Here is a 69,145-nt window from a genome sequence, read left to right on the forward strand (position 1 = left end):
ACCTTCGACATGGCCAGATTGTTGACAACTTGGTCCTTCCCTTAAAGGCTGAACCATTATCCATTTTACTCTCTTCATATTCAAGACATGGTTTATTGCTACGAGCTATTGTGTTGAATATGAACAGAAAAATTGACTATGTAGGTTGACCTCTGTCGGAGGGACAAGTTACCGGATAGGTGGCTCATAACCGGATAAGTTATGAACCATAAAATCAAGAAATCCTGGACAAAACCCTAAACAAACTTACATTCGGACAGACTGGCCTATTTGGCCACTTTCAATGACAGAATGATCTCATTCATGCAGTGGGACATGCATTGCTCCTTCACCATTACACGCAAACTTGGAAAAAGTGTAATTTGTCATTGTTGTCTTTAAAGTTCATGTGCTCAGTCATGCATGACATTTGTCAACATAATTAGGTACCAATAAAAGAAAGAAGGGCTCATTTTTTGTACTCTCTATAGCTAACATTATGAAATAGTAGCCTTCCAAATTTTGATTACCTTTTTTTGATACACACTGTACTATACTCTACGGTCTGAACACGCCGCGGCGTAAAGTACAGTAGACATTATAGTATGATCGCAAGTAAATCAACAACGGGGAGCATGTAGGCCTACGCGGGGACTGTGTGGTGACTATTAGAAAAAAAAAATCGCATGATAAAACTAAATTGAAAAAAATCGGGTCGTTGTGTATCGTGGCGTCACGTTCACCATTCATGAAGAAATGTGATCGAGTATTTAAGAAAGTGTGACGTCGAATGTTGTCTGGCACCGCTTTTCGCTTTGGATCAATGTCAATGATGATTCGTTATTGCTTAGGGTTCCAGTCGTCGAATAATGCAAATAATTTATCAAATTGTGACACAAAAGGGTTCAAGAATGAGAGTCCTTTGACCAGGCAGTCAGCATTCATTAATCGAGTCGATAAATTATGTTTGTGGTACAATGAAATGGGGAAGGCTCATAATATCCTACGAAATTTTATTTTGAGTAGGGCGCCATCTACAGTTACAAACCAGCCAAACATTGTGCATGTCTGGTCCCTCATAACGCGTGATATCGCCACAGAACTCTGTGGTAATAGCTTCACGATTCACATACACGTACATGTACAATACAAAAATATTGTAAAGTGTCGAGTTTAAAACTCGTGCTCCTCCACTTTTACATTAAATTAACTTCCTCACCATCTCGCTCTGTCCAATGTTAAGGACATCATTTGCATACGTCCGTTTGTTAGCTGATTCAACAATGTTCAACGTCCATGTTTTGGCCAAATTTAACAGACAAAGGATATTTGGCTGTCTGGGAAACCTTAGATCTCTGATTAGACTTCGAATGTATTGGAAAACTGTTTCTTTTCCTCTTACAAGTGTCTGCAAAGAGATTGGGAAAAGATAAGAGATATCAATGAACGAGAAGAATAAAAGTCATAGATAAAATCACACAAAATGACAGATGTTTGATTATACGTTGTATACAATCAGGCAGTCTAATGACAACTATGCTATCATCACTTTTAATATGCTAATGAAGATACTACAAAATTTATTGTCATTCTCTCGTCTCTACGTGAATACATATGGAACATTAAAATGACGATTCCTTGAGACCAGTGTCTCAATAAAACTCCTGCCGACATTTTCCGTGGAGAAACATTTTCACTACAATCAGTTCTACTGCTAATAAAAAAGAGCTAGCTCGAGGGAAACCGCATGATCCCAAGTGCCGATGAAGTAAAATGACGTCATTTCTGGATATTCAAGTGCGTAACTCTGGAACCCGATAATGTCGAGTTTCGTTCGGTGTGTAATACACGCACTCATACACACACACACCATATGGAGTACGTTTATCAGCGCGGCGACGCGCCTCTTTCCGACATTCCGCCCAATACTATGCCGCCCTGCCGGTAAGGAGGAAATCCGTGGTTAAGATTGAGGTCAGTCCGTTATGTTCTACAAACTGGCTTATTTAAGCATTATCTTCACCAAACAGCTGACTAAAAATTCTGAGAATTTTCCTGAGAACTACGCGTGGAAACCAAAAAGAAAAACAACACTAAACTAAAAACAAAAATCCGGAAAAAAAAAGTCTGGGAGGGCGCAGACCTTTTCACAAAATAGCTCACTTCCACCAATATTGTGATTTTAACCTAAATGTACAGTGTATATAACAGTCATTCTCTCATAATAATTATCTGCATTATCAGATTCCTTGACCATCACAACGTACACATTACATTGTATTTGGAATCGCAGTGATATCATTTAGTTTTACAGCTTTTCACAATGGCTATACAACTGTACATTGTATTTCACAATGATCAAGAATCCTTCATAAACTAAAAATGGTGTTAAACTTTTGATCTCAATATTTAGTACACGATATTTACCTCTGAAATTTTCAGCTGTTGACGCTACAGCCTCCATCAGCGGAATGACCCTTCTTTGAAGCTGATGATGGCTGTAGCGTCAACAGCTGAAAATTCCGGAGGTAAATATCGTGTATTGAGATCAAAGTTTAACACCATTTTCAGTTGAACTTTCAATACAGATGAGCTTCTACTCTAATTCTTCATAAAGTTGAACGAAAATTCGTGGATCCAGACGGTAATCCAGATCTAGTTATCTGTTCCTTGTGTTATTATCAACTTTACCTAAATCTAATTCCCTCCAAATCCATTCTTAACATTTTGCGCAAACAAACCAGAGCGGGCAAAAACGTAACCTCCTTGGTGGAGGGAGGTTAAAAACACCCACATACACTGACATCACATGGCTGACGTTTATGGAAAATCAGGCCCCGTTTTATCAAAAATTCATTGTATAATCAATTATAAATTTCCTTACCACACAGGCTGCCATAGACTTATGATAGAAATCAATGATAGCAATAATAATAATCATAATAATAATAATAATAATAATAATAATAATAATAATAATAATAATAATAATAATAATAATAATAACAATCATCATCATCATCATCCTGCTACTACTACTACTTCTACTACTACTACTACTACTACTACTACTACTACTACTAATAATAATAATAATAATGATAATAATTGTGGCTACTTGTAGCGCACAGGTCCACCTTTTGGTGCTCATGGCGCTTCAAAAAATGAAATCAACTACATATCATAATCAATTATAACTCTTCATAAAACAGGGCCCTGCTGTGGTAGATAAGTGCTAAATGTACATCATTTTGCAAATATCCTACAACAGGAGACTGTTACTTAATGTACTTTCATACTGATGTGTTGCTTTAAAGCTTGTGTTAGATTTCATACTCCCATTTTCACAATTTCATTACACGCTTCTTGTTTGAGGTGTTTCTTGAGTCCACAAAAGAAAGGGCGAAAAAAAAAAAGTTCAAACTGACTTTGGGTATAATACTGCATCAACCAATGAATTAAACAAATAAAAATCACACTCAAGCACTCCAGAAAATGCTACAAATACTAGAATAGATCATGTAAGTTGGCTCACATATATAATGTTTTATTCATTTTCCATACGTTCAAAATGAGAATTCATATTGTGTATAACATACAATAGATTAATTCTCAATGAAGATTTTTTTTTTTTTTTTTTTAGAATATAAATGGGGTGAAAAAACGAACAAACTCAAAATCGATAGACAACAGATAAAATCTTTTCTTCCTTTGCGGAAATTTTATCTGGGTCTTTCTGACAGGAATAAAACAGAATTACTATGAACTGGATCACTGTCATGAAATAAATCAACTCACTATAATGAATCATGATTTTTCACCTACAGAAAATAATAGTGGAAAAAAAAGACCTGGTTATGCTGTGACATTATACACATGGATATGTATTATCAAACATAAATAGAAGAAAATGAATGTGTACATGTCTAAAACAATGCACAACTTTTTTGTTTTTTAATTTGTTGCAACAGAACGCTCTGTTACGTTTTTTTTTTTTTTTTTTTTTTTTAGTTTGTCGTGCCAGCGTTTCACAGTGCTAATCACATCAAAACAAAACTTGCAAAAGTTTGTTCCTCCATTGCCCTGTACCGAATATTGGAGCCAGGAACAGAGCAGTCACCTCGTTATTAAACAAACAAAACAAAACAAAACTCAAACATAAGTAAAAAATAATTTCTCTTTGATTTACCAACACAATCCTGTCTCGTTCCCTCCCAGGTTACTGTTTGTCTGTCATGGAAGGTGTTGATGGGTGGGGGAGGCTTTGCTTCTGCTAAACTAGCAGCACTTCACATAAATCACATTAAAACCATCATTTCATTCCTATGCGCACAGTAACTTCTTTCCAAACTACCCCAAAAAGCCAGCTCACAACTAAATAAATAAATACATAGAGGCGATTCCCCACAAAAAAAAAAAACAAACAAACTTTAAAACGAATGAGAATCTGACTGCACTTATCCACCAAGGTCTTCTTGATGAAACAAGTTGATGAACTCAAGCTGTTCTTTTGACTGCTTCTTGTTACACATTTTTTTCTCTGCCATCCTCTTTCTGTGTTATGTCATACAAACAGAATACTGGGAATGGCATTACTAAAAGTAGTATAGTGTACCACAGGGCCACAAGACTGGAAATGAATTCAGAGATAATAATAATAATGTCCCCTTGTCAATGCTGCAAAGAACCCTCACAAATTTCAATTTGGCAGCTATTCAAAGCATTCACACAAAAATATAAATGATAAGACATCATTAGCTCGTTGAGGACGGTTTGATTTTGCTACAACACGCATTTCCCATAGACTCTTGCCCGAGTATACTCGGGTCTCGTCCTCAACGGGTAAGATAAGAACCTGTGCATGGCATTCATTTCACACCCATCTGGGATTCATCACTGAATGGGGGGATACACAGGGGTACAAACACACCCCCTTATTACACCCACTTTATTTTATTATTATTATTATTATTATTATTATTATTATTATTATTATTATTATTATTATCATTTTTTTTGGTGCTTTAGGATGTAGTAGATTCCACCAAATAACATTGAGTCATGGGAAAAACCAATGAATGTTGTAAATGGACATGAATTGACAAAACAAGCAGTCGATGCTGGCATCCTTCGTATCAGCAGCAAAATCAGCAACACAAACATTCACATACTCAGTGTCAAAAAGAACAACAAAAATAGAACAAAACACACTTAATAACATAAATTGGTGATCTGAACACCTCTACTTAAGAGAACATCACTTTACAAACTGAAATACATTGTATGTCATAGAGATATATTTACATCATCTGTATTTTTTTATTGTTGGCATTGTAGACACAATCATATATCCACAGCTACTTGCATGGGACTCCAGTGCCCATTTCTCCTCTGATATACATACAAGAGCCAAGGAAGCATAGTTTACTATTTTTATACCCTTGTTTATACAGTGTAAAATGCTCCCATATACACCCATGATGAGATACCATCTGTTCCTTGTTAAGAAACCACTACCAACAAACCAAGTATGTGGGACTGAAGGGAAAATGGGAAACTTCACAACTACTTTTCTACAAAATATGTGATATGAATCTCAGTCCAGATCCACATACTGTAGAATTTTTGCACAATGAATTTTCACACCAAGGCCAACTTCAGTGAACTTTGCTTGCTTCATGATTTTGTGGATGAGGGTATTTCTTTTTTTCTTTACAAAATTCAGTCCTATATCCAAAATATTGATGTTTAAACATCATTTTTGAAACACCTCAGTCAAGCTGAAGAGGGAGAACTTTTCCCCACACAACAAAAATATTCCAGGTTTACAGGGAAACAGCGGAACATGGGAAGCACAATGTGAAACAGGTGTATGATTGACTGTGCCAAGTTGTCCACCTACAATACTTAATTCGTATTTGTTTACGACTCCCGATTTCCACTGAATCCCCAATCTGTATTTCCACACACAGTAAATCTTGTAATCAGCAGGACACATAGTGTTAGTACCTCTCCCCTCTACCTCCTCCTCCACCCCCCATTTCTTCCTTTACTTCTCATTACCTAAACATCAAACACCACACTGTGGGCCAGCACACGAGTCTATTACTCTCAACAACATGTGATTCACCTGGATTCAATTTTCTTTCCCTTTCTAAAGATACAGTCATCACAATTTGCGGGCTTGTCGTACAAAGCACAATGCCTTCACGTTTATTTTTTTCGTCAGAAATTTGCAGAGCACGCCTGGCACACTTGCAACATGGACAGCCAGCCGTTCAGACTGTAGTAGTAGAAGTAGTAGTGGAGAAATTCTACTCTATTACATTCAGATGGATGCATTCTAACAAGACTGGGTGATGAAAACAGGTTAAATAAAAATTAATGTGAAAAGATAACAACCTGTACATGCATAGATGTATAAAACATGCTTGCTTTCCAAAGTTCTGTGTCCAAATCCCTGATCTGGGGTAGCTCTTTTAAGTGTTTTCTACATTAAAATCTATCAATTTCTACATCTTCCTCCATTTCGCAGCTGTACACTTACTTTACAAGTTCAGTCGGAGCCACAACTGTTATAATTCTCCCTTTAAGTATACAATGAAAGTTGTGGCCTTTTGTCAAGCGTTTCCGATTTGGTATCCCCCTCCAGCAGAAAGACAGATGCCATAAATGCGCTTGACGGCCACGGCACGGTTTTGTGTTGATCCTATTTACAGGTCTGTTTACAATACATCACACAACTGGCCAGCAAGCTAACAATACACTGTCTCAATATGAACACCATCAAATATCGTCACTCTTAATGACATGACGCACAAATCTTACTTCCCAGTATGCATTCCAAAAATGTCTCTGTCATATTTGTCCCTAATAATATTCAACCCTAAATATCTTCACATTTCAACCAAATCTCTTCAATCTGGGTTGAGTGACAATTCTTCAATGACTAAAAAAGTGAAGAACTTACAGAGGAAATTTCGTGCTGTAGTCTCCGGTGGATTACTTTGATCAACCATATATTAGCTCCACGCTGAAAAGTCATGAATTTGCTTTTGACTATGCACCACTTCACATGCAAAATCACTACATCTGCAGTTACTTTAAATACATTTCATTTCAAAAAAAAAGAAAGAAAGAAAGAAAAAAGAAACAGCTAGAAAACTGATCCAAACAAAAAGAGCAAGTATTCAAAATTGCGCAGTAAGAGTTGAGTAAGACTTATGGTAAGTGATGCTTACGAGCCTTTGATACATTCATTTTCGCAGCAGATTAAGTAAAGCACAACATTGAAGCATGGTACAGAATGTATTGCTCTGTATTTAGTAATAAACAGGGGCCTGGGATTACTACAAACATGTGACACAACTCGGAAAGGACCAAAAGCACATGGTTTCGTAATCTCCTTCCTCGGACAACAGCAGTGGCTGAATTACAGACTACACATTATGAAACTGTACCCCACCAGAAAGTTGACATATTTGTAAGAATGAGAAATAATGGTTTCAATGTAATCCAATTACCATTGATAACTATTCATTATAGTAACTACAACATTAGCTGGGACTTTTATTTTTAACCCCAAGCAACAGGGAATTGGGTTTGTTAGTGGACAATGTCGATCAAAGAAATGGCTGCAGGTGCCTAGAGTTAATTGAGTTTTGCAGCGTATCACAAATACAGAGGTGAGAATGATGCATGTTTTCAATGCACCTTCCTCTAGGAAGAATGAACAATGTTGAATATACAACTCTGGCATGCAGCACCACCACAACAGAGAACATTTAACTCCATCTCCCCAACTCCGCCCCCCCCCCCCCCAAAAAAAAAAAAAAAAAACCTACGGTAATCAAGACTACCACAAACTGAACTTGATATGATTCGCAAACTGCCCTCCATCAACGTAAACAATCCTTGCAATTTGAATGAACTTAATCTTACATGTATGAAGCAGAAATCACTTTACACCTAAATGTCAACAAACAAAATGATTAAATCCAAGTATTTGGTTGACTACACAAAGTGTAGACAACCTATCAATATTACCTAGCTAATGGCTGATGGTCACTGCCAAAGGCAAACAAAATACATACATGCCAGCCTCTCTCTGTTTTCCTCCAAGCGTAACACTCACACAATTTACGGAAAGTGTATAAAACAATGGCACTTTAGGCAACATTTGGAAAGAATGTGCCGTATAAATCTACAATCATTCAAAAGCCACGTACCCTCTCTCAAAATTTAGTCTTTTGTCACTCTCTGTTTTCTTTCATTTTGATTTTTCCATAAAATGGAAATGAAGATTCTCCATGGCAGGCATGTGACATAAATGATTTTGCTGCTGCAACGACTATTTTACAATAGAGTATTTCACAATCTCGCAGCCAAAATTGCCATTGAAATCAAATCCCCTTGGCAGCACACCCAAAATGCAATTCAATGCAAATCCCTCCCCACCCCAACCCTTTTCAAACCCACTGACTCTCTGACACTTTTTACTATGACTGCTTTAAAGCAACCTGCTGAAGCAATTCGCACACTTGTTATTTGCAGAACATTTATATTGAGTAAGCACCAATACGCATGGATCTCCGCAAGGAATGGCAGGGCGCCCTCAGTTACATGACTGTTCAAACTCTGCCCCCATCCCCACCCAATCCTCTCAGCAAGACAGATTTGGAAAATGCAACATGAGGCATCACACATTGGAATACACCACATCGCTCTAGATGCTGGCATACTGAGCTACAAAAAAAAGTTTTTTTTCCACTTTTTCTTTCTCTTATCATCAAAGAAAACAAAATGTGCTCATATTTTGAATAATGTTCAGCAATAAAAAAAAAATAATTACACAAATGAGTATTGCAAATAACAGCAACCATGACCACCATTACTGATGTTATCTTACATATGTTTTGTACACGTTTTTTTCACATTTTGCTGTATGCAAGCTTTCTCTCAACCACAGTGATAGTATGGATGTTCACATTACAACATGTTATCATTCTTCCATTAAAATTTGGTCATTTCACTGGTACACTTTTCCAGACTGTGACAGACAACTCAAGCACTCTCTGGCACATTACCTTGTGCAACTGATCATGGAAATACTCTATAACTCTCGCTAAAATTGATTCTTACAATTTACAACATAAGTGTCCATTAGCATGCAGTGGAGTTCTTGGAGATTTAGCTTTGGGGCCAGGTGATACTGAACGCAGGCGGTTTCGTGCTTAATAAGAAGGAGGCACAATTTGCATTATTTCTACTCCGCTCTGGAAAACCTACAACCAGGTAGAAAAAACATGGTATCTCGAGACATGTCACAACAATATAAAAATCTTTTAAAAAGACCAGCAAACATAACTCCCTCTCGCTCAATTTCTTTGTGTCGCAGTTTTACCTTTATAACAAATATGTCATACCACTCACACAGACTTGAGCAAGATTTCTACAAGAAAGAAAGAAGGAAAGAAAGTAAGAAAAAAGAAAAACATGTAGAAGACGCCTTGGTGCAGATTCCAAGTAAACAAATAGGTTCATTAAAAAAATGATTATTTTGTGTTATATATAATATAAGATTAAGAGTTAAGGCACATTCACACAGTACCGTCTCTACGCTAACATGCTATGAAAAGCCACCTAGGCCAGAATGCACACGGAATGATTAACTTGACTTTGATCACTTCCAGTATCTACTGAACACCATCACCGCACCGACACTTTCTGCACGGAGAGAGAATGATGGGGATCCCTGGCACCGCTCCACCAGGCTTAAGGCGGCGCAAACAGATGCGTTCAGGTGGACTGGTGTTGGCTTTTCATAGCTTGGCGCGTTGCCCTCCCAGCGACAGTACAGTGTGAACAGGCCCTCCAAACAGAGATGCTACGTTAGGCTTTATTGTTGGTCATCAACCACGTTAGGCCTTCTACAAGGCCGTCCCCGGACGTGGCGCATGCGGGCTGGACGAACCAGTTCCTGTCTCGAATCTTGGTGAGCCCGAGTAATTCTTGGACTTCATTAGGTTTCATGGCTAATAGGAGAAGAGAAAAACATGCATTTGGTTTACTTTCACTGTACTCATATCAACATGAAATAAGGTTTCTTTTTATCAGATGAGCTAATGAAACGTCCAGGATCAGACATGAAACCATTCTCTGAATTAAAACAATAAGTCCAGATGAATTGATTTCATTTTGTACCTTCATTGTTTCTTTTTACAAGGTATCTGGCACCTTCAACCAACTCCTCAGCTAGGTTGGAACGACAGAATGTTAACCCTATTCTAACTGGGGGGGGGGGGGGGGTCAAACTGACCCCCCCCCCCCCCCCGACGTTTCGCACCACAATTCCGCAACGCGCAAAGATTTTGCCGCGTCGTTTCATGACTTTTTTCATTGAAGTCTTCCGCATATTTTGAGACCAAATTTGCGTCGTCCAGGTACACCGTTCTGAAGTTACGTAATGTTTTGCATATGCATGTCAACTCGAAAACAGCTCAAATTCATGATATTGTGTGCAAATTGAATGCAAATTGTGTTTTTTGGTTAAATTGATATAAATTAGATTATTTCAACTTTTAACCATTGAAATTAATCAATTCTAGTGTAGATAAGCCTGAAAAAGTGCCTACAACAAATTTTGGCAAAAAACAATAGAAAACAAAAGGTCGAAAAAACAATAAAATACATAAGAAATTAACAAAATAAAAAACAAAAGAAATTGATTTTGATTGTGCTACTTTTTTTACATGAAAATTGTTTGATGTGTCTTGAGAAATTCTGACACAAAAATTTAGCAATACTTCAGTCTTTTTAATGGAGTTATAGGTGAAAATATGATTTCATGCACTAATTTGCATAGTTAATTTTATCAAAAATAGAAAGGCAATATTCTTCTATTGTATGACCATGTAATCTTGTCATTGACATCCAGCTCTATCTTTAGGCAAAATTTGCGGCAATCGTGCGATCGGTGGCCAAGATCCGAAAGTACTGAAACTAAAAGAAAAAAGAAAAAAAAAAAAAACTAAAAAAAAAACCCCTAAAAACTTTATCTGCTCAATATCAAGAATGAAAGAGGTTTGATGTCACATCAGGGGGGTTGGGGGTGGGGGTGGGGATAGTGGATAAGACTCCAAACACCCAGTTGGAGGACCCGAGTTCGATTCCCCCCCCCCCAGTGCTTACGTCCTAAGACAAGATGTTTTTACCCACCATGTCCCTCTTGACCCAGTTGTATAAATGGGTACCTGGCAACACTGAAGAGAATACCCTGGATGAATAAGGCACCACTATTATCATTATCATTATTATTATTATCATTATCATCATCATCAATTATTATTATTATTATTATTATTATTGTATTCTTATTACGTCTTTCTACACGTAGCATTCCATAGCTGAACACGTCTCTTCCCCCCCCCCCAACTTTCACGGGTATTTTGGTTTTTGTTGTTGTTATGCATTGCCTCACCATCTGGAAGGTCTTGTTTGTTGGCAAAGATGAGGATGAGGGCCTCTTTCATCTCACGGTCGTTAATTATCCGATGCAACTCCTGTTTCGCTTCTTCCATCCTTTCCCGGTCAGCGCAGTCCACTACAAAAATCAGTCCCTGTGTCCCAGTGTAGTAATGCCTCCAGAGCGGCCGGATTTTGTCTTGACCACCCACATCCTGTAGTGTTAGTAGATCAAGCATCAAGTGAGACCAAGAAGTGACCACGTGTGCACATTACAAAGCAAACTACATGTAAATGGCTGGACTTGTCAGGCAACTGATAAGTGTATTCAGACAATGTTAAAGGGAAGATAAACCCCAAGAGCAATGTGGATTGAGTGAAAGCAGCAACATTAGTAGAACACATCAGTGAAAGTTTGAAGAAAATCGGACAATCGATGCAAAAGTTATGAATTTTTAAAGTTTTGGTGATGGAACCGCTGGATGAGGAGACTACTAGAGGTTATGACGTATGAGGGACAACAATACCAAGAAAACATACAGAAAATTCTACAAAAATCCATTTTTCATGAAAATTACAAATTCCATCAACTTGATATTGACATATGTTAAGGGTAGCACTTATTCCCCCTGCTTTCTGAAAGAGGTAGGTCCATTGCTCTTTCATAATTCTAGAAAAGTGAATTTTTGTTGAATTTCCTTTATATTTTCTTTGTATTGTTGTCCACTCATACGTCATATCCTCTAGTAGTCTCCTCATCCAGCGGTTCCAACACCAAACTTTTAAAAATTCATAACTTTTGCATCGATTGTTCGATTTTCCTCAAACTTTCACTGATGTGTTCTACTAATGTTGCTGCTTTCACTCAATCCACATTGCTCTTTGGGTTTACCTTCCCTTTAAAGGGATGGTATAGTATTGCTGGAGATGAGAATTTGGCTTTTAATTTTTTGTGAGATACCAAGAAACAACTTGGGAAACAGTGCAGAGCATACACATTCTAAGAGGAATTCAAAGTTTATTTGATGAAAATCGGCTTTGGAATTGCTGAGACATCCAAAAACAAAGTAAAAAGTGATCGTAAAAAAGGGTGGTCCCATCTTTTATTGGGATCACTATGTTTGGATATCTCAGTCATTTCAAAACCAATCTTTACAAAATAAACGCTGAATTCCTCTTGGCATTACATGCCCTTTCATATTTCGTAAGAGGTTTCTCATTATCTCATCCAAAAATGTTAGAAATCTGAAGTAAGGTCTCAACCAAAACTATTATGATCCCTTTGATGTACAGTATCAAACCACACTGCTGGACTGGTCTGGCGTGCTGATGACTGTATTTTACATTGTACGGACATCACAATTCTTCTAACATCACACGATATGACTTCCTGTTTAAATCATACCACGATTATTCAAGCAAAGTTAGGACTAGAACCTGGGCTGTTACTGGATCAATATCTCTAATAGCTCAGGAACATGACAAACCAAAGATTACTTTCAAACATCAAAGGCTACTAGGAAGGTAACACAGACATTGAAGAGGAATGAAAGGTTGATCACTTTACTTTCAAGAGAAAACATCATGAAGTACATGCTGAATAAAAAAGAATATTGTACTGCAAAATGATGTATTCATGAAGTTCATGGAAGTTTAAAGGCTGTATGGCACAAAATGGTTTCGGTTTTCGGGGTCGCTTACATTGTATACATGGCTGGCACTGTGTGGCAAGCAACCAAGCTATTTAGTAATCATTGTCATTACCACTGCCATTATCATAATTTTGACTATCATTATTTATCATTACTACCACTCTCTGTTACCATTACTACCTCCCTCCTATTCCTCTTTTTTCCCCTTCTTTTTCATCATCATCTTCATATCATCATTGTCACTATTATTGTCATTAGCATTTCAACTATTTATATACAGTTGTAGTAAAGGCCTACGTACATGTATGCTACAATTTCATTAGCATGTATCACAAAAAACATTAACTTAACCCGTTAAAGACTAGTCCCGAGCATATTCAGGCAGGTGTCTATAGGGAATACTATAGCATTACCAGCTTGCCCTCAATGGGTTAAGCTTGTGAAACATAGAATTAAGTCATTTTTGGATCTTCTTATCCACTTACATCCACATTTACTTCAAGCAGTTACTTTTGGTTTGGGGGCTAAAAGCTGAATGTGGATTTTATCAGGAATACTCACCCATACATTGAATTTGACATTCTTGAATGTGACAGTTTCTACATTGAAACCTACAGTAGGTATTGTTGTCACTGATTGGCCTAGCTTCAGCTTGTATAAAATGGCTGTGGGAGAAAAAAAAAGTCAAGGAAAATGTTGCAACATACCACATGATCGCACAATACCATAAAAATTATCTGAGCCACCTGTGAGTTCTAGCAAGGTTAATTAGAGTCCTGTATTAAGCAATGCTATCAACATCTTTATCTGGTTCAATTTTGCACTCGTGGCCAGTACTTTCCCGAAATCCATGAAACGTCAGATTTTTGTCTTTACGTCCACTTTTCAAGAAACTTCCACCATTTCATTCCACATTTCACTCTACTTGTATAATCACACATCTCTGTAAATTTGCGTATAAGTAGCTGTTCATTTTAAATTGTTGCCTCTGCCAAGGAAGGAGGAGGTTAAGTGATCATCGGCATTGGTTTGTCTGTTTTCAAAATAACTCAAAAAGTTGAGTACAGATTAAAATGAAACTTGCACAAAAAGTCGACATTGACACAAGGAACACGTCATTCAATGTTGGTAGTGATCCAGGAATTCTTATGGATTTTTGAAGGATTTTTCATCTTTTGGCATATACTGTAAGGTCAACGAACTTGGGAGTTCAAGCTGTGCGTACTGGAGGCTTAGGCACACTAAAGCGCGTACTCTGCCATGCAGTGATGTAAACAAAAGGCTTCTATTTTGGAAAATTGCATGGGTGGACATGAGTTGCTGGCTCGGCGGAGGTCTGTGCTCTCCGAGCGCTTTCCCAGTTTGTTTGTTGTGTATTGTTCCCTGTTTCTTTTTTTTTTCCCCATTTTCACTTCTACGCCCTTTGAGCACTTCTGTGGCTGTAGCACTACATAAATAACCATCGCAATGATTATCATTATCATTAAAAGTCAACATTCCCCTCAAGTTTCCCACTGAACAATACAAAATGGCCGAAGAAACGATACGTGGCAGAACCTGGCTTTTACATACAAGATTATGAACGCAGGAAATCCTATATGAGTTAACACGACAATAAAAGAGTCACTTGGCAAAATTAATGAGTCATATCAAAAGTTCCTCTATCGTCACGTGTTGAGACTGGGATGACACCAATTACATGAATGATGAAAAATGAAAATAGATGAATTAATCATAACGGGATGCTGAAGATGTACACCTACACTTGTACTTGTGTACTATCAATCAACCCCCCCCCCCAAAAAAAAAATATATAAAAGAAATCAATCAATATATACAATGTAGTTTAAAGATATTGATTAAAATGTTTATAAGGGTATATCAATAGTCTATAGATAATTGTAATTTCGTATAAAGTCCACTACACTACTAACTACTACTAGTAGTAATAATCAGAATCAATATTCAGTATTCTAATAATATCACAAACAAATGTAAGATGAAAATTAAACTTGAAAAAATTGTAATAATCTCACAAGAGTTACAGTACTACTGTCCATCTGAATGTGTTGGAATCACATGATGTCCAATGTATACTCAAAACAGTACAATAGAGATAATGAGCAGTGTATGGCCGGAAGTATGATTTTGTCATGAATATACGGTAATAAGGCAGAACTCATTGCAGCTAATTTATCAGCCCAGGTACACACAGTACACACGTGAGCAGCATGTACACTTAGTACATGAGTGCATGGGCTTAATCAAAAATAGCCGAGCAACTGTTGTGTATCAAGGGCACATCTATTTTGAGTGGCAAGCACTTCATGTTTAGTGCACTAACGGGTATGTATGTTCATACTGATACACTGTACAATGTACTAACAAAATTAACAGTCACCACTGTTTAACTAGGACTCGGATAAGTGGGTACACTCCTACAATGTACTATAAAAGGATCGGCGACATTTCAAAGGCATGTTATTTTCACTGCGAAAAGGGGATGAGACATTGGTTTTGACAACAGGACATATTTTTATCAGATATTTGTTTCAAATAGAAACCACTGTATCTACATTGTACAGGATATCTCATTAAAACAGGAAGAGTGAGTAAAGAACACATTCATGGTACTGAATAACCACTCAACAGTCATAGAAACTAATGGGAGTATTCACCACTAGGTCGAGATTTATTGCTTGATCATGAAATTCTTCCTCCCTCCGCCATTCCATCACTCTCCGCTTAGTTCATCCCCTTCACGATGCTGTTCACATGACATCCTCATCATAAAGTTTATTACCACAGAATTTGCTCTCAAATGTGATTTGTCTTTGGAGAACTGAAGGTACATGTACGCTGCATTCAGGGACTGAAAAATACAAGCGTAGTTTAAAGCTTGATAGCTATAATACAGTTGTATTCAAGTGTGTTCCAGCTGTGGTGTGATGTACTGTAGGCCTATTGCATTGAACTCAAGAGCATAATGGATGGTTCAGTTTCTATTAAACCTTGAATAATCAGGACAGTTGCCCATTCAGGGCTAGGTCTCACTACCATGCCAGTAATTAAGCAGTGGTGACTGTTCATTTTTGCCAGGTACATGTACAGTATGCTCTAGTAAATGAACTAATAATCGCTTCAGATATCATGTGGCTCTAAAGCTAATGACAGTGGATGGCTTTGCAATGCAAAATGAAGCTGACTTGAATTAATTATGCAATGTACAATATTGACTTTTGTGTATGAATTCACAGTTGAATGAAACCAATACTTCTTCTCGTTGACACTTACTCTACGGCTGGTTTATTTACTGGTATATCGTATGGTATCCAATCGGATGTATGGCAAGGCTTGACACTACAATGTATACTGTAAAACACGACATTTTCGCAGCATGAAATTTTCGCGAATTGCCTCTAACATTCAATGCATAATGTAAACAAGAACTTTTGTGTGCATATAAATTTTGCGATTCTTGGCTCTCGCAAAATTCGCGAAATTAACATGCACGCGAATATTCCTCAAATTTTCCATGATGGCCTATTTCAGCCACTTAAATCTTTGAATTATAAAATTTGGTGGTCCAAAAAGAAATGTGGTGGCCCGATATGAAAAAAAAAAATATCATTTTGACAATTAGCTGCCCATTTGGGCCACCAATAGATAGCCTTCATGGAAGTTTGGTGGCCTGACATCTATTTCTGGTGGCCCTGGCCACTGGGCCACCGGGCAACCATCAATGTCAAGCCCTGTGTATTTATACACCAGAACTACAACAGTAATGTCATTTCATACAATGAAGGAGAACTAAGTGTTTCACAAAGATTGAGTGCAAGTTGCAATCAATCGCAAAGTGCGTTTCATAAACAACTTTGCGATTGATCGCAAGTAATGCTCAATCTACTGAAAGTCACTCTTGATTTTTCTTGAGATTAAGCGTGACCCTCTAGAATATGGAACAGGGCTTTGCTCAATATTGAACTTACGCTCGATTCACTGAGTTTTGCTCCATAAATCGCGTGTACAGTAAGATCAATCGCAACTCTTTACAAAACAGGCCCAAGAGATGTCATAAATACTCTGCATTAAGGGATTGCTGTGTTCTTGACCAGGGCTACTGCAATCCAACTAAATACGAATGGGAGTTTGCCTGTTAGGAGTGTGGGGGTCCTATTGTAGCCCATACACCCTCACTGGAGGCAAGTACAGGTGAAAATACCTCTTGTTGTGCCCTGTACCCAATAATATTTCACAGAGCAGAGTAACGAGGATCAATGCCATGTTGAGGGTAACAGGATCTCTAGTGTTTTTGGTAGCTAGAGCCCACTTCCTCACAGAGGGACACGACAGCAAGATTACACATAATGCACAGTCAATACTGTTTGATGAGGACTTGGATAAATGGGTACTTGTCATGACAATATTACTGTATCATTTCCAAGGGACACATGTTATGACCAATTCTACAGGATGAAACATTGCTATCAGGATGTATCTTCACCAGATATTCCTGGAAATCAGACACTTTGTATAAAGTTGTTTAATTTTAACAGAACTGTAGAACTGTACAAGGACATTCAATACATGTACATTATGTATGTCATAACTATGGGTAAAAAAAAAAAAATCAACTAACCAACAAAAGAAAGCAAAACAAGACAAAAAACAAAACACCCTTCCAGTAACAGAAATTACTGGTATGATGGAATATTCAACAGTAGGTTAAAATTCACTGTTTGCCAATCCATATCATTTTGATGGTCCATTGACTATATTAATCACTTGGTAATCAACTCCACTTACAAATCCCATCTTTACCCTAAAAACTTATAAAATATACTTTGATACTAATAATGCAGAAATGATTTCACTTCTATGAAAGCAGTCTAAACTTGACAGTGACATTCAAGTCCACACAAGTTAAAGAGTAATTTAAAGGCCCATGTCTTGATTCATACTACAAAATAGAATGTAAGTGCACATTGTATAAATAACCAAATTTCTACTTCATTCAATCAAAAGTAATTGTGACAGTTGCTTTATCAGGACAAAAGACCCAAGTTGTGCACTTTGACCGAGCCATCCTGATAAGATGGTGGCGACAGTATTCTTTATTTCACAATGTACGATTGGGACTAAAGGTGTTCACACACCCCATCTACACTGCACAATTTGACATAGTTCTGCATGTCCTTCGAAGGACATTGTTTTTCCTTTATAAATCAAATACTGAAGGGAAAGGCATGATTGTACACACAGCATTGCTCAGCTATGCTCCACGGGACTCAAAAGAAGGCAGAACCGCTCCTGTAAAGCTTTCACGGCACAAAATTTTTGAGAATTGGAGCCAATGGCCTCTTGTCACCGCCATTCAGTGTAGAAATTTTTCGTGGTGTGAAAATAAAAGCACATTAATATTTTTGCATGCCATATGTTCCAGTAGTTAATGTTCTGATTGCGCGGAATTAAAAACACATGAAATCCATCTGAACCCGCCGAGCACGAAAAATTACTCGTTCGAAAATATCCACTTTTACAGCATATAGTGCAGACAAGAACTCCCACATTTACGCATAATATTGAATTTCGCGTATCTTGGCTCTCGTGATATTCGCGAAATTAAAATGCACGCAAGCATTCCTTGTGTTACAGTACTCAGACAACCAACGCCCCTTATCATGTCGGGTACATCATGTACAAAACATCAACGGTGTCAAAAAAGGCAACACACAGTCTGCATTCTTTACAGAGTAGAAAAGTACTTAGTCACTTGAGTGCAGGGTTCAGAGAACACAGCTTCCCTTCGTACTTTTGATTCTAGTTCTCGGAATGCGAGAATAAGGGGGAGAGAAAGAGAAGAATTTTATAGTACAGTTGAACCTCTATTATCCGGCCTCCCTTTATCCGGATCTCTCTATTATCCGGACGCAATCTCGCCGTGATTTTTTTTAATCTTTTTTAAGAAACTCCTTGAGAACTCCTACACAAACACACATGAATTACATATACTTGATACATTTCTTAATAATTATTTAGGTAAATCATCCCAAGAATTTGTAAAAGAAAAATGATTTCATTCTTGCAAACACGAACCTCTATTTTGGGGTCTGTTACTGAGTGTAACAATGAAAAGGTTGCAGCATACACATTACTACATGTGGTACTACAATGGGCTACATCAGTACATGTGTATGTATATGTACATGTATAAAGCATTGAGTCTCCCGTATCCGGCCAAATCCCTTATCCGGATGAGCCCCGGTCCCGACTTGTCCGGATACGAGAGGTTCAACTGTAGATTGATAATGCTGATATCCCATGCATCACTCAACACTCATTACTCACATCAACTCAGTTCATGGGATTGTAGAGAGTATGCTGTCATTGGACCTTGATAGGGTGAAGTATCACAATATTTCTTTCGCTATTAAAACTGTGCAGTCTCAACAGACATTTGGACAAAGGGTCACATACAGTAACATAACAAGTTGAAGTGCCCATTCACCTGCATGTACAACTTGCTGGATAATGAGTTTTCGTAGCCCTACTGAAGTGGACAAGTCGGACATGGTAAACTTCGGATTCAGCAATATCCATGTAATAAAATATGATCATCAGATCTACAAACCCTGTACAGTTGTATGCTCATTATACCCCCACCCAAAAAAACAACAACAAACTAACAAACAAACACACAAAAACACCCCCCCCCCCCCCACACACACACACACACACAAACATTCTTGTTGAGAAATCAAACTGTTCTGGAAAGAAAAAATAAGACATGACCCAAATGTAATATATCAAAAATTGAAGTAGACTGTAGGGAATATATTGTTGTACAATACAACAAGAAGTATTAAGATTCTTAATAAATATCTTTGAATGATAAAATGCAAGGGAGTACAGTGTGTACACTTGACAATATGTGATAAAGTGCCAGTTGAAATGCCAGAGGGAATCTATTTGAAAGCTCCTACCTGTACGTGCTCCTTCACATGCCAAGGAGGGCAGAAACACGGAAGGAAATCTAACTAGGAAGAGTTGCGGCTAGGATAACCCTCGTGCTTCCTAGCTGGACTTTGGTCTATAGACGTCACAAGGAGAACGGGGCACACTGCCATGCAGAGAGATAGGATCGGAAGTCCTCGAGTCTTCATGGAAGTGACAACGTACAACAGGAAACTACCCTCCTCCTCAAACAACATACAAGCAAACAGTCATCCACCCTCATATTAAACACACTCATTTACACGCATACTTGTATACAACTGTTACTGCAGATGTGCGCTTGCCTACAGTATCTGTATGAAGTACAGTACATATAAAATTTGTAACTAAGTGCATGATGCACGCACTCACACACATACAACACAACAGTAATAAGTTTAATAGAGTTATGATATAAACAGTGACATATGTTATTATAAAGGCTACAAACATTAAAAGGGTACTATTTTAATGCTACAAGTTGTACGTATGATTTTCTATGTCCATGAATGTTTAACTGTATAGTAATGTAAATAATACAATTTTAAATCATATTCCTATATATTACCCTGCATTAAAGATACATGTATGAGGAGAAAGCAAGCAACAGAAAGGCAAACTATGAAATCTTCTCATTCCCTTTATCACTGATTTGCTATTAAAACAAAATCCAAGAAAAGAAAGGGTACAGCAGAGAGTCCACTGAAACTGAAAGTGAAAATCCCAACAAGATTAAGGCTGCATTTATCTAACATGACAGAGAATCACGTTTCAGAACAGGTTTTGAATGGCGTTTAGTTTACAAACGTGGTTTGAAGCGTGATTCTTGGGGTGCCGCATTTTAATATCTAAACATCACAATCGGGATTTGAGAATTGTCACTGCAGGACTGCTTTGCACTGTTGACCCAGGAAGTAGAGGTCAATCGAGGCACATGTTTTTTTTACTTATTTATTAATTTATTTATTTATCTTTTGTAACCGACGGCATGTAAACTGAAGTTGACAGCAGCTTGGGGATGTGCATGTCAATATACTTTGCATCTTAATATCTACTCACAGAAAGGTGAGCGTTGTCTCAAACGTGTTTCAAATCGCCCTTTGAATGGTGTTTCATATTGGCATTTCTAAATGCCTAAAACATGTTTACAGTCATGATTTTGCCCCAGAAATTTTTTTGATAAACAAACCCTAAGTGTGCCACATGGAATACAATATTTCCCCATTCAGGCTCAGCTTGGTGTAAAAATAGTTTCCTGCTGTTTGAACTTCAAGACACAGAAAAAGAAAACCACTACAAACAAACAAACAAACAAACAAAATAGACATAATAGGATGTATCAGTATGTATCAGCAATGAGAAGCAAGGAAAGATGGAGTTTAAGGAATCATTCACTGTAGAACAGCACAGTTTGGGGGATTTGAAAGTTATGAACAATTTCCTGCTGTGGGCTGTGTGCTCTTCTTCGCTGCACTGGCTTCCCCCTGCACGGCTCTGCCAAAGCCACTTGCAGCACACAGCCTTGGGGGTTAGGGATGGGGGACAACGAGCGGTGACTCACACCGCCTCCTTTAAGCTACACGGTATTTCAGTCACACACGTGTCTGTGCCAAAAAGATCCTTTCCCCTCCCCTCCCAATCCCCCTTCTTCTTCCCCCTCCCCTTTCTATCAATACATCTCATCCTTGATGTGTATTCTTATACACTGGCTTGGCTCCTAATTACCGCCAATCTAAGTATACTAGAGGCACAATGCATTCTCTTGACATGAATTAAAAGTGATAAAATGATATCATTGAGGAGGTCCTGCCAGAATTAGAGGCAACATCAAATATCTATGTTTTTTTTTTTTATTAATATTTTAGCCGGTGTGTCAGCACATTCTGTAGCAGAGCTTCCTTGCAGTTGCTGTACTACAAATAAGACACGACATGCAGTGTGTTTGAATAAAGAGATTTGTCCTATTGTTAGCGTAATTATTTGAAAGGTGGGCTAAAAATACATGGTGTGCACTGACAGTGATTGAATTGGCAGTCAGCTTCGAACCAATATTTCAAAATAATTACATGATCTTCACTCTTGGCTCGCCATACCTTGTACTACAATTGAGTCTGAGTACAGCCATACAATGTCATTGATGTGTTTATTGTTGCAAGCATTGCTTGGTACATGTACACGTCACATCTCTGAGACAAACCAAGACTTTCTATGCTTCCTTGTAGTGTGGGTGCGACTGCTGTGGGTTTTCGAGCAAATCTTCACATTAGGGCCTACAAGTATTTGATATAAACGGTAATGGAAATATGCTAATATCACATGTATTCATGAGTGTTGTGAGCAATGCCCTAAAAAACTAGAGTACTGTGCACACAACTTGAACATAATCACACTTTACAGAAATATTCATATTTTCAATACCTCTTGAAATCCATAGAAGCTGTCCACTTCATGTAATGGTGTAGGATACTGTGCAATACATCTACAACTTTAAAATACAGTGTACACCAACCTGTAAGTGTACAGTCAGTACACGTTTATGGACTGTATGCCTGATTTATGAGGCAATTGTGGAAAGGGGAAAGGGTCAGTGCTCTGCATGGTCCATTTCACATGGTGCGTCTTTTCATTGGTATTTAGTCTGATCCCTACTCAGGGAAATCCCCTTTTGATAGGTCTATAGAGCTACAGTCAACACATACACAAATGTGGGTTCATTGTTTGGCACGATACACTGCATAGTTTCAATGTTAGTGAAGCAGGGCCCTAGCCAACAATGCATTCAAGAATACATTGTACACATGTACTATAATTCTTCCTAAATACTATGGTAATACAGAAATTGATTAGATGGACTGTACAATGATGAGTAACAACATTTATGTAGCACCATTTATCTGTAAGCACCCAACATTTTGACTCAAACTGCTAGTGAATGAAGTCTCTTGCTGTTTGTTTGTTTGTTTGTTTTTCTTCAGACAACCTGACAGTGATGGTCACATGTTATTCTTGTAGGAGCTTGAAGAAGGTTGTCAGCATTCACACAAGTTCTTTGTGCAACAATTTCCCTCTAAACGTTTTTATTCAATTAAGTATTAATATTATTTCTATGGTATACAGTCAATGTATGTTAAAACATAACAGTAAGGGCTGTTATGGTAATAATGTGTGAGAGTGAAAATGAACAAACATGTCACCTTCTTTTATGTCATGACTGAATATTCTGCACACTCAATAGTGCATAACACAACTGAACAACTGGTCAACTGTCGTGCTAATGTACAACGTAGCAACTGACTCTAAACACACACTCATATCGTCCATGAGCTGACATTGTTTCATTCTCACAGAACAAAGTGAAAGTGAAAGTGACGTAGACTATGCTTCATTTGTCCAGCACTGCTTGTCACGACTTTCTGTGAATTTTATTGCAGACATGTACTCCTCATTACCTGATGTATTACTATTTGCTATCCTATGACATTATAAACTATTGGGCTATTCCATTACTTTGTCACACTGCAGAAACCAGATATCGGGATTTTAAAAGAGCATTAACTACTAAACAAGGTAGCCAGTATTATCCAGCTATTAATAGACGGCATTTTGTCCTTTGATGTAAAACTGTGGTCAATTATTTCAAGATGCTTTACAGTACAGCTGTACGTGACAACATGGACTTAGACATCATGGACCTATGTCCATGGTGACATCAACATCATACATGGTGAGTTATTAGCCAACCTGAGGGGGGAGGGGGAAAGTTTCAGTCATACAGATAGCATGACAATTGCCACAGTATAGAGGTCATTGATGTTGAATACATTCGTATCGCTCAATGTGGTAATGGCACTGGTGGGTTTTTGTTTAAAAACTCTGAAGAGTACAGGTACTATGGTATGTGCGTGTGCAGGTAAAAACCAATATGATTACGATTGCTTAAGAAGAATACTTAAAAAACAACACTTGTTTAAACCTGGTGGACAAAAAAAATAGTGCTAGGCACTACTTGCCTTTTCATAGTAAGAATGAAGAATTCTCTGGTAAAGAAATATGTCATTCCATTCCAGTTTTACTCTAAAGGTCTAACCTTTAATTTAGATGACCTTTGACACAGCAAACCAGACAGTGAAATTCAGCAACACTACTATGAGCATCATCACATTCAAGCTAGTAATTCCACAAACTGTTTTGATTAGAGATGAAAAATGATACATGAATTTCTAATGAATTTCATCTTTTTTTTCAAAACTGTTTTTTTTTTTCCAAAGTTTTCGACACTTGCACTGGACAGACCATGACCCAATTGGCCCACAACCTTTGACCTTTCCTTACATCAAGTCAGTTCAATACAGTATATTGTACATACAATGTATTAGTGTTTACTTAGAAACCTTTGAACATTTTCATGTACACTGTACAGCAATGTAAACATCAACATTTTATCGTGATTTATTTATTTTTTTTGCGCTGAGTGGCTCAAAAACATATTCGTGGGTTGTTGAATTTGTGCTGCGCAATTGTCAACCCATTCACAATATGGAGAGAAAACTGTAAAGATATTTTTACAAGTTTTAGAATAAGCGCTAGCCAGTAGCATGAAATATGCAAAAATTAATGTACCGCGACAATTTCTGCATTAACAGTATACAACTTGTACACATAAACTTGCAAAAAAATGTTGTGGTTCCTGGGATCAGCTGGAAGTGCAATCATATTCTAGTAGTTTTTGCATATTTGTTTACTCAACAGCACCCTACTGTACATTAATTTTGTTTGTAGACACACAAGGCAGAAGCAAACACTCATTATACAAACAAACAAATGCAAATGCACTTGAGATGCACACACTTTATGATGACAAGCCAAGAATAATATGTGGGCACTTCTGAAATGACTCACATATTTTCCACCAGACATGCCTGAACTGTTCTACCTCACACACACACACACACACACACACACAAAAGAACGGCCACAGGTACTACAGTGTACCACGGACAAATATAAAACCATACTATTTACAGGTACAGGTATACATTCTACCTGTCTTGTGACCAAACACAATGGAAAGTACCTTCATTCCCGTATCAGTTTCAGAGTGACTATTAAAAAGGGAAATTACATCGGAGAGTGCAGATATGACACATACCATAAAAGTACCCTAGCTTCCTGCAGGTTATTGCAGTCTCTTCTTTACCTAAACAAGTCCCAGAATCTACTTTCTATTTGTGGATTAATGTCCTGTATCATTACTGAAATTTTGTCATTATTCGTCACTAATATTACATAAGCAGGGCTCAACATTAACGGAGGCCCGATTGTGCTGCTAAAACTAAAGATGGCTTTTTATATTTCCCTTTATTTTGGTCAGCTTCAATTCTTTCTCGGCCACCAGAATATCATATTCAAATATTTTAGAGGCTCAAATGGGCCACAAGAGAAAAACATTAGTGCTGAGCCCTGCAAAGGCAAGTCATATCCCAACTGGCTTGATATCAATGTACTGTATGACCACTTAAGTCAAATGGACAGAGAGGATGAAGCTACTGTACATTGAAATGGGAAAGTATGGAGTACTCTAGTTCAGATTCAATCGCACTGGGGTCACAAAATCTATCTCAATTTTTGGTGAAAATCACTTTATGGATTAACTGCCAGATAATCAGGTAAGTGATGTTCTGTCCAAATTCTTGATTGTCTTGTCCAAATTCTAACTGTCTTAGCTGTTTTCTAGATTTCTAGTCCAAATTCTAGCTGTCAAAATGAAGCTACCATTGCATTTAAAGGAAAATGAAATCCCATTTGTCACAGTGCTTTGATTGCCAATTTCTTCCCTCTCCTGAACATCCGACATCATTGAGATACAAGGTCTTGTCATCTTGACAGTGTTAGAGAACTTCAAAGCTTTGCATGTTTACAAGAAATAATGATGCATTGGTCACTTACGGTGATTCATGTAGCATTTTGTATTATGAACACAAATACAATTCCTCAAATACCATGGTATTTAGGGTAGTAATTCAAAGCTCATGCAAATAATGCATGCTACAACTGTGTGTGAAGTCCATCGTGAAGTACCACACTTTGGACAGCGATGCATTCCTCATATGCCCTGACATACTTCCCTATGATCTTTTCAGCGTAGGGAATCTACTGTAAAACGAGGAATGTTCAAATGCAATTTAATTTCGCGAATTTCGCAAGCCAAGTTCCGCGAAATTAAAATGCACGCTAAAGATCTTGTCCACACTATATGAACTGAATATTAGAGGCAACTTGTGAAAATTTCAAGCTGCTAATAAGGCCGTCAGCTCCCATTCGCAAAAATTTCATGCCGCGAAAATATTGTGTTTTACAGTATGCAAGGTGCTTAAATGACATCTCGGAGAGGTGTACTTTTGGGCCAGAAAAATCACAGTATTACCTGAATGAGAACCTTGCCACCTGAAATATCGTGCCATAATCGTGGTATTTCTCTAATGACATATTAGTGACTACAAATTACTGTGCTACCACATAAATTCCAAAGGGATTGCATGTTTTGAAATGAAAAGCCGAACTGCTCAACACTCATGCAGCAGAGACAGAAAAAGGATACTGGTTTTTCCAGCAGCGTCCAGCCCCAGCATGAGTATCCTCATATCTTTCTTGCCAAAGATTTTTGACATAATCTTCCCCATGGTGAAATCTTCAAAGTCCTTTTCTTTTCAGAAGAATGAGTTCAGTGATAAACACTGGAATCCACAGGTGTGTGAACGAGGGATTCCCGGTTGAAGAAGAGGGAAAAGGGCGCCCTCTCTCCTTCCTGCACAGTGCAGTTTCCCAAGGTTGGCCCTGGGCGTGACACGTCCTTTGCAGACCGCCTCCCTACACTGGGCCACCTGTCTTCCTTGAGCGCTTCGACGGCCCCCGATAGGGTCCTCTACAACTACCCTATTTGCTGTGGTAAAGAATGGAATAAAAGAAAATCAAACAATACAGACTGTACATCAAACTCTATTTATGGGACTAGTGCAACTGTACATAAAATGGTAAATATTACAGTAAATATGGCACATACTGCCTTTGACAATTCTAACAAGAAATCAATGCTTAGGGAGCTTGCTTTGCAAAGATTAAACATCATAATTTGTAAGCCAACACGTACAATAAGACTGATACTATCTGTACTGAGCTACACATGTACAATGTACTGAGCTATAAATGTACGTACATCCATATGCACCCAATGTTCACCTTCCACATAATGTACCTTTATATTAACATGATAAAATGCCAACCAACATTTGGCACTTTCTGAATAATTCAAGGTCATTACACCAACACTGAAAGTTCAGGATTTTACCTTCAATGTTTAAATTCTTACCTACAGTTTAATAATACACCTTTTAGCCTTTACACACAATGCATTTTCAGAGATTACAATGTACATTGTTAATAACACTCATTGTTGAGGAGCATAAAATATTGCTTGAACCATGAAAACAAAAGTCAGTTTTAAAATCACTGTGCCTTTAAACCAAGCATGAGCTTACCCCAAAATGAAACTGGCAACTTGGATTTACAAATTGTACTTCATTATTTATATTATTCACTGTATGAAATACTACGACTGAATTTCTTCAATAGCTCAAATGATTGCTCAAGTCTAATCGAAGTGATATTTTGGTCTCTGGATTTTAGACTCTGATTACCTGTGAACGTTGAACATTTTCATGCACTGTAAACAGCACAACACATACAGTGTAGCTTACTTTTATAAGCAATACGTGATGCTATATTTTCTATTCCAGGAGCCCACTGAAACTTCCCAATCACTTCCTGTACAGTGTCAAATGAAAACATACATCATCTCCACCTTGGCGTATTGCTAACATAGATTCTAGAAAAGGGATTGTAGATGGCGAATTCAACAACTGGAAATTGTCTCACACATTCAAAGTTACAAATTATCATGCTCACCAAATTTTGTTTATAAAAATAAAATGCATGCAGAGAGCTCCACACTTGACAATACATTCTGTATCAACAATAGTACAATGATGAAGAAGAAGAAAAGTCTACATTGACAGGTTACCTCTGGTTTATGGCTGTCTCTCTACAGCTAAAAGCAGCCTTCCAAGGCAGGGAAGACAGAGGAAAAACCGGACACACTCTGTGGGGGATCCCTCGGCTTGGAAAGGGCTCGTCAAAAAGACTGTGTCACCAGCAGTGCCAGACGACCTGTGTGTTCAATGAGCGGACACGTCATTTAGATTGTGACATCCTGTCAAAGTGACAACATCACTTTAATAATTGCACATAATGATATCACAGCCCGGCATACCACGCAAACCTTGTGGCCTTAATACCACACATCTAGATGTACAGTACTCCCAGGCATAATTTTGCGCTGAAGAAATTATAATCTTGTCCTCATTAAAAAGTGAGCAACTCTGCAATACACTGGGTATCCTATGGAGTACATTGAGGGAAGATAACATGCCATTTATTTTAAAATCAAGTGTGCATGCACAGGATGTACATCAATTTTAGACTTTGTAGTTCATCAAAGGCTTTTGATGATTGCGCAACAAAGTCAAACAATTGGATCTGACCATTTTATGAATATGGCTGCAAAGTTCCTTCAAAATTTGTATTGGAAATACTGGTACTGGAAGATGAAATCACTGAACATTAAGATACACCATTAACCACACAAATGAATGGTTTCCTGGATTGGGTTTGATGGGTGATATACAAGTATGACACAAACAGAGACATACATTGTACAGTAAATCAATCCCTTCATTCAGCTGTCAGTGCACAAAAATGTAAAAAGGCATATCAAAGAGAGAATATATTCATACAAAGAAATAGGTTCTTTTTGAATGAAACCATGAGTGATGTACACTTAATACAAATTACTAATTGTATTGAAATAAAAAGCACACATGAGTACGTGCTTACTGAGATAATGAAAAAAAAAAAAAAAAGGAACGTCACCAATGATAGGAACATACACGCGTACATGTACATGTACAACTGTACTTGTAGGAAGAAGTACATGTGAGATGTCTACTGAACTTGTAAACTATTGAAATACAGTGTGTGCCTACACTGTACATCCATGCTTCAGTTCATTAATTTGCAATACATGTACAGCCTGTAGTGTAAGCCTGTACAAAGTAGGTCTTTTTAGAGAGTTGTATCTAAAGCTGTATCTACCAGTAACACTACATGTACACTGTAGGAATTTCACATACGATCTATATTTGTATCCTACTACGTTGTACGTTGTAATCCACTACTCTCGATAAGCCTGCAGTTAACATCCACTGTACGTTTTGATTTATTGTACATGTTGCTGTACAACTGTACTTTGGAACAGAGTACACTTTTACAAGCACACACAAACACTGCACACTGTATGCTGGGCATACATGTACATACAACCACTGTAGGTACATCTCCTACTGTGGAAGTACAATGGCCTTTATTCAACCAACTCAATGTTTATTTGAGGAAGTTAACAAGTGGGATGTAGGGGTGTCACCATTGTCCACTTCCATTTTACACTGAGAGAAGTTTGAATGTGAACCACATTGGAAGGGATTACTGTGACAGTTGAAATTCACAGCAGCATATTCAGTGAATCAGACTAAAAATCGTATACAATGTGTAATGCTGTACTAGTACATGTACGATGTACAGTTTGTATGCTGTGCTGTGTGGTACGGCATTGTAGTGCTGTTCACTACAGGGAAGTGCAACAGTACACATGGTGAATTGCACAGAACATGTACAATGTACAATGTATCCCTCACTATTTCACTGAGCTACAATAAACATACACAGTGTATTGAGTATTCAGCTGTATGCCAGCACAGGGGGCAGGGGGCTACAAACACACTTGCCCAATGGCCCGGCCTGGGGCAACTAAAACTCACTATCTGGCAAGGAGTATCAATGGGAACTGCCTTCTTCTACAGAGTAAGGGGTCTGTGCCTGCATGCCCAGTTGGGCAAGTAGGAACAAGTTTCTTTCTATTGTCTTGGATATTATTATCAAACCATTTTTGGAAACGAGTATACTGGACACAGTTGAATGGCAGTCTCCTATTTGTTATCACATATAGTACTACACTGTGCGAAGGAAAACACAACAAAGTACTGTAAAGTTTGAAAATCAAAAACCTAGCAACAATCATAAAAATTCTGACATCTGAATCCCCTCAATAAATCAGTACCGGTATCAAAGCGACAACTCGAAATGCAAATTAAAATATGTGACATTCAGCATGTGTTGAGGAGCCTGTACGTGTACAGTATATCTCTGGTCTGAAATTATCCTCATTCTCTTCATTTTCAAATTCTATGTTTCGACCAAAAAATACATTGATAGTCACTTGAGGGCAATACAGTGTAGGCCTACATGTTTGTACACATTGGCCCGAATTCACGAAGGTGGTACAAACAAAACCATGGTTTAAACCATGGACAAAAACCATGGAGTGCCAAGTGTCGCATGGAATATTTCGTCACGAAATCGGTCATTTCGTCGATGAAATTATTATTTTGTAACAAAATGACAACATTTTGTAACTAAATGAACATTTCGTCCACGGAATGATAATTTCGTTAACGAAACCTGTCATTTTATCGACGAAATAACCAATTTTGTAACGAAATATTCCGTGCGACACTTGGCGCTCCATGGTTTTTGTCCATGGATTAAACCATGGTTTTGTTTGTACCACCTTCGTGAATTCGGGCCAATGTATTTCTGACTACAATAGGACGCGGACCCGCAGAAAACCTGGGTCTCACACTCAGTTTCTAAAGCGAGTGATGTCATCGATGTATTACCATGGATACTTTCATTGTAATGTCATAATTTGTCTCTTTCTGCCTAGCCTCTAGCACACTACATGTATAATACAATGTACAATGTACATGAACACTGTACAATCTGACTATAAAGGGTACAATATCACATTATTTATCATCCAAAGCAATAGATTTCAATGCTGTCATCACAGAGACTTCTCAATTACAATTTTTACAATCCAATCAAAATCCTTTATCATACCCCAATGCTATTCCACCTTTATAGTAGATATCAAGAAAATCTGCATCATATTTCTATAACAGAAAGAAGAAACACCCGTACTAAAAAAAACAAATCTTCTCCCCCTCTCTGGGACCCCCCCCCCAAAAAAAACAAAACAAAAAAAAACAAAAAAAAAAACCCAACCCTAAAATAACCACGAATAATAAATAACTCACAACATACTCCACAATTTTCTTCCACCAAGAACTGGCTCGGAATCAAAAGATGTGCACTGCATTAGTCACGTTGCCAAATTAGTCATGTCGTGTCTATGCGAGACAATGAACGACTCAACGAGCCGTCTTCATCTTCATCTAGATGTGTAAAATATTCTCTGTGCAATGCATACCAAGATATGTATTCACATATCGTATCATATCTGATGATCTGAGCAGCATATCACTTTCAATATTGCACAATCCTATGAGATGAACTAACAAGGACAGGAGATTCTGAGGAATTCATTGTACAACGTGTATGACATTGAATACACCACACAGTAACAACGCATGCATGGACATCTTTTGTCATTCATACTGAATGAAATTGGAATTGTAAAAAAGGGGCAACATACAGTGTACATATTGTTCACATTTTATATGTCCGTTTATGGGGAAATATTGCATGTACACAAGTAAAGGGCAAGAGGCTGAATTCTTTTCTTCAAAATTAATTGCACTATACACACATACAGTGGACAATATAGACCCTACATGTACAATGTACAAAGTGCGTATCATCAGCTTTTGTCAACAATGTACATGTATTAAAAGTACATGTTTGAAAAAAAAAGTTACAATTTGCTGCAGGCAGTATGGTATACTTTGTACAACCTAAGACATCTTGAGATATACACGTGTAGGTAAAATGCATTCCTGCATTGCACCTATACTACCCCATTTGGTACATTGATGTATAATGTACAATGTTGTACTTAAAGGAAACCCAAACCCAAAGAACAATGTGGATTCAGTGAAAGCAGTAACATTGGTAGAACACATCAGTGAAAGTTTGAAGAAAATCGGACAATCGATGCAAAAGTTATGATTTTTTTAAGTTTTGGTGTTGGAACCGCTGGATGAGGAGACTGCTACATGATATGACGTATGAGTGGACAACAATGTAAAGAAAATATAAAGAAATTCCACAAAAATTCATTTTTCATGAAAATTACAAATTCCATCAACTTGATACTGACACATGTTAAGGGTACAATCATTCCCCCTGTTTTTTTAAAGCGGTTAGTCAAGTGCTCTTTCATAATGGTAGAAAAGTGAATTTTTGTTGAATTTCCTTTATATTTTCTTTGTATTGTTGTCCACTCATACGTCATAACCTCTCGTACAGTCGTGTAGTCTCCTCATCCAGCGGTTTCAACACCAAAACTTTAAAAATTCGTAACTTTTGCATCGATTGTCCGATTTTCCTCAAACTTTCACTGATGTGTTCTACCAACGTTGCTGCTTTCACTCAATCCACATTGTTCTTTGGGTTTGCGTTCCCTTTAATGTACATTGCATGTACTACAACATGTACAATTGTATATGAAGCATCGCTATGTGTTCTTGTTTAGTAAAAATGAGTTCTAATACATTGTAGCTGCTGCAATACAATGTACTGTACACTATTGTATCTTTTTTACAAGATCCTGATAGTTTTGACAATTATGTATTTCCGATGTTGTCCTTACAATGTACTACATGTGTACATGTACTTGGTCTTAAAAAGGTTCATACAAAGCACTATCAAAGTGCCATGACATATGCAATAGCACCAGACTAAAAATAAAATCTACAATGTATTATGTAAAGTTCTTGCGTGCAGATTCATGGGATTGACTGAATGACTGCAGGTATACTCTATACTGTATACGGCATTATGTAATTAGCGAGTCTAGTTTTTTGCGAATCAGGACTTTTCGACAATATTGCGAGCTTGGTTAAATTTGCGGTTGTTGAGTACCATTGTACTGAATGGAGAATGCGTGCATGTCACATTCATGTTGAGATCAGAGTTAATATTTCTACATAGTACATGTACATGTAGGTGTTTCTAAATTCACGAATAGCACCTGACTGGCAAAGTTCAAGTACAGCTGTACATAAAAACCCTCGAAAATCATTTGGTGTACATGTATACAGTACATAGATTTGTCTGTGGCTGTGGTGATATATTCATGCTTCTAATAGTCGTACATGTACTGTTTTCGATATCGTTTGCAGTTACATGTGTATCTTCATGGTGTACTCTTTCACAATACATCATATTATTTAAACATAATATAACCAAGGGGATACATCTGTATCATCGTCTCTCTCTCTCTTGCTTGACACACAATTCTGTCTGACTCAGCTCAGTACAAAAATGGACTTTATTGTGAGGGAAACTATAAATAGGGTTTATTATCATGGTACAAATATTTTCATGAAAAACACACAAAAAAAGTTGTGAGCTATCGTAAAAAGAATAACAGAATAACATAACCCCCACACTGTACACTACAAGTGAGGAAAACATCAAAAGCTAAAAACTGCCTCCGAACCCTTCACAAAATACAGAGCCTGTACAGCATATTGTACACTGCATGTAAAATGCTGTATGAAAAATGCAGAATATTTTTATAAAACATGAGTACAGTCCATGGTATGACACAATGAACAGCTCATCACTATAAAAAGCATTCAGAAACGATAGTGTATGATATACAGTACCCATGGATCCATCTTTACATCATATCTCTCTGTCTACACACACACACACACACACACACACACACACACACACACACACACACACACAGCTGTACAAAATTGGTAAGACAGGATACAGGCTAATTCAGTCACTGAGCGATGACTCGCTACTGAGGGGAGGGTTCAGGAAAAGACGAGTGTCCTTTTGTGTGATTATATCACCTCATATCCACATCCACCCCACACCACAAGTACATCGAACATCGTATACTGTATGATGTACACATGCATGCTGGTATATGTACATAATATTGTGTACAATAAGTGGACTTGCTGTCAACTTGCAATAGCATTACTGTATGTACCATACAGTTATGTATATCGTACGATACAGTTTACAGTGTAGATAAATTGTACATTTGTATTGTACGTGTACACTTTTTGTACAATTGTATTCCTTGGTCTTCTACACTTCTTTAATCTGTTTCAGAACTTGTTTTGTGGGCTACACATCACAAAGGCTTCCATTATACACAATTAAAACCTCTTTAAATTATATTAGATATATATGACTGAAATAGGAGCAAAGTACATTGTACAGTGTACACTATACATTAGTAGTGGCATATGTGTTGTATGAGTTTGACATACTAAACTTGTACTGTAAGTACATGTACAAGTACATGTATTACAGTGATGTTTACAGTGTCATTAAATGTTCGAATGCATTTTATAATAACAGAATGAAATAAATAAAAAGTATGTATCATATAACAGCGTACAGCAATACATTGTATAATGCACTCATCAGTATGATACATGTATTTACAGTTGTATGTACATTGTGAAATTCAAGTATTGTGTCAACAAATTGCCATTTCCTCTTGTTATGCCTATGATAACTAATTTACTTTGAACAAGGTTTATGCTTGTAAAATTAGCAAATTCCAGTCAAATCTAAACATAACATTGTATCATGTGACAATAAGTTTCCTATTTTATGTCTGGTTGGTGAGATGACCTTAAAAGCTCAGTGATATTAAACTTAAAGGGATGGTACAGTATTGGTAGAGATGAAGATTTCAAGAGCTTTTAACCTTTTACAAGACACTTTAGAAACCACATATGAAATGCTATAAAGAGCATACCATTCTAAGAGGAATTTGAAGGCTATTTTATGAAAATTGGTTTTGAAATGGCTGGGATATCCAAAAATAAAATAAAACAAAGCGATCCTAATAAAAGCTGGGTCCCACCTTCTATTAGTATCACTTTGTTTTGGATATCTCAGCCATTTCAAAACCAATTTTCATCAAATGAACAATGAATTCCTGTTGGAATTACACGCTCAACCAAAACTAAACCATCCCTTTAAGAAGTGGCTCTTCTGCAGTGCTATGGCTGCTAAACTGACTCATTTACAAATACAAGCAAAGATCATAAACATCGAGGACACTCTCAGAGAGAAAATCACATGTATGTACTTACGTGTAGTGTAGCTACAGTATCATTGCAAAAAATGACACCTTCCACTGGTCTAGTATTAAAAGTGGTTTTTAAAAAGTATATGGTGCATTAGTGTTTTACCCTAACCTCTTCCATTTGTTGATAATAAAATCAATTAAGTATTTATCTGTGACTTGTTACAAATTTAGAAAATTTTATGGGGATTACAGTCTGTACAAAGAGTTTTCAGAGTGTGCTCAGAACAATGTGGCCCAGGCACACACGTACATGTACAGTATTGTAAGTATGCACAGCCATAAAAGTGATTAACGAAGAAGTACTGAAGTACAGGAAAACAAGTACAAACTACTAGTAGTCCTAAACATCCTCTCTTCTTCCTTTTCTAAAAATTCATATAATACCAAAACATTTTAAAAATGGCTGTTCTCAAGGACTTTTGAAAGGTGAACACATACAATACGTTGGACACTGTCCAATGTACAGTTTGTAAACATGCAGTAAATTCATCCCTACTATGTAGATGTGATATGTCGTTCTGTCGCATTATCTGGGACACTCACAGAATTCCTGTATCAATCGCTTCCTTTAGATGTTCCCCTCCCACTCCGGTTCACAAGGGTTGTGTCACTCAGGCGCATCCGATGCTCAAAGCAGCGGCATTCCAGAAAAACCACACAGCAAACACATTGAAACTTCTCACTGAATATGGCCACAATACCACAGCACATTGTGTCTATACACACACTCCTCAGGTGGACAAATTGTATTATAACTACACACTGTAGTAGAGAGAGATTTCAAGGCATTAGAGTCACTGCGGAAGCCACCTTTGAAGCATAATTACTCATTACTGCACTATTCTGACACATACCATGAATGAGCTCGAAAGTGAATAGGAACAAAATGAACATACAGAAGAGAATGGAACACTACTGAGTATAACCACATACAATTGTATGTGTGTTTTCCCAAAACAACTGCCATGCATTGCACATTTTTTTATGTGGGAACTCATTTACTATCTATGAAAAAAGTATGTTCCCTTTGCAGAAAGGCCATCATTACCATGGCACAAGCATCATGTTCAGCTTCATTTGAATTAAAGGGATAATACAGTATTAATTTTTGGTTGTGGTACGGATTCAGCTTTTAACTTTCTGCAAGATACTATAAACCCACTCAATGAAATGTTATTTCAAGAGTCACACTAAGAGGAATTAAAAGTTTATTTGATGAAAATCGGTTTTGAAATGGCTGATGTCCAAAAACAAAGTAAAGCAAAGTGATCACTATTACAAGGTGGGTCCAACCTTTTATTAGGATCGCTTTATTTTGGACATCTCAGTCTGAGCTTTTTCAAAACCAGCTTTTATCAAATAAACTTTGAATAGCTCTTAGAATTATATTTTCTTTCAAATTTCTGGAGAGGTTTCTAATTATCTCAAAAAAATCATCATTGAAAATGTTAGAAACCCCGAGGCCTCACCTCAACTGAAACTGGGCCATCCCTTTAATGTACCATCCTTATGACACAAATCAAACAGAATGAAAAAAAAAAAAAAAGTGTGATCACTATGATACAGTACTTTCCAGAAGTTTTGTTTTTGTTTTTTTTTTTCACCACCAAAGTGGCCATGGCAGTCTACTGCCTGAACTCACCTTTTTGACATTTACAACGTTGTATGAGTCACATTCCTTTACAGACAAGAGTTTAATCGGTTTTTGCATCTTGATGTAAAAAAATCAGTTTTATTATCCTCCATTAACATGTATTACAAAAGAAGAAAATATTACAATAGATTTCAAAACCTGTTTAATTTTGGGCGTGTATGAATGGCCGAAAAAGCTCACATACAATGTATGCCTATGACACACTTATCATTCAAAAATAAACCAAAACATCATACAGTAAACTTCTCTCCTACATTGTAAACATTTCCTGGTATTGTCACATGTTCCAAGGAACTGAAACTACGATACATAATTCAATGCTTCCTATTAAACATAGATGGTATCCCATGATGCACTATGTGACTTAAATGTGACTGTTCCTCTTTGTTGTACATATTGTAAGTGTACCACGGTGTGTGAATCATTCTAATGGAATCCCTAGAATTTGCAGTTTGCTGTAGAGTGTGCTGTTTCAATTCAATGTATTGGATGGAATGGATTTTTTTCTTTTTTTCTTTTTTTTTTAGCAAGGGGTGTTTTTTTTTTGGTTCTTTTGGTTTTTTGTTCTGTTTGTTTGTTTGTTATTTTTTTTAGCAGGGGGACGAGCAATGTTTGTAATACAACAAGTGTGTTCGACAACTCACAGTCAGACACATGGTAGGTTTAAATACTCATTCATAAACGAATTGAAACTTCAGATGTAGGAAATTCAATGGTACTGACTTGAGGGAAACTGAAAAAAAAAATCAATAGTCTCATTTGGTCCCCCAAGACTAATTCTAACATGCACTCTAACACAATGCTAGTCAAAACAGAAGAGGGCCATTAATGATCTGACAGACATTTTCTGATACTAAAAATCTATTCCATACTACAGGAGATGAACCACATGTGCATAATTAATGTGATATTGTTAAAGGTACTAAAGCTTCTTTTTTATTTTCCTTTCACCGAAATGGCCTATGGGATACACTCATATTAGAAGCAGAAATGTCACTGGATGTGCCATGTACACCCTCAGTCCTGGACTACTGGTAAATATGGCATACAATGTAGTCTGATTAGTGTAGTGCAGAGATGTTCCCAATATTCTGGGCCTGCTGATATTGCACACAAATAACATGCCAACATTTTCGGGAGATACAGATTTGCCCTCATTCCTAAATCTACAAACAAGTGCAGTTATCAAAAATTGACTCAGCAGGAACATGAAGAAGAACCTAATATATAAGAAGAAAAAAAGTGTGGGAAAATTTCTCCTGTTACAGCACAGTGCAGAGAGTTGCAAAGAGTTCTGTTGCAAGGACCATCGCCATATCAACCCATTGAGCCTAAATTAAAAAGAGGACTACCATGGAAGTCACAAAAAGAACTCCATTAATACCCAAGCTTTCTTTACAGTGCACTGTACATACACACTTGTACAGCACTACAATGGCATCACTCCTCACCCTGAAGTTTTCATGCAGTTTAAAGGCACAATTTACCATTTGCAGATGAAAAAAAAACCCAGCATTAGTGCTTTAAAATAGTTCTAAAATGTGAGTCAGGGATAGAAACACCCACTGTAAAAATTTGAATCCGTATAATCGATGTTAAGTGTTGTTAAATACACAAAATGTGAACAATAGTTATAATAAGAATGTTTCCCGACTAAACCGTCTACAGTTACGTTTTATTGAGAAAAACACTGATATCTCCTTATATTTTAAGCTTTATTGCGAAAATTTCATATGGCAGGATGTTTTGTGACACAACAGACCTACACATTGTATGCATCAAAAGTATATCTTGAACATTTTTGAAATCACTGCTCCCAAAGGTAAACAGGACCTTTAAGGAGGTACAACAGAATTTATCTGTAGACTTTCACATCAGCAAAGTGTGTGTATGTAGTACTGTCAAAAACTAAATTTCCTGTGATATTTAACAGTGCACACATAGAAAGCACGAATGTGACAATTATGGGACATGGGAATACAAGATGAAGTACCGGTATTAAAAATGTACATACATAGACGTAGATGGATTCTAGACTAATAAGTACATGTAATACAAAGTATCACAGCAATCCTTCAAAATTTCCGCTGCCAAATACAATCAGTGCATCTTCATACATCTATGCCTTGTACCGAATACCGGAACTTTTTCTGGTCCTTTTGTTTCCCACTTCCCTCCACATGGTCGGTTACTTCCTTGGGAAAAAGGCAGAAATGACCCAGAACAAATGGTCATCAGTGCACTTCATTAGGTCACACTGTCGGCCATGCAGTAGTACACTCAAGCAGCATGCACCATAGCAAAATCAAAGGTGATGCACAAGGTGTGCTTGCCTAATGTAGGAACACTTCAAATTAGTGCAGTGAGCCAGTGATGGACAGGTTTTGCAGTCAGAAACGCAAATTTTGTCCCATGACATTGTGTGACGACTTGCTATGAACTGCGCAGTCCAAGCAATCATGTCTCATGTGAGTAAAATGTAAAATTTGCAGCAGAAAGAAGAACTTTTAATGTTTCCTGGCCGTTTCTGAGAAGTAATGTAATGTGTAGAAAAAAACCCACCACCAATGATTGACCTCCTGTGCCAAAATTTGACTGTGCACAAAAGCATACCGGTATATAAACTGTATGACCAGGTTTCTGCTTGTAGCTGCTGGCTGAATTTCAGATGGTGTTGTGGTTAAATTAGGGGCAGCTTGCTTTACTACAAATAAATTTACTTGTCAGACACTGTGCGATCGTCGGGTTGAGCTACGTTCTTGATATTGGTAGCTTTCCCTCCAAAATCCTCTTGATGGGATTTCAAAGGGGATGGCTAGTAACTGATCAGTGGGAATCAGTGGGAAAGCTGGGGGATGATTGTTCCTATCCTTGTGGCATTCATTTAAGAGTACATTATATACTGTACAAGCTGAAATTTTCGCGGTGGTTTTATTTTCGCGAATTTCGCGAATCGCCTTTGAACCGCGAAAATAACAACACGCGAAAATAACAACGCGCAAATAGTTACGTTCAGTTAGACGGTCGCAACCGCGAAATTAACAACACGCGCAAATGTCCTCCTAGTAGCAATTCACGAAAATATCTGTACGCAAAAATTTCAGCTCGTTCAGTACTGTATCTATTGTTGTGTGAAAATTATTTGCTTCAGAATGGTCTCATATTCAAGTAATGTGCAGTTTAATGTTTCCAGGTTAGCATGCCTGTACAGTGATGGGGCTAAATATAAGACCATTATGAAGCAAATGATTTTCACACAACAATAGATATAACAGTAATGTACACTTTACTCTTAAATGAATCCCACACGGATTGGTACAATCATCCCCCAACGCCCCAGCATTCCCACTGATTCCCACTGACCAGTTACTAGACATCCCCTTTAACTGGAAGTGATGAGTAGATCAGATTAATTTAAAGTACAATCTACAGTACACTGACATTTCTGTCAAAGAAGGTATACAATTATAATATTTACAAATGCCCAATCAATGATGTGGTTGAAAAAGCAAGCCACCTATACTGTAAAACGAGGAATGTTCGTGTGCATTTGAATTTCGCGAATTTCGCGAGCGCCAAGATTTGCGAAATTAAGATGCACGGGAAAGTTCTTGTCTACACTATATGCATTGAATGCCAGTGGCAGTTCGCAAAAATTTCATGTCGCAAAAACGGCCATCGTCTCCAATTCATGAAAAATTCATGCCGCGAATATATCATGTTTTACAGTAATTCAACCAGTTTAACACTGTCCTTTCCAGGGTTCCATCGCTGGCTACATTTATTAGAAACCTGTGCTTTTGTACGGAATTGAATTTTGGCATGAAAGGTCTATTGTAAACCTTGCTTGGTGTGTGTGTTTGTGTGTGTGTTTTAACTGAAGATGGCCAAGAGTAAACAAGCCTGTCTGTGGTAGTGGCAGGCCTTGTACATGGTGCCTACAACTGCGGCAGGGGCAGTTTCATTCACTGACACTGTTGATAAGGCCCAATTAGGTGTCACTTCCTATAACACTTGCAAGTAACTCAGGACTGCTTGTGTTCTTAAAACCATGTACAGTAGGACTACGTAAGCACAGCTGTTCATGGGCCGTTTTATTGATGAATGAAAGTGCCCCTGTCAGAAATAGGCACCCTGTCGCAAACCCTACATCCTATGTGAATACACACCATTCCCGCTATTCTCTGATCGTGTACTACACTGTACATTTCACAAATATATCATCGATATTGGTCATTTGTCATTGGTATCACATTCAGCTGTAGTGTACATTGTGTACATTTGGGTTTGCACTGGTGCTGTAACCAGTGCTGCGCATGCTAGTGCAGTACAATGTATCTGTTGATAACTTGCAGTAAAAGGCCTACAGCCCTACATATTATATAACACCCTATTAGAAGTTAAAACGTAGCTATCCGATTGGTTGATTGCCCATCACGTGACAATCACGTGGCGGTGAGTTGGCCCAGTCGGTAGCACGTCTGCCTCACGATCACGGGGCCCAGGTTCGAACCCGAGTCTGGACTGAGCAATGCTGTGTGTAAGCATACCGTCCCCTCTTACAAGAGGCAAAACACTCTGTCCCTCGGCTCGGATAGGACATAAAATGGAGGTCCCGTGTATGAAAGAGTAACAACTCATGCACGTAAAAGATCCCGCTTCATTCATTCATCGAAAAGAGCAGGGTGTTTAACCCGGTGAAGTGGTCCCACCTCACATCCAACTGGACCACATGGAATACCAGCTCAACGTAGCTGAATAAAAATGGGCTATCCAGCCATCTCTCTGATGGAAATGAAATAAACAAACAAGCATTTCGTTAAATGTTGTGCCATTGGTTATGCCATTGGCTGTCAGCCGTGCAATTTTGTTTGAGCAAAAATGGATAGTGCATGGCTGGCATCACCCATTTCCATTGACTCCCGTGTTAAACTCGCGATTGACTCGAAGGTTTTGCTCCATTGCATGGATCTGAGGTCACAATCAACAAACATTTGCCCCACGCACTCCACAATTACAACTTACACAAGCCTGCTTACAAGTGCGTTCTTTTGTAACTCATTTTTGTAGCCAACTTCAACCGATCGGCTTCACGTGCATACGTAAACAGTGACTGTGACTGTGCAGCTACTCATTTGTCTTTCACGGAAAATGGTTGCCATTTCTATGCTAAATTCAAGAATTTGTGCTGTGTGGACCACATCTGTTGATGTTCAAGCAAGGTGTTGTACAAAACAAATAGACCGTCTAGTACAACATGTAGGCCTACCTATTGACAGTATTGTAACACCAGTAGCTAGGGTATGGTCTTTACTTGTGCAATGTTAAGGAACAAGTTTTAGCACTCGGTGAAAGATAAGGCGCACTATTCAATTCGGCTTCGCCTCGTTGTCCTACAATAGAGCGCCTCAATTTAAAGTTTAAGTTTACCTTTCACCTTGTGCAAAATCTTGTATTATAAGATGGCTAAGTAATTTCCAGCTTGCTGATTGGTGAAAGTGTACCACGTGATCATTCGCGAAAAGTGTCTATCCCTGCACGCCCGTGGGATTTTCGCGCACCCAAACTGTCTAATCCACGGTTGAAATTTTCGCGGTGTTCAAATTTTCGCGCATTTCGCGCAACCAGAAACTAGCGCGACCCGGCCAAGCGCGAAAAATTAGTCACGCGAAAATATCCACTTTTACAGTATTCAACACAAGCTGGGATGGGGTAATCTCGGGGAAAGCCTAACGTTACTCTGGGCCATTTTCCAACGGTGAGTACAATTTCAAAATCTTTGATATTGGATTTATTTCATTATTTCTTTCTCATACAAGGTATATTCACCTCGCGTTTGAAATTACTTAGCCATCTTATAAAAGGAATAACGCATTTTCCCGTCGTTGTTCAGCGATATGCAGTGCACTCGAGGTTTCTTCTTCGCATGCACACTCCACACTCGCCTCCGGCTCGTGTGGAGTGCGCATGCTCAGAAGAAACCTCTCGTGCACTGCATACTCGCTAAACAACTCCGTGGCATGCGTTATTCCTATACCATCGCACGCGACGCACGACCATTCACTATTGGGTATTGTATTTGTAATTTGGGATATTTGCATATTATCTGACGAGCTGACAATGTCAGCCCTTGCCCCTCATTCTTAGCGATTTACAATGTATAGAATATTATGTACTTGTAACGTTAGTAAGGAGTTCAGTCTCCCCATACTGCACTTCACTGCCACACAGCAGCCAGGCGAACAGCACAACACAGATTAGATAGCACATGCACAGACCTACCAAAAGAATACTGTCCTGTAATCTACGGATCACGGCATCCACGATCCACTCCACACAGCTCCACATCGCAGTGCGTGGTTATGCACCGTTCACTCATTGACACACTCGGTAAATCAAACTTCCGGGGTAACATAAGATCAACGTTTGTGAAATATAACGAAACCTATTGTTAGAAAAAGAGCACAGGAGATGAAATATTTACCTAGATAGGTGAAAAACGCCACATTTTGTCCCTCATATCACTGACAACGACGGAAGAAGAGCAATTTGCGCTTCAATGGTCACACGGGAAACGTTAATTCTAGTCGCCTACATTCAAGCAATTATGCGCGGTTGCACGATGCCACATCACGACATGAAACACTACGCTGAAAAAAATAGAGGGCAACAAATATATGTCATGAACCCCACGTTTTACGTTTAAATTTCACAGTCGGTAACACTTCTTCATATTTAAAGTTAAGGAATTTAGTTTACATCCGTATTTTGCGACATGACTTCACATTATAGGCATTATTATGAAAGTAGATGGATACTTTCGGTTTTTTTAATGTGAAACGCCCTGGGTGTGGTGACGTTATTGGTAGGCTCGTTCGCTGCTTGTTCTATTATGAACAGTCCCATGCTATCCAATTTAATGTAGTGACGAAAATTAACAAAAACCGTTCACCTACTCAGTGGTCCAAGTAAATGAACGTTTTAATCTACCTGTGGATTGTTAAGTACGTTCGATGCGAATATGAAAAATGCGAAGGCAGAACGTTGTGATTATCTTTATTTTTTTCATTCATTGATCGTTCGTTATAGGCACTGAATTCTATACGAGATCAGTGGTAATAGGCCTGAAAAAGTCGACTATCAATATTTTGACGAATAATAACATCGCTACAAACTGGCCTGAACCTCATTCGCGGACGGGAATCAGAGAACAAGTTAGCGGGTGCGGGCAAACTCTGACGCAGTCATTTCCGACGAAAGGATGGCCGTAAAACCACTTCCACCTCCCCCTCCCTCTCCCACACACAATTTTAGCATTTGTGTTCGATATATTATACTTCAATAGAATGTAAATCAAACATAGTAAGTCCTGTAGTTCCAGTAGGCCTACTTCAGATCATGTGAATCAGTATGCAAAATACAGTGGGCTCTATAGTCTTTTCCTTTTTGCCACAATCAGAAATTAAAGGCAAATTGAAAAGATGATAAATACCGTATCAATCTCTCTCTTTGTAGTATTCCATTGACCAGCAAGCAACTAATATGCACCATATCTTATTTTGTATTTTTAAATGAAAAAAAAAAAATGCATCTTTAACGCAACATAATATGGCCTTCACTTCAAGGTTTCTATCTATTTTTCTTTCTAGTGCCACTTACGCACTTCCGGGGTTAAAAGTGGGGGGGGGGGAGGGGGGGGGGTGGTGACATGTATTACTTTGTACCAGGTGCAAAAAAAGAAAAAAAAGTGGGGGAGGGGGGCGATCGAGCCCCGCTCCCCGGTTTCGACCGGCCCTGTGACAATCCCGAGTCTCATTGCTTCCCATGTCAGTGCTCTACGTGATAGATTATGCCTATTGGGCCATGGCCTATTCTATTTTCAGTCCAGCCGAGGGTTGGAAATTATTTTAGGCCTAAAGGACATTGCAGGACGTCTTGATTGGTAGTTGCGTAATTTTTGGTTGTTGAGGCTTCCCATTGCCGTAATGTACCCGTTGTATGTAAGTCTCCCTTTAAAGGGAAAATCTTCTACTTAACACTTGATTCATGAGAATTCGTTTATTACACGGATCACGAAGTTTTGGAATATCGGTGAATTCGAGCGCCCCCGTGAGATCGGAACTTTACAACAAACTGTGATGCGTCACTGCAAACATATTCGGCTACATATGCTATCGTCAGAGTTTAAAATTTCTTACGGCATTTTCGTTGAATAAACACAATCTCTTGATTGTGTCAAATGCTAGTTTAAAAAAGAAACATGATATTTATTGAATTAAACGGTTTTATGACAGTCTTCGAAGCTAGCGTTGTCAGACATAATCCCTTTGCTAACCTCGCCTGATTCTGTCATTCATGTTATTGTAATAGAAAATAAGTCACAAACACAAATGAACCTCTGAGGGTTTTTGCTAATCAATAATCCTTTTTGATTTACGTTTGATTACGTCGAGGTTAGTCAGTACATTCACAGAGTGTTGAAAGTGATCCAAATTTAGTCTAGCCACTCCCACCACGCAGAAGAATGATATACTTGTCGGCATGACGATCTTCTCGAAAAAATCACCAAAATACGACTAAATACGTGTCCTTCATTCAAAGTCCTTGTCTATTAGGTATAACTGAAATGAGGTGTTTCACGCACCTCGATTTGTGGTAGTATTCAAATACTACTGTCTGTATTCAACACTATTTTGTTCTTTTTTTTTCATGATAGATTGATTGGTTTCCCCTCTCTTTACAACTTTATCATTTTTTTTCTTTACATTGCATTAAAAACGCATGTGTATCCTGAACAAGTATTTTTTTCGAACTCTATTTTATTATAAAGGAAAATAATGATACAGGGAGGTCAAAATTGATAGCTTCAATTATTTTTTTTCATGATTGTCATGATGATTTATTAAAGACCACGTTACTTTGCAACTGAGTAAATTATTTGATTACTCTGCAGTATATAATAGCTGGCGTGCATGAATAGTACACAAATTTGCACTTATGCGATGTGGTCTACAGAAACAATTTGAAGTAATGTTGTAAAGTTCGGAGTGGAGATACAATAATATGCTTGCTGATTAAAGTCATCGGATCCGGACCGTCTCATTTTCTTTCCAAAGTGTGACGATGAATTGCATAATCATTATACTACTAAGTATTCTACTCTTTTTATGATGGATCATGAAAAAAAAAATGCTTACAAACGGTGGGTCGTATTAACTTGTAAAACATCAAATGTAAATAATCATGACATTTCCGTGTCAGTGCCATCCATAAAGGGCGATGTTCCACTGCTCCACATAACGTCAACGCACGGAAGTGGTCCAGCTCACTAACATCCTGTTGATTTGAAAAAAAAAAAGAACAAGAAAAGAAGAAAGAAATCAACAATAACACTGTAGTGATTGAAGTGCTAAGGAAACGACATTATTATATCACGGGACCCTTTGGAAGAACAGTTGTATTTTGCAAATTTGGTTTACAAATGAAGGGGTCGGTGCAATATAGTGCTAATCCATGCTCTTGTCAAAATTGAGTTACATGCATTTTCATAATCCTTATCCTTCACTCTACCCTCCGTGAAAATATCATATTTGAATTCAACCAATAAGATGGTAAAATATGCATGCATTCATGATTAATTAATGTACAATGTATGGACATTCCAAACACTCAACAGCGATTATCTCAAAATGACTATTGTCTGGGTCAGCACTATATTGCACCGACCCCTTCAAATATCCTTGGGTATTGTGTATATTTTATCTGAAGACGGAAATTAAAACAACAACAGCAGCAGCAACAACAACAATAAGCAGTTTACATACGAATGCATGTGAAAAGTAGCATAGCAACCTGCTACAGAAGATGAATTATTTGTGAACAGGGATATTTGAAGACGCTTGTCATTACGAGGATGCATTCAAAAGAAACCCAGAAAAAAGTAAAGTTTAACAAGTACAATGTGACTCAGGTCTGCATATTTCCAGTGTAAACTGGTAAATGTGATTATAACGTGTCAGAAAATGTGTCCAAAACATATAAGGATTAAAAGCATAACGTAACGAAACTATAGAATGAACAATCGAGGTACCTTCATCGAAATATTCCGGAATTTGATGAAATTCATTCCGCCGATTTCTCCCAATATACGACTCCTCCCTTAACCTCCTCCTAGCCTCACGCCCTCTGTTGTCGGCGTCCGGTTTAATTATCCCGATCGTCATCTGACATGAACTGTCAAACATTATTCAGTTCTCCGGTTAGGCGGCTACAGGATTCGATAGATGCATATCGGTGCAGAGTTATGTTGTAAAGACTGCGTACTGGCTGTCACTTTTTTGGTCTCCTTGTTGACGTTTCTGGCATGAACCATTGGCAAGGAGATAATCTTCATTACCCCTTTGTTTGCCACCTTTCCTGTTCATAGGTATGTGTGTGGAGGTCGATCTGCACATTTGGCTCAATGGCACAGAAAGGGCTGAACAGTCGAATGCATTTCTAGTTTGTTTTTGCACATAATTTCATCGGTTGAATCTTTCCACCTTGTCAGTAGACATGGTAGAAGGCGTCAGCTGTTTCCTCAATTTTTCCTACACATGCTCCTTATAGGGCCTGCATGAAAACGTGATTCTTGACAGTCTCTTCGTTGCTGTAGATGTTTACGCAGCCACCCCTACACCTTTGTGTTGAAATACGCTCATCCACCATCGGAATCTTCCAAGGTACATTCCTATCTTCTTCTTCTTCTTCTTCTTCTTCTTCTTCTTCTTCTTCTTCTTCTTCTTCTCCTTCTACTACTACTACTTCTTCTTCTTCTTCTTTGTTATTGATGTTTTTGACCATTCTCTTGTCATCCCTTTAATGCCTTTCTTCGTATGGTTTAGCCGACTTCTGAGATTTCTTCTGCTTCATCGGAGAGTTGAATCTGGTACTGAATTCGGCCCTACTCTCATTGCATCGAACATGTCCACCTTTGTCACGCTGAACAAATGATGATGTCCTTCATCTTAGATGACGCTGTACCTTGAGCCTTTGGTTCACTTTCACTTGTTTTGATATCAACTGACCTATATCCCCATTCATTTATCGCATTGTGTTTGAAAAAATATTATATGCTCTCCGGTCTCAATGATTAAAAAATAGAATTCTCTGAAGGGAAACCCATCATTGTCACTACACATGACTGTAGGTTCTGCTTTCGTCATTCTCTCGTCATAATATCGAAGTCTTCTTTCTTTTGCGTTGTTGCTGTTGTTTTTAATGTAATGTGTGCTATCCTGTGATCTTTGTCTTTCATCACCTCTCATTGCCCACCTCCTGTCTCTGCGAGCATTATCCTGCATGTGTAATTCAGGCGTCATTTCTTCACCTCACTGCTCACCGAAGCTTTGATCTTTGTATTTTGTTTCATCATCTTCACCGAGGGGATTACCCCACCTCCTGGTCTACTCAGTTGTGTTCATCCTTAACCCGCCGTCAGCTCATTCTGCCAGATTTAATTAATTGCCGATGTTCCTTTCACATCTATCCCACTGTGTCACTGTATCTTTCACGTAATTGCTATATGCTGTTCGCCTTGACTTTCCCTCTTCAATATTAGTCCACAAAAGCTGAGTGTCATGAATGATTTTCATGATATTGATGGTAAAGCTTGTCTTCCTGCTTTTGCCATTCCAGGCTTGGAGTCACTATACCTACATGACCTAGTACGTGATAAAGGACTGTATCTCGTCATTTGCAAATGCTATTCTTTCTGTTCAGTACAGTCTACGTCTGCTGTATCGTTATTCTGTCGTACTGCCATTCTGGTGACGAACAGTGATGCCAGAGCGATCGCACCCACAATATCACCCGAATTTTAGTAGTTGTCGCAATGTGTGAGCGCTTCGGCATCCCTCCGGTTACGTACAATAAATGCAGACGTGCAAGTTTCTCCGAACTTGAACATTTTCGTTCGTCAGAAGGGTCCAGGCACAAATGCTTTCCTGAAATGCTGGATACTCGGGAACATGGAATTAAATTTTTGTTAAACTTTTTCATCTTTAATATTAATGGTCTACGTCTCTGGTTCCAAATGGGATTACACGTAATTGCAAGGAGTATTTGGGGATGCTTCTTGTCATTCTATGACTGATGGGTCTTGTGTGATGATAAAAGAGAAGACAAGTTTCCATAGTGACGAGTCATGCTGCTTTTCTCCGGCCTTTTTGTCGCTGATTTGCAGAGATTGTCAGATTGGCACTGCGGCAAAATTAGAGCAAGTGTATACAGACTGTAGTTACGGTGTTATCTTGCAGCCATGCAGTGTTTTCTCATTGTGAAACTTCGTGGACATAAGGAGTGCGCGAGCGGTGCGCACACGCGCGGATTAGCTATAACGTGTAATTTCTCGCATCAAAAAACGTATCTTGATGCTATATGTTGAAATATGTCATATTTCTTGTTGACGGCACGGAAGGGGGCGAAGCGATTTGAAAAGAAGACAAAATTTACTTTCTTCTCATGTTATGACTTTTTCCAGAGAGTATTTATCTTCGCTGCTTTTTAAGTTTGAATTTGGCTAAGCATGTTCACTTTTTGTAAAAAGTCTTTGGAAAATGAAGAAATTTCCACGATTTCGTACGTACTCGCTGGTTTTCAACATCGATCAAATCAGAACCATGTATCGTATCAACTTGGGGCGAAGTGTTTTGGATAGAGCGGGCTGTAATCTACATGACTATATAAAACTCATTGCTATTGGTTATTTAACTCCGCTGCTTTCTTAGGCTAAAACTACTGATCAATTGGAAAAACTGTCTCAAAAGTAGAAAACCTAGCGATGACGTAATGGGCGATACTATTCATCGCAAAGGGAGATGACCGGATGTACGAGGTATGTACGTACGTACAGTCCATTGTCTCATTTCTCACGCGAGAACCAGGGCATAATGGACTGCTTGGAGGGGGAAAAAGAAGGAAAAAGGAAGGGGAAAAGAGGGGAAGAAGGGGGAAGGGAGGGGGAGAAAAAAAAAGACAGATTTCTACAAAATATACTGAAAAATACTTGGTTTTCTGTATATAATCATTCAATTTTGGGACCTTTGACCTTTATAATAGTCAGGTCAACTTGATACTTACAAATACTGACTAGACTTGCACCCTAGAGTGAGAAAAAATGGCAACATATTTCAGGATCCTACTTCAAAGCTTTTAAATCTTAACCTTATATTACTGCATCTTCCACGCAAAAAACAAGTTTTTGTAGATAACAAATGAACATCTACACACACGTAACTCATGACAATTCAGACAAACACCAAGCCATGTATCGTCCTCGCCCACATAAATATTACACTCTGTCATTAAAATGTTTTTGTTTTTTTTTGAAGTGTATTAGTTCTAGAGTTTTACTTCTGACCTTTTACATTGTTCAATTTAACCAAGTACTTGACAGGCATATATCTTTAGCAGATGTACCCATGTTTGAGTTTTGCGGACATAGCTCGAAGTTGTGGAAATTCGTTATTGAGAGCGAACAATATATGACACTAAATCAGAGAAAGTTCATTGACCATCTGACCTTTGACCTAGTTCCTAGAATATTTACCAATATTCAAACTTGAGCAGAATCTTCAGGTGATATGCATGCGGTGTTAATGTGTGGCTATCATAGCTCTCAATGTGGAAAGTTATTGAGAGTACACCACAATGTGTCCTCATATTGTTTCAAGTGCTTATTAAGTAAAGTTCAGTGACCATTAATTCCATTAATTTGACCTCTGAATTTGTTGGACTTCACTCATATACAACTTGATTGGCATTTTTTATTTATTTAGCCTACCTAATTTGTGAGTTTGGTGGTCACTGCTCTAATCTGAAAAAAAAAAATATTGATGAGTACACCTCAATAATAACAATAATGATAATAATAATAATGATTAGACAAATCTGTATAGCGCAGCTACTATGTAAATATACTCTACTGTGCTGTGATGTAACAGAGCTCCTGACATTGTTACTGATTAGACACACAAAAAAAAAATAAATAACAAATTAATCAAATGCTTCTGAAAAGGGTAAGTCTTCAACAAAGATTTGAAGACAGCAAGTGATGGGGCCTTCCTCATTTTCTCAGGTAATTCATTCCAAAGTTATGGAGCAGCACAGCTAAAGGCACAATACCCAAAAGTTACTTTTGTTTTAAGTGAGGTTGCTTTAGAAACAACTTACAACTTCTGTGTACTTCGTAAATTATGTGAATATGAATATGATTTTATTCATATTAATTCTGACAGACAACCAGGTGCTTGACCATGCAGTACTTTATAAATAACATAATCTTAAATGCAATCATCTGCCTTACTGGCAACCAATGTAACTTCAATACTGTGAGTACTGTGCCTATGAGGAAAAATTTCTCAACCATCTGACATTTGAACTTGTTTGACTTTGACAACCGCATTTTGAACTTGATTGGTATCTTTAGGTCATGCACCTGTGATGAGTTTGGTAGTCAGAGCTAAGCCTAAGATCTGTAGAAAGTTACAGAGTATACATCAATATTATGAGTATAGTGCTTGTCAGGGCTAGTTCACTGACACATTCACTTTGACCTTTGACCTAGTTAGACATCACTCATATTTGAACTTGACTGGCATGTTTAAGTATGTAGCTGTTGTGTGAGGACTGATGGTAATAGCTCAAAGTTGTGGAAAATTGGAGGAAGATTGGGTGGTATAAGACTTAAAGGTGCAACACTTCTTTCTAGAAAAGGTCTTATCCGGGCTGGGAAGGCCCTTTTCAGGGCCAAACACATAATCTTGAAAATATATGCGGTGCACCTTTAAGCCTTCTACCATCCAATGTTTTACCGCAGCAAAAACCTTCAAAGATTTCATGGAAAGAGTACATCAAATTGTTGATGTCACCATTGACAGAAAAGTGATGTCTGTGCCTCGTTTTTGACGTATAGGAGAGACCAAAACTTTACAATGAACATAAATTATACACATGAACTTACTCGTAAAACACATAAAATGAAAATGAAAGAGAGGAAAACAAATTCATACCTTCATTTAACATGATCTGAACCAAAAGGTTCATATTCTCTTTATTCAAAACTATGAACTTCATTAAAATGAATTTGGCAAGATTCATCAAGATGTTACATGGCATTTTGCACACAGACAATGAATACCTGGAGTGTTTCCAGATGCAATTGTCAAGTACACCATGTTTTCACTACATATGCTGTCACAGAAAGTCACTGATTTCCTGCGGCAAATATCACATACATATTTAACTGGAAGTGTTTCCTAAATGAGCTGGGCAAGTATGTAATGCCTCTATCAATTAACATAATAAGTCACCAAAATCATTCAACATAATATTATGCATTGTTATTTGGTACACTGGCAATACAGCTGTATATGCAGGACATATTTCCTAGAGGCAACTGGCAAGTATGCAACCACAGGTACAAAGTATTGGTAGCCTAAACAATTTCATGATATAATCATAAAACATTCTGGAAACTGACACATATATGTCTTAATAATGTTCATAATGTTCATAAAAGGTCCCTTACTTTACTGAGCACATGAAATAATGCAACAAGACAAACCAAAACTAGGCCAGGGGAGGAGCCCCCCCCCCCCCCCTTCTTAACATTCTGACATTTATGTTATATAATATGTCTTAATAATGTTCATAATAAGTTCATAATGTTCATAAAAGGTCCCCTACTTTACTGAGCAGATGAAATAATGCCACGAGATGAACCAAATCTAGGCCAGGGGATGAGCCCCCCCCCCCCCCCCCCTTATCATTCCTCTACCAATAAACATAATAAGTCATCAGAATCATTCAATATAATATACATTGTTATTTGGTAGGCCTACACTGGCAATACAGCTGTATATGCTGTACATGTTTCCTGAGGCAACTGACAAGTATGCAACTACAGGTACAAAGTATTGGTAGCCTAAACAATTTTATGATATAATCATAAAACATTCTGGAAACTGACACATATATGTCTTAAAGGGGATGGCTAGTAACTAATCAGTGGGAATGCTGGGGATAATTGTTCCAAGCCTTGTGGGATTCATTTTAGAGTACATTATATAGATCTATTGTGTGAAAATCATTTGCTCCAGAATGGTCTCATATTCAAGTAATGTTTCCAGGTTAGCATGACTGTGCAGTGACGGGGTGATCGTTAATGATCACCCCTTCACTGCACAGTCATGCTAACCTGGAAACACTGAACTGCACATTACTTGAATATGAGACCATTCTGAAGCAAATCATTTTCACACATATATGAAATACTCTAAAATCAATCCCACCAGGATTGGAACAATCATCCCCCTAGCATTCTCACTGATTCCCACTGATCAGTTACTAGCCACCCCCTTTAAAAAGTTTCATAATAAGTTCATAATGTGACATTTGAACGTTTTCTCTTGACCTTTGACCCCATGGCAAAAATCTTTCTTTACGAATCATTGGGCAGTGAGGTATGTGTATTCTTGTGCCTAGACTTGTTATTCATCTCCAGGGAATGGAGAAAAAGAGTAATCAAATAAAATGGAATTTTAGCCTCTGAACCTGACCTTTCAGCCTTGACCTTTCACTCAATGTTGCCCAAATCCCAAAGAATAAGTGTCAGGCAGTACATGCATATCCACTAAATATCATGATGATACCATGAGCCATTTCTGAGATATAGGAAAAATAGAATTTTAGCATTTTCATTTGACCTTTGACCTCTGATCCCATAGGCCAGAATTTTACCAATGCAACTTTATCAGGTAATATGTATACAGACAAATTTTTAAAAATTGACCATGGCCATTGACCTTGAACATGTGCAACCAAAAGTTGAGAGGCGCAACTTCCTTCTCTCATACTCACTGTTTATGCCAAGTTTCATTTGGATACCTAAAATGGTTCTTAAAGGGAACCAACCTCAAAGAGAATTGTGGACTGAGTAAATTGAGTATTCCCTTGTTTTTCTGAAAGCAGTTAGTCATGTGCTCTTTCATCATGCTAGAAAAGTGAATTTTGGTGGAATTTCTTTAGTATTTTTTGAATTGTTGTCCACACATAAGTCATAACCTCTAGCCTCCTTATCCAGCGGTTCCAACACCAAAACTTTAAAAATTCAAAACTTTTCCATCGCTTGTCCAATTTTCCTCAAACTTTCACTGATGTGTTCTACTAATGTTGCTGCTATCACTCAATCCACATCGCTCTTTGGGTTGGGTTCCCTTTAAGTTATGCTGTCCACAAAACTGATTACTGACTGATGGAAGGAGGGATGGACAACCCCAAAACAATGTCTCTGGTTACAATTTGTGGAGGAGGCATCATAAAAGAAAAAATGATTACAATTTTTTCATCCACCAAATTTACCAAAAATATGCCTTTTTGTACAGTTTTTAAAGTGATTTTTCAGCAAATTGTGACATTATGCATACATTAGCATAAATTGTTGTTTTTTTTTTAACAAAAACAAAAACACCCAACTTTACAGTTTTGTATGTACTGAATTGCAAGGAGGGGGGGGGGGGGGGCTGGGAGAGCTCTGCTCTCTTGAAGACATCTGCAAACATACATTACAGAAAAATAACCCAACCAAATTAAAGTGTTAAGGATATATCAGTCCTTACATTCTGAGTGAAATTATGTGACCTTTTCACACACTAGACCATGTACAGTGTTTTTGAGTTGGCATGATGTTGTCCTGATGGAAAAACCCATGACTTTGCTGGTAATGAATATTATTGCTTGAAATTATTAAAAAAAAGTTTAGTACCTTTAAAGATATCAAGAGCCATTGTCAACTTTCTCAAGGTTTCATTTTCCCAGGTTAATCATATTAATCATGAAAGATTACTGCTAGTTCATGCAAGTGTGCTAAAACAAGTTTGAACAGACAACCCAAAATCTTTTATGATGAGGGTATCATGACAACATGTCACTGTCATATAAGATATATAATGCAAATATTCTGTGATACACAACTCACATTTAACCCTTCCTAATCCAAGTGTGGGGTTGGAACTTATTTGTCCCCCTCCTCAGATCTTGACCTCCAATCGCCCGACAATGGGGAAAATGGGGGAGAAGGTTGTTTGGGCTCCTCCTTAAGATCTTGGCCATCGATCAAACTATCACGGCGAAAATTGCCAGGCATGTTCCCTATCGCATAATCTCTAAGAATAAAGAGGTATTTTTTCCAAAAACATGGTTGTTTTCTCTAAATTATGTTCATTATGCTAGTTACATATACAACAATTTTTTCTTTTGTGTGTGTGTGTGTGCGTATCAGATTTTAAGCTCTAACTTTTGAATGAATGCTAAATGGGCAACTTTTTATCTGAACTTTTTATATAGTATTAACAAATACAAACACAAGTTTGAAAAATTGCGGTGTCAAAATAAATCTTCAGCAGGAGGTACAGATTCTTCAGCAGGGGGCACAGATTCTTCATCAGTGGGTACAGATTCTTCCGCAGGGGGCTGGGATACTGTGGCAGGGGGCCGTGTCTTTCCTGCATGACAAAACAAACAATGCAGAATATTTTCACATACACATATTTCAATATCTCATGTGTATCATGCACAGCTGACAAGTATAAAAAAAATACAATCTATTTTGTTCACTATTCTAAGACTTATTCATACAAAGCCATGTCTGGGAAATCATTGCTTATCAACATTACAATTCAGCATCATTGCAATTGATTGACATATTGCTCTACACTGATTTCAATAAGCACTGAACTAATCAGTGTCTTTTAGTAGTAGCCATGACAAAAAGACATTATGGGCATATGTACTCAAGCAGGATTTGAATCTATGACCTTCTGATCTTCGGACAGGCGTCATTTCCACTAGACCACCAAGCTTTCGCCTGACAGCAAGTGGTGGTTCTGATCCTTATGGCATGCAGCGGATACTGCTCAATTATTCAAATTAATGAAATTCTTCCGTCAAGATGCTTCCATTGCAACTGACAGACAAATGGCCCTACACCGACGTAAATAAGCACTAGGTCTGAACTGATCAGTGTTTTGCCAGCAGCCAAAACAATAGAAATCATGGGCATTATGTACTCAAGCAGGATTTGAACCAACGGCCTCCTGATCTTCTGACAGGCATCATCTCCACTAGACTACAGAGCTTACGCCAGACAGCAAGTGGTGGTCCTAATCCTTATAGCATGCAGCGGGTACTGCATAATTATTCAAATAAAACATTTCAACAGAGGAAGTTCATGAATTTGAATACAGCATCACTCAAAGAATCTGGTCAACACTAATTCACATAGTTCTTAGAAGTATAATTCACTTTATCACTTGTATGATGAGCATGTGATCTTAGTTCAAAATGAATGATGCATCAATTGTCTTCCATAAGTTTTACGGTAAATTTGTGTAGCTGTTAGAAAATACACATATGTCAATATTGTCCCACAATTCTACAAGCATTTCAAGCATGTTCATTTACGATGGAGGAAAGAAATGTGGAATTTTGATACGTTTCACTTAACTTTTTTACAAAATTCATCAGCCAATAGACAATCATCAATTATGATACTAACCATACATTGCTGAATGTCTTGGAAGAGCTGGCAAAGATTGTGTTGTTGCGTGCTGTTCAATATCTTGAATAAGCATCTCTTCTATTTGGACACGACACATTCTGCCACATATCTGGCAAGACACCTGTGCATGGTACAGTCATGATGCTCTGCAAAGTATTTGACTTAGATATTTCAGTGACAAAGGCCACATTCTCTTGCTGCCTAGTTTGAATACTGTTGCTCGGAAGATGCAGGTTGTTGAAGCCGAGCAGATTGTTGAGGTTGAGCAGGTAATGGAGGCTGAGCACATGCTGACACTGACTCAGTTGCTGGATGCTTTGTTGCTGCAGATGATGAGATGCTTGTCACAGGTGAAATGCCTTCACTGCTTTTCTTAGTCGGCTGTTTGTGAGAAAAATAAATGTAAATTCCAATGTAATACACCTCCACATACTTGTCATGACCATAAAAATTCAAATTTAAAGAAGGATAATAACAAACTGCTGTAACCATTAGACCTAGATAACTGGAAAGAATAAGAAAAAATCTTTCAAATGGGTAAAATATTTTTGATAGCTATGTATGTTACTGTTGTTATTGTGCTGATTTAATGTAATCAGATGGTTCATTCTTTGTCGCAAATTACAAGGACTTCTTGATATCTATTTAACAGGAAAAGAGCTCCAATTGAATCCATGGGACAAACCTGAACACTGTAGCACACAATTCACTTCCCCAAACAAACAAACAAACAACAACAACTAGAAATGTCGCTATGGCGACTGGTATGCCTCTGCCATAATGCATCGTTCTCCTAATAGGTCTATAGTACAACATCTTGACAATGTGTGATTACAGTTTCACATAACTGGCAAAATATTAGAATGACCGGTTTGTCACAAATGTGTTGAATGTTCACTTTCCTTGAACTAGCTTTAATTGGATGGATGGCTATACTGCCTAAGAGTGCAGGTACAATTGTATGTGGGGATTTGAGAATCTTCACTTGACTTTTGACACTTTTATAAGTCTATGCATTTAGTAACTTTCAAAGTATGGAGAAAAAGTGTAATTCATGTATTAAATACTACAATTTTTGCATTCTTACTTGGCCTTTGACCCCGGACCTTAGACCCTATGACCCTAAAATTCCCGAATGAATCACCGTCGGGTAGAACATGCATTAATCTGTACTAAGTTTCATGATGATATCTTGAGTCACTTTCAAGATATGGAAAAAAAGAAGAAGTGAAATTTAGCACTTTCACTTGACCTTTGGGCAAGAAACTTCCTAGAAAATCTCTATTGGGCAATATATCAAGTTTCAAGAAAAATCTTGGAAATATTGCAGAAATATGAGGGAACAAATGATATTTTGATTTGACCTTGATCATTGACCCCTGACCTTTGACCCATGATACCTACATTCCCTAGATGATCACTGCTAGTAAGTACATGCATAGATGTAATTACATTATATGAAGATGCCGTGAACCATTTCCAAGATATGGAGAAAAAAGGGTGAAATTTCAACATTTTAACTTGACCTCTCATCTTTGAACTTTGACCTCATAATTCCAAACTCTCTGGAGAATCTTTATTTAGTATCACATGTTTGCATCAAGTTTAAAGAAAAACCTTCAGGCATTGCATAGATAAGAGGAAAATAGTGAAATTTTGGAGCCATTTGACCTTGACCTTTTGACCTTTGACCTTGAGCATGAGCACCTAAATGTTAATAGGCACAACTTCGTTCACTCATGCATATACATACCAAGTCTTATTAGGATGCCTCAAAGGTTTTTTTTTTTTTTTTTTTTTTGATGCGCTGTCTACAAAATTCATGGCGGACAGAAGGACGCACGGACGGACGGAAGGACAGACAACCTGATAACATAATGCCTCCGGCGACACTTTGTGGCGGAGGCTTAAAATTGTAGGCTGAGGGTCAGAATTTCATTTCAAAGGCATATTTGGAGCTTAGTTCATAACTGAAAAAAAAAAAATAGCATTCAAAGGCAAACACTAAATTCATGTCCACTCCGAGGTACAATCACTCTCATCCCTCTGATACATTATTACAGTCCTGGGCTGAAAGTCATACCAAAAGTCAAATTGTAATTTCAACATACAAATAGTTTATCATGTAGAATCGCAATAACACATTTTGGACAAGAACTTGCCGGTACAAAAAGATTAGGTCTAAGGCATGACTTCTAAGATGAATGACTTCAAAATTGGTACAGTTTAGTGTGCACAAAGTATTTCACCAATTTTAATATATGTTTTATTTGGACTTTTTTAACTGACATTTCAGACAGACTTCTATTCTTTTTCATCATACATAATATGATCTAGAGGCTGCAGCTGAAATTAAACTTTCTTCACTTCTTTCCAATATTGCATCACTTTAAATTCCCCAGCAAACAATCTCTGAACCTAATGTATTGGACATTTACAACAGTCTGTATGAACTCTGCATCACATGTACAGCTATGTTTTGCAAAACATGAGGATGGAAATATTTAATCTGACAACTCAGGGGACTTTCTGGGTGTTATCCTCCCCCCCCCCTTACAAAAAACAAAAACAAAAACAAAACAAAAACAAAAACAAAAACAAAGCAAAACAAAATTAGAAAAGCACTGAGAGCACAGATCTCCGCCAAGCATGCAGCTCATTTCCACCACTGATCTTGTTCTTCCATCCACCCATGTACTTATAGCATTGTGTGCTGAACGTCGCCGGATTTCCCAATATAAAAGCCTTTGTCCCGTCATAAACCCTCAGCTGCATGGCGAGCCTAGCCCTAGCAGAAACTAGACCACGCACTTTAGTGCGCGCATGTAAACCTCAAATACGTGCAGCCTGAACTCCCAAGTTCATTGACCCTACCTGCCAAAATATAAAAAATCCTTCATAAATTCCCCCAAAATTCTCGGATCACTACCAAAAGTTAATCGTTTGTTACTTGTGTCATTCTAAACCTTTCCTGCAAGTTTAATCCAAACCGTTAACTACTTTTTGAGTTATGTTGCACACGGACAAACTAACAAACAAACAAACCATAACGAAAACATAACCTCCTCCCTTGGTGGAGGTAACAAAACAAAACAAAACCAAAAAAAAAAAAAAAACTCACCTCGTGGTAGGGCCTATTGATGTTTGCAGGCCAGCACAGCTCCAAACACACCAACAGCTTGCTTCTTCAGATGGAACCATGAAGGTGGCAGGCGTCAATCCTCTTTTTCACCTCCTTCCACTTTTTTTTCCACCTGGTGATTGGCCTACACCAAACCGATATTGTCCTCTTGCACACAATCTCATAATATGGTCCCAACAGCTGTACGGCTTCCCAGTCCTGGTCATTTTGCATGCTGAACTGTAGTAGTCTGTAGACAACAGAAGAGAAAACGGTAGATGGTTTGACCTTTTTAATAGCATACTTATACTGTCCTGAGTTACTCAGGAGCGGATCCAGGAATTCCATAAAGGGGGGGGGGGGGTGGGGGGGAGGTGTAAAAGTACCGATTTGAAATACAGCACAACTCTTTCTACATTTCAGTGCTTACTGAAATGCTCCTTTTTTAACAGTTACCCATGATTGACTAGACAACATACTTTCTATTCTGTCTTACTGCATGTGAGTGTATGTGTTGTGCGTGTGAGTGTATATGTGATGGTGTCTTGTTCTATCTACTCGACTTCACACAGAATTATTTGTAATGTTGCCAAATATTTTCCTGTGTAGGCATCCTACTGTATAAGCACTAGATGCTTTCAAGGCTGCCTGGCTCTCATCGCAAACGCCACTATTATTATACTTTTGCTAAATAAATAGCCTAAATTGGCCTCAATCAATTAAATGAATTCAATAATAATAGTTTTAACAATTTATTGCTATCATTATCATCACCGTCATCATCACTGTTATTACTATTCATGGCATGAGAGAGAGGGACTAGACGAGAAACAAAGAACAACATACGAGATACCAAACAAAAAAATTAAGACTAGAGAAGAAGAAACATGTACAATGTATCACCGTTTAAGATATGCTGAAATGGAAGTTTACCTTACACAGAACAGAACATTGATGTTAAACTGTATGTGAAAAGAACTGTGTTGACAAACATACTTGTAGACATACTTGTCATACAGAGAGAACTACATGTAGTAGAGGCTAGATTGTAAGACTTAGGGTGACAGATGACTATCAGCCAGCTTACCATCCTCAACCTGACCCCAAGTCAAATTTGAAGTGACAACAACTTGATTTTGTCACTGTAAGGGATCACCACTTGGCTAATTGTATAACTTCCCTTTACCTCATCATCCTTCCTATTTCTGTGAACATTTCCCTTGTTTCATCTCAACCATAATTCTCTTCACCAATGTTCTTCTCTCTGCTGCATTTCTGTTATTAGTGATAAAATTTCCCTTTAACAACACTGTTCTTAATCTGTTCTGTATAGTTTCTAAAGCTAGGGTCCCAGACCCAGCTCTCCTCCTCTGTCGTCATTATAATGAGACAAAGGACAGAATGTAACATTCATCAATCAACCACACTTAATCTACAACATTAGACTCCGGTGACATATAAATTGTCTATTAGTAACCCTACTTGTCATATACCGGTCATATAGAGAACTGGTTGAGGCTAGACTGTGCGACTTTTGTGCGCAATGCTAAATGGCAATCAGCCAGCTCGTCACCCTTGTCCTGACCCAAGTCAAATTAGTAGTGACAATTAACAATTCGTTGTTGTTACTGCCACATGCCCAAAATTGGTAGACCCATTATCTGCTTTACATCACTTACTCCAAAATTCCCTTTACATTGACAGCATGCCATAAAAGCCTTGGCCATAGACACGCTGCATTTACATCACAACGCAGCAAACACTGCACTGGCACTGGTCTGACGCTCCCAGAACATTAATAGGCCCTAAAAACCACTGTTACACGAGCAAATTTTCAAAGATTGTTAAATTTCTGGTCTGACATGACAGGTAAAGGCCAAATCGTGATGTCGGTCCCCTCTCGTTCTGCGTGTGTGTTCATAATTATATACAATTGTATGTGCAAAGTCTACAACTCACAAGAAAGAAGTGATCCCCGGCTTTGACGAAATGACTGGAGGTGAATGGAGTGGGGACCTACATTGTATTTTGCGATAATGCCCACGTAAAACAACCAATACAACATTGTCAAGGCCAACTGAAAAACAAAAACAAAAGTAGGCCACTACTCTACAGAACCAGTTATGGGAACAGAATAGGGAAAATGCATGCCCATGGCATGGGTTAGTCACTGTAAAGTGTGCAGTGCCCTATCTAGCTGTGTTTAACTGTGGAGTTATATGTACAGTTACCGGTACTCTAGATCTGGTATACAAGCAGCAGAAACATTCATGAAAATTAGATTTAGCAGGGGAATTTAATGAAATTAACTTTCAATATGCTAAGTTACGTAAAAATTGAAGCAACGAGTGGATCTAACGTTAGAACCTCTATACCGTATACCGATACCGTACTAACATTGTGAATATTTTAAGTAGATTCTACAGTTGTATTTACTTTTGAATTTTGGTTATATAGATCTAACATTGTTAGGTAGTAACGTTAACTATTAGAGTAACATTTTGTCATCAACCTCGAAATGTAGTGAGGACAAAACTAAATCATGTTTCAGTTTCAGTAAATATAACCACAGTAGATTAACTCGATGAAGGACGGAGTGGTTTAGATTCTACAATATCCGATTTGGGAAATAAATTAAGAAATGCAGAGACAACCTGGCCACTGCACTGGCACTGTATGTAGACCATACGCAAAGCACGACAATAAGCGTTGACGCGTGCTTGAGAAAGTAACTCCAACATCAACATTTCCTCACACATGCTCTATTATCACCCGGGTATTTCCCTACACACGTTCAATTAGTATTATGAGATTCTTACTCACCTTTACCTTAGAAGGAAGTAACTTTTCTCGAACTGGCATTCGCAAGAAACATCAGACAGAGGTTCGACCGACCCACCTGCCTCATTGTGCGCCACCACCACCACCGCCGGGAACCGCCGCCGCGCCGCCGGGCGGCGCTCGGCGGCCAGGATTGTCGAGAGTTCGCTCCAGGTTTCGAGTCTCGCGCGTGTTGGTTGCGCGAGAGAGAGCGACGATGATACGAAGACTGTAATTTACATATGCAAATACAGTACTGTGATGCAGCCATTCACGGGCGACGGACGTATCCGCATGCGCAGATAAGGTTTTGACACAGGGGCATAAGTTCGGAAACGTTAGGAAAGTGTTAGGAATGTTAGGAAAGTGTTAGGAAAGTGTTAGGAAAGCGTTAGCAATGTTAGGAAAGTGTTAGGAAAGTGGGTGCAGTCCAATCCCCTCAATCTGCGGTCAACGCGAGAAGCCCGAATGTGACAACGGTGATCTTTCCCAAGGTATTTTAAAGAGGAATCCTCCTGTTTTGTCCGAAAAAACTTATTGCAACGGCCATGAAGGTGGTTAAAATGATCAAGTATGCTTTAAGATTGGTGGAAGCGTACATAATTTCATGAAAAAATGTCTACATAGCCAGAAAATGAGGTAATGAATGAGGTCCTTGGGCAGCCAAACAATGAACGATCGATTCGGTGCAATGAGTCCCACATGTACAAAGTTGCGTATGGTTAATTACAGTACTGTACGTATACTGGCTTCCATCAGGGAGGTGGGGAGTCCCTACATTCATACTCGAGCTGTGGCTGTCTATGTAATCCTGAGGCATTTCAGGAAGCATTTTTGTCCGACAAAGCTGTCAGACAAATTTTCTCTCAGGCAATCAGATGCAAGGATTTCTGTAGCTTGTAACAGTGTGCCAGAAATTATGCTTCATGAAATGCCTCCATGCAATGCAGCGAACCCCTTTTTTGATAATGGAAACGCCCCGTCTCTTTGCTATCTCCGTTCAAGCGTGAGATGAGTAAACAACGTGACCCGGTGACCTGAACGTGCACACACGCTGTTGCTCGGAAGGCTTGTGTCCAAAATTGGGGGAAAGTTTTTCAGTGGCCAAAGTAATGTGTACAGAATAGTCTATCCGACGCGGGCTGCCTTATTCTCTCGCTCAGACAAAACTTTTGTATGACTCTGAGAGAACACTACACTGCATCTTTCTTCTGCATAGTGGCGTGTATGTTCCCTTTTACCAGTCGATGTGTTCTTAATGTCGTCTGGATCAAATTTTCATGGGGATTGCATGATGACAACTGTCCCGGATGCAGACTCTAAGTATGAACGTCATGGATAGATGTAGACGACGTCTGGAGTCTGCATCTACTTTCTTCCACTTCCTCTCCCTTTCCCCCTCCCCTGAGGCTGACCGCCTACCAAGAAGCAAGCCAGCCTTCTCCGCTACCCACCGAGGCCTCCTCCCAAAGCATCTCCTCGGCTGTAGCGACGTCTACACTGCACCATTCCATTCCCATAGAGGGCGCTATTGTGGTCTCCCATTCCATTGCTGAGGCGCCGACTTTCTCCCATTCCATTTCGTCCGACTCCAGAACATGTGAAGTGTCGACCTGTTCCACTTCCCAATCCATCCGCGCCATCACGTCCACCCACTCCGTCTGCAAGTGGGCGTGTCCCTCTCTTGGTAGCCCCACCCTGACAACGGGATCACGGCGAGTAGTCTTCCTTGCATGTCGTCTGTTCCTCCTCAATTGGGACTTGGTTCTCACTAACTCTTGTTCCGATGTAGAATGACTCTCTGGTGCGTTGTCCTCAAGTCTTTGCTTCTTGTTGGATACTTGAGGATCAGCGTCGCCATCGTCTTCAACGAACTTCCGCTTGATGACGGCTCTAGTCTTTGACCTGTTCACCATAGGTACACAATAATGATTTTAAGCTCATTTTACTACGCCAAACTTACCACGGGGTAAATTGAGTATAAGCCTAAGAAACGTTGAGTAGTTTTATTAAACTTTTTGCGATTGGTCACAAGAATGACGTGTTTTATTTTGGCGAGCGCATCGAGCACAGACTGTCTGAATGGATTATTGCAAAATTTGGCCAAAAAAGAAAGAAAGAGAGGTTTCATAGTATACATTACAACTGTATTTCGTTGAATAGGAATGCACTTAGTATTGTAAAAGGGGAAGAAAATAGTATTCTATTGAAGACATGATTTTGAGACTTACAAAGTTAGAATTAAATTGTAATACAATACGGATAACTTGCAAATCAAAATATATCAACACATTTCAAAGGTTCATTAGAACAAGTTTTACCTCTCATCTGAGGTATAACATCAATATTGATGACCAAAAACATATTAAGGAAAGTTTCTTATGCTGTGAATGTACAGGAGACAATAATATTATTTGGAGACAATATGAGCTCCCCCGTGGAGACTTAATGAGCTCCCTCGTGGAGACTTGGTACATACATATATATTTAATAATCTTGTTTATATTTTTCTAAGATTTATAATGTCTGTTTTATGTTAAGTGCTGTCTGGGGCAAATTATTTGTATAGGGCCCCATTTTTCTCTCTCTTCTTTCTTTCTTTCTATAAAACAACAAAACAACAATGTACAGGTACAGATGTAGAGAAAACAACAACATTAACACTAATAACATAGACCAAACAGCGCAGGCTAAAACTAATCATAGAAACAAAATCAAATCCAGAAAAGTGAAATTATAAAACAAATTACTTAATCAAGACAGAACTTGTATCCAGGGTCAGGTTTATTTTGGATTTTATTCTGGATTTTATTCTGCAGTGAATCGTGATGACTGACACCAACCTTTCATAAGGTCGTCGTCTTGGTCTAGCGAACTTTGCCTGAAGTGCGCCCTCTGTTGGTAGATGACGTGGTTGTTCGATCGTTGATTTTTCCGCCGGAGGGATCAGTGTGAGATAAGACCGAGATCTTTTGGCGAGAAGAGCTGGAATACACGGCTGTGGAGTAGAGAGGTGTGTGAAATAGTACAGTTGCATTATTATCTGAAAACTGATTGGATAAGAATTAAGAGGAAACTGTCATATGTCACTCGAACATCGTAAGCTAATGGTAGATAAGGCGGCAAGAAGAATGATGAAAATGATAATGATGATTACAGAGATTGCTATGGTCAAAGAACACAGGGAAAATTAGAGTGTTAACTCATCACAAAAGTGCAGTACGCAAAGTTGCCTTGAAAGATTTTTGATCGTTTAAATATAAAATCTTTGCTGAACACCTGAATCGGCATAACTCAGAACAATACCACATGGAACAATCTAGCAGCACAACACATCTCCTTTAAAAGAAAAAAAAAACCAAACAAACAAAAAAGGCGGACAGATTATGACGTTGTCACATACCTCGGCATTCACATCAGTCGCATGAGATGCCAAGATGTTACAGGACGCCCTCTTTAGACAAAGGTTGTCATCTTGCGATTCGGGACGTGGGCAGCTGACTTCTTTCCTCGGGGTTTATCTGAGGAGGGTTTGTATTCGTCTCAGACGGCAGGGATTTCCCCTTGAGGTGTTTGTCACTGTCACTACCAGTCTAAAGGGAAGATTGAAGAATAATAATACTTTCAAATTGAATGAATAGATTTGAATGTACCTTTGTTTTACAAATTAGGGCTCTGCTGGATGGCCACTACGTATTAGGTGTCACCGAACAGATTGATATTAGCCATTTATTACGTTTTTCGGATTGACACTATTCAATCTTCAATGAAGACTGACGTGAAGTGAAAGTATATTTCTAATGTTTGCATGTTAGTACTTATTTATGTACAGACCAATATCAGCACAATGATTCTTTGAAGTACGTTACAATTAATATGTTTATGCAGCCGAGGAGAATCAAAGAAATGTGATACCTCCTTGGTAGAATCAAAACTACCTTGGTAAGAGCTTGGTATAGACTTGACGTAATTGTTTAACAGAAAGCAAGTCTTACCTGTTCAATCTCGGCAGTGGTCTGAGCTGGCTGTACCTTGTATGGCGCCCCCTTTTGGCTGGGTTCAGCTCCTTCTAAACAGAAGGTCACATGATGTGTGGTAGTACAATGTCCTTTCAGATAGACGCCCTCTGTGGTCTTCAGGATTCCCTTTAACTCTGTCTTGGTGCCAGTCTTCAGGTTTGCCAGTCCTGTCTCAGAGGTCTTTGGTTGACAGCTCTCAGCCCTTGTCTCTCTGGCATCTGAGTCATCGATACTTCGGTCAGTCTTCTGCTTCACTTTGCCGCCTTTTTTCACCCTTGGCTGCTGTTTGCGATCTGTCCTCGTTGGAATCGGTTCATCGCAATGCTGCAATCGCTTCAGAGTGGCAAAGTACGCAGCGTTTGTTCTCCAGTTCTCCGTCGGCGAGTTTCTCCGAAACGTCGAACTTTAGCAGCTGATCAGCCACCTTGCTGATGTCATTCTTGGCGGCACTCTTTGGGGAATATCTCCGTGGCACTTGAGGTCGACTGAGTGCTCCGAGATCATCGTCATCATCGGTATCGCTATCGTCAGAGTCGTAGGCGGTCTTCCGGTGACGCCAGGACGACACCGAGATGGCAAGAACTGGTTTCTCTGACGACTGAATGAGTGATGACTGAACAGCAATCTCCAGGCGCACTGACTGCAGGATATCTCCTGAGGGCGCTGTACTGGATGAAGAGTCTTTAGAGGTCACTGACCCCTTGCTGCTGCTCGTTGATGGTCATCTTTATCCGAGTCCGAGTTTTCTGAAGCGCAGGTCTCAGGCGCAAAATCATCGGACTTCAGAAGTCTCCACATCCACTGCCCACTCCCAGACTTGGCTCGGTCAAGAAGCTTTGGCCTCTTCTTCTGAACTGTCAAGAGTTTCTATTGAGTGTAAAGAGATGAAAGGGCAAAAGTATAACAGACAATTTTAAAATCATTGGACTACTTTTTCTTTTTTTTTTGTCAACGCTTGAAAAAGTAATTGTAAACTCTTTCTGACGACTGGTTTGGTCTGGTCTTCCATGATTTTGCAATCAACGTTGTATTTCGATTTCTCTGAAGGTCTCCGCACACCAAGCACGGTAACGGCAACGGTCTGTTTTTGTTTGTGTTTTTGTTTATTTTTGTTTTGTTTTGTTTGTTTGTTTTTTTTTTTGCTATGGTGCGCCAAAAGAAACAATGTCTAGTTACAATATCACTTTTCTCCTAATAATTTAGTTACAAAATAAATCTTCAACAGGTGATTTTGCTGCTCTTGATTTAGACATTAGGGCAAGATTTTTGATGACTTTGTACGAAAATTATTGACTCTCTAATAGAACCAGACATGGTTTAGCAAAAAACCGGACAGTTGCCGTTACCGTGCTCGTTGTGCGGAGGCCTAAATAGTCGTTCTCTCTCCTTCATCTTTACTGCTTTCCTCACGTCTCTCCCTCTCTCTTCTATCTTCTGTGCCCGTTCCATATATTCTCTCTTTTGCTCACCTTATGTACACAATTTAAGTCGTCCTCTATCTATTCTCTCCCGTCTTCTCTCTCTCCCTTTCCCCTTTCTCTCCTTCCTATATTTCATTTAAATAAATCATTATATGAAGAGTTTGTTTGCAAAAACCGATAAGTCCATCACAATATTTGCCAAATAGAGATATTTGCGATTAAAGGTCAAGAAAAATAAAGAGAATAATAAGAAAACTTGTGCTTCTTTTGACCATAACTTCAAAAATATACCTTTATATGTCGTGACCAATATATCATTTAAAAGGTATTATTTTGTCCTTTATGATAGAGACCGTAACTCAAAATCTTTAAAAATGGACTTATCGGTTTTTGCAAACAAACTCTTCATATATTATATATATATATATATATATATATATATATATATATATTTATTTATAATTCTCTCGCTTTTCATGTCTTTTTATTCATCTTACCTGCCGAACTCTGATCTCCTTCTCTTGTAAGCCAAGTCCGGTGAGCCGGTGACGAACGTCACAATGGTCGGGAAACGTTTGCTTAGTTGGTATAACAGGCAAAAAGAGCAGAATACTTCCATGTAATCAGCTATATGTTACGTGACATAGATATTGCACATAAACAAACTTTAATATTTTGACCATGGAGTTTTATATCTCTCCTTGCCTTTCTCTGTCACATTCTCAAATGAGCAAGTATCAGTCAGTTTCTCAAACCGCAAGCTCGAGTATTTTATTTAACATGAAAACCTAAACGTTATTCATCATTTAAATTACAGCAATGTTTATACGTAAGTGCTGTCCCCGACTAATCAGCTTGTTCTTAAAAAAAAAAAATGACTGAGGTACGAGTTTCTCCAATTTGTCTGCTCTCTGTACAAATGGAACTTAAACATCGTGTATATTCAACATACTTGCTTTCATTTAAAAATGACCTCATTTCGTGTAATTTAAATTATAAAATGAATTGAGCGTTGAGAGGTAATTTTGGCTTCACTTTTTGTTTTTGGAAGAGTTGTAGAAAGTTGATGTATAATATATATATATATATATATATATATATATATATATATATATATATATATAAATATATATATATATATATATATATATATATATATAT

General features: G+C 38.2%; 1 protein-coding gene and 1 long non-coding RNA gene across 2 annotated transcripts; both read right to left on the reverse strand.

The window, feature by feature from the left end:
- Positions 1–8,459: 8,459 nt before the first annotated feature.
- Positions 8,460–43,627, reverse strand: LOC140226294 (ADP-ribosylation factor 6). Its single transcript, XM_072306791.1, has 6 exons — positions 43,491–43,627; positions 28,165–28,310; positions 26,686–27,027; positions 13,656–13,759; positions 11,459–11,657; positions 8,460–10,013 (listed from the first exon to the last, which is right to left on the reverse strand). Exons 3-6 carry the CDS (start codon positions 26,765–26,767, stop codon positions 9,871–9,873), a joined length of 528 nt encoding a protein of 175 aa, XP_072162892.1. The 5' UTR covers positions 26,768–27,027; positions 28,165–28,310; positions 43,491–43,627; the 3' UTR covers positions 8,460–9,870.
- Positions 43,628–52,053: 8,426 nt separating this feature from the next.
- Positions 52,054–56,684, reverse strand: LOC140226562 (uncharacterized). Its single transcript, XR_011900981.1, has 2 exons — positions 56,601–56,684; positions 52,054–55,548 (listed from the first exon to the last, which is right to left on the reverse strand). It is a non-coding gene; the product is annotated as an uncharacterized lncRNA (long non-coding RNA).
- Positions 56,685–69,145: the final 12,461 nt, after the last annotated feature.

This window comes from Diadema setosum, chromosome 3 (assembly GCF_964275005.1).
Source record: "Diadema setosum chromosome 3, eeDiaSeto1, whole genome shotgun sequence".
Taxonomy (NCBI): domain Eukaryota; kingdom Metazoa; phylum Echinodermata; class Echinoidea; order Diadematoida; family Diadematidae; genus Diadema; species Diadema setosum.

What these genes read in the sequence shown, in the direction of transcription:
- LOC140226294 (XM_072306791.1), bottom strand. Translation starts at nt 26,767, where the DNA reads ATGGGGAAGATTATGTCAAAAATCTTTGGCAAGAAAGATATGAGGATA. An exon ending in GGACGCTGCTGGAAAAACCA is followed by an intron (nt 13,760 to 26,685) that starts GTATCCTTTTTC and finishes TTTCTCCCACAG; the next exon opens with CCATTTTATACAAGCTGAAG. An exon ending in CAAACAAGACCTTCCAGATG is followed by an intron (nt 10,014 to 11,458) that starts GTGAGGCAATGC and finishes TTCTCCTATTAG; the next exon opens with CCATGAAACCTAATGAAGTC.